This window comes from Schistocerca serialis, chromosome 8 (assembly GCF_023864345.2).
Source record: "Schistocerca serialis cubense isolate TAMUIC-IGC-003099 chromosome 8, iqSchSeri2.2, whole genome shotgun sequence".
Taxonomy (NCBI): domain Eukaryota; kingdom Metazoa; phylum Arthropoda; class Insecta; order Orthoptera; family Acrididae; genus Schistocerca; species Schistocerca serialis.
The window spans coordinates 207,537,312-207,609,400 of NC_064645.1; positions in this window are offsets into that span (position 1 = coordinate 207,537,312).

Genomic DNA, 72,089 nt, shown 5'->3' on the forward strand with positions numbered 1-72,089 from the left:
TAGAAAACAAGACGGCATAAAACTGTAAGGATCTTGTGGCAAATCTTTTGCAGTCCTACAGTAGACTGGGATTCAAAATGTCGCTGAAGTTACAAATTCTTAGATTCTCACAAGGACTTCTTTCCCGACAATTGTGTTGCTGTAACCGCCGAGCACGGAGAATGCTTCCACCAGCAAATTTTGGATATGAAAATGAGATACCAAGGAAAGTGGAGTGCATCAATGTTAGCTGATTATTGCTAGACGCTAATCAGGGAATCACCAGCAGGAAAATACATCCACGAGGCAAAGCAGTTGCGCCTTCAGTGACCTTCCTCCGAGGATAACACGAAGGTAAATACATGCATAAGCTCATACAGGAAGTAACTGAAGTTATCATAACTTCAAAACGGGATCTAATCCAAAATTTAACTAACATTTTTGTTATCAGCTCACCCGAAAATGTAAAAATTAGCTGTTTTCATGCCAGTTATAGATATAAAATAAAACTTTGTTGGCTTGTTATTGGACAGATAATAAAACGATCTGACCTCGCAGTGTTTTTGGAATCTTAATTACATAATGTTCTTAAAAGCGCTATATATATATTCACCATTCTCTCAACGTTTTCATCATTCTCGTCCATGTGACGTTCGTTTACTGCATCAACGCTTTGCCTTCTTACTTAAAAATTAAAAGAAAATCCAAATCGATACAAAGGATACAAAGGAGGTAGCACTATACAATAAAGTCACAGCAGCAAAACCCAACTGACTAACTGGTCTAGTTGTTAGCTCGTAACGCCGAGATTTAGGGTTTGATTCCCGGAGACCACATGAAATTTTTCTCTGGTGGAAGTATCTAGAAGGAGCTCCACTCAGCGTTGTGAGGCTAACTGCAAAGCTGCTTCAATATAAAAGCCTTATGTGCATATCGCAGAAGTAATTTTTTTTTGGATTAGAGAGCGACGTGCTTGATGAATAACGATTACAGATGGTATTGCGTATTTGTAACATTACGGATTATTTCTACAGAATTTAAGTCTAGGTGGTATGGCGGCAGTAGGAAGGGAACCATTTTCTTGCAAAATTTTGTCAATGAAATAGAGACGATAAAGTTGGTTTTCTACATCTGTATCTACATTCAGTCACATTTAAGTGATTGGCAGAGGGTTCATCGAACCATCTTCACAATAATTCTCTTTTATTCCAATCTCGTACAGCGCGGAATCATTACGTTGATCGTTTCTCCCTATGTAGGTCGGCGTCAGAAAAATATTTTCCCATTCGGAGGAGTAGGTTGGTGATTGTAATTTCGTGATAAGATTCCACCGCAACGAAAAATGCCTTTGTTTTAATGCAACCTAAATCTTGTATCATTTCAGTGACACTGCCTCCCCAATTTCGTGATAATACAAAACTTTCTCGATGTATTCCGTCAGTCCCATCTGGTAAGGATCCAGCACCGCGCAGCAGTATTCTAAAGGAGGACTGACAAACGTTGTGTAGGCAGTCTCTTTAGTAGATCTTCCATCATTATTTTAATAGATCTGTTACATTTTCCAAGTGTCCCACCAAAAAACGCAGTCTTTGATTAGCCTTCCCCACAACATTGTCCAAGCGTTCCTACCACTTTAAGTTGGTCGTACTTGCTATTCCTAGTTATTTAGTTGAATTTCGACCTTTAGATTTGACTGATTTATCGTGTAACCGAAGTTTAAAGGATTCCTTTTAGCGCTCATGTAGATGATCTCGAACGTTTCGTTGTTTAGGGTCAACTGCCTATTTTCGTGCCATACAGATATCTTTTCTAAATCGTTTTGCCATTTGTTTTGATCATCTGATGACATTACTAGTCGATAAACGACAGCGTCATCTGCAAACAACCTAAGACGGCTGCTCAGATTGTCTCCAAAATCGTTTATTTTATATAGATAAGGAACAGTAAAGGGCCTAACTTTGGGAACGACAGAAATCACTTGTATTTTACTTAACGACTTCCCGTCAATTGCTACGAACTGTGACCTGTCTGACAGGAAATCACGAATCGAGTCACATAACTGAGACGATATTCCTCTCAGTGTCAAAAGCCTTCTGGAAATCCAGAAATACGGAATCAATATGAAATCCCTTGTCAATAGCACTCAACACATCGTGTGAGTAAAGAGCTAGTTGTGTTTCACAAGAACGATGTTTTCTAAATCCGTATTGACTGTGTGTCAATAGACAGTTTTCTTCGAGGTAATTCATAATGTTCGAATACAATATAGAAATTCTGCTGCATATCGACGTTCATGATGTGGCTCTGTAAATTAGGGGGTTAGTCCTACTACCTTTCTTGAATATTGGTGTGACCTGTGCAGCTTCCCAGTCTTTGGGTACGGATCTTTCGTCAAGCGAACGGTTGCGTGTGATTGTTAAGTATGGAGCTATTGTATCAGCATACTCTGAAAGGAACCTAACAAGCATACAGTCTGGACCGGAAGACTTACTTTCGTTAAGTGATTTAAGTTGCTTCACTAGTCCGAGGCCAGCTGTTCTTCATTCGAATTCTGGAATATATACTTCGTCTTGTTTGGTGAAGGAATTTCGGAAGGCTGTGTTTAGTAACTCTACCTTAGCAGTACCGTCGTCGTTGGTATTTCCATTGCTATCGCGCAGAGAAGGCATTGATTATGTCTTGCCGTTAGCATACTTCACCTACGACCAGACTCTCTTTGGATTTTCTGCCAGGTTTTGGCACAAAGTTTCGTTGTGGAAACTGTTATAAGGATTTGGTATTGAAATCCGTGCTAAATTTGGAGACTCTGTAAAAGATCGCTAATCTTGGAGATCATGCGTCCGTTTAAATTTGGCATGCTTTTTTCGTTGTTTCTGCAACAGTGTTCTGACTCATTTTGTGTACCAACGAGGATCAGCTCCGTCGTTTGTTACTTTGATATAAATCTTTCAATTGATGGCGATACTATTACTTTGAATTCAAGCCACATCTGGTCTACACTTACTATCGTTAATTTGGAAGGAGCGGAGACTGTCTCTCAGAAAGGCGTCAAGTGAATTTTTATCTGCTTTTTTGTATAGGTATATATATTTTTTGGAGGAATTGGGGATTGCGTCATGTTTCTACACGAGAGTTGGAAGTTTTTCTGTTATAGTGATAGAGGAGAAGCGAACACGAAATGAAACGTTGCCTGACAGTCTTTGTAGGGAAGCAGCCTACTCATACCATATAGAATTCATATGCTTTCCATTGTGTACCAGCCTAGTCCGCTGTAACTAGCTATGACGTCTCGAATGTTGCGCAATACCTTAAAAGTAAAGTAAATAACCTGAAAAGTTAATAGCCTGTCAGGAGTGATGCTAAAATAATAATGTGTTAAGTTTCAGTTTAGTAACCTTAACAGTTTTCAAAATTTGGATGTTTTACCTAAAAATCATCGGCACGACAGGAAGGAGCTAGAAACTTCAAAATTTATATTCGGATTCCTCTTTCATTGTAACTTAATAGAAACAGCATGCTGGATCTCACAAAGTAATATTTTGGTTGAAATTCATGATTTTCTGTTTTTGTGTCCTAAGGGTATGGAAGCAAGATAGATTAAGTAAGTGATTAAATAAAGCTAGGATGTTTAGATTTAGGTGAAATGGAGATATGCTACATTAACAAAGATGTGAGAAATTTCCAAAAGGTAGCTATAAAACTATAGCTGTAGCGTCTCTCCAAAGGGCAAGTTCAGAGCTCATCTATTGCGTGCAGTGCAATTAAAATAATTCTCTCGCCAAAAGTATTTAGCTTAGCCACTTCAGAATTTTATTATAGATACTTACCTGTGCGCTGATTACACAGTTAAATTGAGAGCTTCATTGACCTTCAGCGAATGAAGCAATTAATTATTTAGTATCTTGAAGTGGTGTCTTGCTAGCTCAGCGGCTAGTCAGGAAGGCAAATGTTGTCGGCTGCGTCTTTGGCAGTCTGCACTGCGGCTATATAAATAAGAAGCTGCGAGCTAGAGTCAGGCCCCAGTTCTCTTCTTATCAGCGCGCACTCTGTGTCGGAAGCCGCGTCGCATTTGTGCGTGCAAGGAACAGCATTGGATACTGTATTACGCAACTCGGTATGCACGTAACAATGAGTTCGCATTGGGGTAAAGTGTTAATTGCGGGACGACTCCAGTTATTTATTTTCAGTTTGCGTATGTCGTATTTTCACACGTCGCCGCAGGACAGACCTATCATTACTAGCGTGGCGTTTGATGCGTAATAACATCAGATTTTGGCGAGCATTCACTTTGAACATTTACATCGATAACGATTATTGAACAGTATCGTTATGTAGGGATAACAGCACCAGCGCAATCGATTCTGAACAGGTCTGATAGTGCAATAGCGGATGGTAGAATTGATGGGGTAAACATTTGTCTGGAACTTTATGCTTTATCGTTTTCAGAATATAGTGAAAATTGTTATAGTAAACTGCATTTTCTATGAATCCCAGACATCATCCTAAATCCTCAGAGTAATGAACTTCAATGATCAAATCAAATGTGTGGGAAATCTTATGGGACTTAACTGCTAAGGTCATCAGTCCCTAAGCTTACACACTACTTGACCTAAAGTATCCTAAGGACAAACACACACGCCCATGCACGAGAGAGGACTCGAACCTCCGCCGGGTCCAGCCGCACAGTCAATAACTGCAGCGCCTAGACCGCTAGGCTAATCCCGCCCGGCGAACTTCAATGATCAATAACTTTGTTTCTCCATCAGAGTGGGCACAGTGAACTTTAATTACAGGCATCACGTTTTTGCTAACATTGTAGTTAAAAAATGGCTCTGAGCACTATGGGACTTAACTTTAAGGTCATCAGTCCCCTAGAACTTAGAACTACTTTAACCTAACTAACCTAAGGACATCACACACATCCATGCCCGAGGCAGGATTCGAACCTGCGACCGTAGCGGTCGTGCGGTTCCGGACTGTAGCGCCTAGAACTGCTCGGCCACCCGGGCCGGCAACATTGTAGTTAGAGAGCCTATGTTGAGAATGGCAAATAATTGAAATAAAATTTTCCACCCGCCGCCCCACATGTTGTTTGACAATACTCTTCGCACATGGTCAATTTACATCTTTTATTCACTGTGTAGTGGTGTATGTGGGTTCACGGTTCGTTGAAATATTGAAATACACCCTTTGCAGCTATAATTCGAACACTTTATTTTTTCCTAAAATATTTTTGCAAATACGTTATGCTGCCCACAAATAATGACTTGTTCATTCCGGCAAATTTAAATTTTTTTGTCATTCTTTGCTTACCTGGGAATCCAGCTATATGCGGAAAAAGCTATGAACTTCTTGCAAAGATAATATTAGCACGTTTCTCAATATCATCAATGCATTTTACTTATTCTGCTCTGCGACAGGTATTTCAATCGTGCCCTATTCTATACTGCTCCTCAACTTTCGTAATTTGCACACCATTGACTTACTTGATTTCCGCTAGTTAATATCTCTTTGCACCTTCCGTAGCTTTCTCTGTAGACACTATCACCACTTCTCGTTCTCGAAGTCAGTTTTATTAGTGACGTTAACAGCACGTTGTAGTGGCTTCAGCCAAAGGTATTTTCCGCTATCACTTCTCGTGACCGCTTTTCTCGCTCGCATTGCGAGATATCAAACACATTGCTTTGAATCGGAACGTGATTGTACATGATTGTCACGTGATGATTTTAGTACATGCTACGGCCGGGTAGTCAGTTTCCCTAGCGTAGTTACATGCTTGTCGTCTCATTCCTGATGTAAATTTTCATACCTGTCTTGCCTTGTGTTTTCTACTAGTTGCTACAGTGTCGACTCACATTAATATGACCATCTGTCAAAAGCCTGATAATCACCTTTTGCAGCGCAGACAGCTGCGAGTAATGCAGGGAGAGAGTCACGAGGTTCTGCAAGGTACGACCTGGGATATGGAGCCATGCTGACTTCATTGACGTGGCCAGCAGCTCTAGGTTGAGTATCCAAGGCGTAATGGCCCGAACGAGATGGCCCCACATATTCTCGAATTTGTTTAAATCCGGAGAGTTTGGTAGCTAGGGGAGTACGGTAATCTCATCCTAGTGTTCTCCGGACGGTACACGTACCCTGCAAGTTGTGTAACACGTCGCATTGTCTTGCTGGTAGATGCCATTGTGCCAGGAAAAAACAAACTCACATGGACATGATCCCCTAGTATGGCTGCATAATTGTCTTGATCCATTGTGCCTTCCAGAATGGCAAATTCATCCAGGGAGTGCCTTACGGCCTTGACCCTCCCAACTAGTGATGCAGGGCGTTTGCTTTCACACGTTTCACTCTGTACACGCCGACGAACATCTATTCGATGGAGCATAAAACGGGATTTATCTGAAAAGGCCACCTGTCACCAAGCAGTGGATGTCCATCTGCGGTGCTGGCGTGAAAATTTCAGCCTTCGTCGCCGACCGAACAGCAGTCAGCCCGGGGGCACCAACCAAGTCCTTCTGCGGTGGTCCATACGCATCAACTGAACGGTCGTTGAGGAGTCAATGTTGGTAGCCCCTTGGATTAACGTTGCCACCTGTCCGGATACATCGGGACCGTCACCGTTATGGACCGTCCGCCCCGATAGTTGAATGGTCAGCGTGGCGGACTGCCGCCCTAAGGAGCCCGTGTTCGATTCCCGGCTGCGTGAGGGACTTTCTCCGCTCAGGGACTGGGTGTTGTGTTGTCTTCATCATCATTTCATCCCTATCTGGCGCGCAGGTCACCCACTGTGGCGTCGAATGTTATAAGACCTGCACCAAGGCGGCCGGACCTGTCCCGTCATGGGCGTCCCGGCCAACGACGCCAAACGCTCGTTTCCATTACATCCCAACAAGACCCAATTTTGCTCCTATAATACTGTTAAGAGATTGACTCGAGTACTAAAGTAACACCATCTGTTAGCACAACATTTAAATGCAGCCTCATTGAGTTTTAATTATGTCAACAAGTTTTTGTTGACAAGGTGTCTCACAATTTCCCGCAGTTGAGAGAATTTTTAAGCTTTGGATTACATGAAAACAACTTTTTGACGCCGTAGAGGGGCCATCTGAAATAATTTCAAATTTTTCAGTAGTCCGATCAGTGAAATTTACTTCTTGTTTCGATAACTGAAATGAGAAAAATATTAATCGACACTCAAAGATGTCTAATAAAAGGAAGACTGGCATGCAAATCAAGATGAATCTGAACAAATTAATGAATGAAAAATTTGAGGAAGAGACAATGGCTTTCTATACCATAGCATTTGATTAATTAGAGAAATGGGCTATTTCTTTTAACAAATATCAAGTATTTGTTTGGATGACGCTATCTGAAATCCCGGATTAGCTAATGATTGAAAGTACTGTTATGCACCTGACTAAAAATGGTGTGAAGATTTCAGGCAACAATTGTTTTCAGGAATATGTGTATCTGAAGAGCTTTTAGAAAGTAAGCATGACTCTGAATACTGGAATTCTGAACACTCCATTGAAGAAAGATGGGTTTACTTTCTTAAGGAAACAGAAAATCTTGAATTCAAATGCCAACTGCTAAAATTATGTGAGTATTTGTTTTCTATTCCCGTTCACAACGCCACTGTGGAGGATATTTCAGCTGATATCGGTTCAGTGGACTGATGAAAGAAGTCGATTGCTGCCAGGGACGATGGAATCAATCTTACAGTGCCAGTTTAACTACAAGCTGACTTGCATGGAGTTTTATAAATGAGTAAAAGGGAAAAAAGACTTGCTGAAAAAGGTGAAATCTTCCGAAAAATTTGATGTACCAACTACTTCTGCCGCAACAAGTTCTATGTAACTGTGATCTAAATAAAAAGTAATCACAGTAAGTAGATCTTTTACTTCTTTTCTACACCCCCACCTCAGAGTGTCCCAATCAGTCCCTGTTAGATATGTAACCGTACCCTTGGTTTATGTGGGCGGTCAGTTGCTCAACAGTTGCAGCTCTATTCGCCCATACACATCTTTACGGCCGTCGTCCATCCCTGTCATCTATGCCCCGTTGTGCACCATAGCTGCGTCGACGTCGGCTTTGGATAGCGCCATTTTTTCCAGGTGCGTATACTTTAACCACAGGGGCACGCGAATAGTTTACAAACTTAACCGTTTCGGAAATGTTTCCACTGTTGGCCCGAAATCCAGTGACCTTGCGGTTTTCGGCGTCAGAGAAATCCCTCCGTTTCCGAATCCTGCCGCCTGCCATCTGTGAATGGTTATTGCATGCTGACGTCGAACATAGGATCGTGTAATTTCAGATTATGTTCTCTTAGCCTAGCTTCTCTTAGCCTAGCCTATCCGAATTCCTCCCTATTAGAAAAACGAATCATCGACATAAATGAGAAAACAAACTGTAAAATATGCATAATGCACATTCCAGACGGCGGATTATTTCTGAGTATAAGGACTTGAAAAACAGGTCGAGCACGAGTAATTAGAGTCGAACGTAAGAAACAATATAAATAACTCGCCCAACTAAGAGAAAATTTACAATCCCTTTCGATTACCGTATGAGCTATATCGTCTGCAACCTACGTTTTTCTTTTTTGAATGTAATTTCTTTGTGTTTTTTTTTTTTTTCATTTTCATTCAACAGTATTTTCGCAATTTAGATATTGATCTCTAGGCTACATTAACAAATTCGTTCATATCTATGTTATTCGTATCTCTTAATCTCTGCATATCTAGTACGTGTAACATCCTTAACACCGGCCGGTGTAGCCGTGCGGTTAGAGGCGCTTCAGTCTGGAACCGCGTGACCGCTACGGTCGCAGGTTCGAATCCTGCCTCGGGCGTGGATGTGTGTGACGTCCTTAGGTTAGTTAGGTTTAAGTAGTTCTAAGTTCTAGGAGACTGGTGACCACAGGTGTTAAGTCCCATAGTGCTCAGAGCCATTTGAACCAAGCCATCCTTAATAATTTATACGACATCTCTAATATTTGTTCATACTTCTACTTCTCCTTGCATTTTCAAGTGAAATATTTCTGGAATATCGTTTTTCGTGATATAGATCACTTCAGATGCGTTTTGTATCGATACATACCTCGAGACTACACGCTTAGTTTAGCGGAATGCCTGAATAAAAGCACTGTCGAAAGAAATAGAGGCAGATTTAGGTTCCTGGAAATATTCTGAAGAAGCGGCCTACGGTCTTTCTGCACAGAAATTCTGTAATAGAACTCTAGTGTAGCGGATATAAGTCACGTAGTAAATGTCTGATTAAATACCACAGAGTAAGCGAGGTTATTTTATTCGTAAAGGTCAAATAATTCGATGTGTCCGACTGGCGCTTTTTATGGACAGAAGAGGGCTCAAATACGAGTAATTACAGATCTTGTCCTCTTTGAAGTGACAGCTAATACAATCGAGTGCCGGCAATGATGTGTGTTGTTTCAATTGAAAAGTGCTAGTGTTGACACTGTATGGTAATTAACTTATTACTCCTTTTAACACCTGCAGCGGTAGTCGATGCAAACCTATCGATATAAAACAATCAAATGAAAATACGAGACATGTCACGATGAATAAAAAATTTTTAATTTCATTGCTACAAAGCACAGGCAATATAATTTCAATAGGGGCTGAGCCGCGTATTAATAGCAATCACGCATTTTTAATTATTTAAAGAAAGATATGAACCTATCAAGAAGTTAAGTCCCATAGTGCTCAGAGCCATTTTTGAACCTATCGCTTCGGGGACAATTTTTACCGAACAATAGAAAGAAAATATGGAAGACGGAACTAAGAGAAATATTCAGTTGTGTTTTCGGGACTTTTGTAAAACAACAGCAATTTACACCTGTATCTACATTACTATTTTGAAGTTCACACTTAAGTGCCCGGCGGAGGGTTCATCGAACGACTCTCATACAATTTTTCTACTGTTCCGCTCTCGAACAACGCGCGGGGAAAAGAAATGCTTGAAACTTTTCATTAGAGCTCTGATTTCGCTTGTTCTACTACGATGATCATTTATCCTATATATGCGATTGTCAACAAAATATGTTCGTATTGGGAGGGGAAGTTTGGTGATTGAACTTTCGTTGAAACATCTCACCTAAAGAATAATGCCTTTGTCTTAATGACTGCCACACCAATTGGTGTATCATATGCGTGGCACTCTCTCGGCTATTTCGCGACAGCACAAAACGAGCTGCTCCTCTTTGAACTGTTTCGATGTCCTCCGACAGTCCTATCTAGTAATACCGCACAGCAGTACTCTAGCAGAAGACGGAAAACGTAAATTAGGCAGTCTCTTTAGCGGACTTGTTGCGTCATCTTAGTGTTCTGCCAATAAAATGCATTCTTTGATATGCATTTCTCACAACATTACATATATGGTTGTTCCAATTTATGTTATTCGTAATTACAATCCCTACGTATTTAGTTGATTTGACAGCCTTAAGATATTTGTGATTAATCGTGTAAATGAAATTTAATGGATTCCTTTTAGTTACCGTTTGAATTACGTCACACTTTTTATGATAGCTAAATCATTTTGCAATTAGTTTTGATCTTCTGATGGCTTTACTAGATGGTAAATGACTGCATAATCTTCAATCAATCGTAGAGTGTTGCTCATGTTTTAACGGGATTTTGAGTCTCCTGGAGTACATAATTTCCAGGTAAGAAAAACTGCCCACGTTTCGAAAAAGAAAAGAAAAGGGATGATCGGAGGAAGACAAGAATTAAAGTTTTTTTGAGGATGTTCCACTGCCATAATGGTTTTGGGGTGTCGTATCACATATCGATACCTCCCTGCTATGGTCATAAAGTTGGCAACAATTTTCAAGTTATCATCAGACGCCGATAGCAGTGGCGCAGGTCAGGTGATTGGGTATCACTTGTGTTATACGTGTGTACGCGAGATTTCCACACTCCTAAACATCCCTAGGTCCACTGTTTCCGATGTGATAGTGAAGTGGATACGTGAAGGAACGCGCACAGGCCGACCTCGTCTGTTGACTGACAGAGACCGCCGACAGTTGAAGAGCGTCGTAAAGTGTAATAGGCAGACTTTTATCCAGATCATCACACAAGATTTCCAAACTACATCAGGATCCACTGCAAGTACTATGACAGTTAGGCGGGAGGTGAGAAAACTTAGATTTCATGGTCGAGCGGCTGCTCATTAGCCACCCATAACGCCGGTAAATGACGAACGACGCCTTGCTTGGTGTAAGAAGCAGAAACACTGGATGATTGAAGAGAGGAAAAATATTGTGTGGAGTGACGAATCACGGTACACAACGTGGCGAATGGCCGGTGAACGTCATCTGACAGCGTGAGTAGTGCCAAGAGTAATATTCGGAGGCGGTGGTGTTATGGTGTGGTCGTGTTTGTCATGGAGAGGGGCTTGCACCTCTCGTTGTTTTGCGTGGCATTATCACAGCACAGGCCTACATTGATGTTTTAAGCACCTTCTTGCTTCCCACTGCTGAAGAGCAATTCGGGGATGGCGATTACATCTTTCGACACGATCGAGCACCTGTTCATAATGCATGGCCTGTGGCGCAGTGGTTACACGACGATAGCATCCCTGTAATGGACTTGCCTGCACAGAGTCCTGACCTGAATCCTATAGAACAGCTTTGGGGTGTTTTGGAATCCGACTTCGTGCCAGGCCTCACCGACCGACATCGATACCTCTCCTCGGTACAGCACTCCGTGAAGAATGGGCTGCCATTCCCCAAGAAACCTTCCAACACCTGATCGAATGTATGCCTGCCATAGTGGAAGCTGTCAAGGCTAAGGGTGGGCCAACACCATATTGAATTCCAGCATTACCTACGGAGGGCACTACGAACTTGTAAGTCATTTTCAGCCAGGTGTCCAGGTACTTTTGATCACATAGTGTATATCCGAGTGCAATTCATATTGGCATTTGAGTTACTCATTACATCTACATATACTGATGAGCCACAACAGTACCACCAGTTGATTAATAGCGTGATTGTCTACCTTTAAAACGTAATATAGCCGAGATTTTGTGTGATATGGGTTCGACTAGCCATTTGACCTTTGTCCGGAGGCGTGTAGCAGATAGTATCAATAAAGAGGGCTTGCAATTCCCAGAGCTAGCACCTGTTAGCTTTCCATATGTGTTCCATCAGGTTCAGACCAAGCGAAAGTGGTATCCAAGAAGTTAATTTGAGTTCACTGCCATGCCCCTCAAGCGCAGTCGGTTATCCTGCTGGAAGATGCGATCACTATCGGGAAAGACAGAAAGGATGTGGGCTATACACAGTAGTTTTCTCATAGTTCACAGTTGATGCCATTGATTACCAGCGCATGTCCCATGGAAGCCCATGTGAATGTCCTCTATAGCACAATACTGCCCATACTGGTCTGTGCCCATGCAGCAATTTGCCTGGATTAAGGTATAAATGTATATGACAGAAACGTGATTCACCCCATGTCACATTTACATTCAGCCACTGCCTAATACACACACACACACACACACACACACACACACACACACACACACACACGCGCGCGCGCGCACGCACACACACACACACACACACACACACACACACACACACACACACATATATATATATATATATATATATATATATATATATAGGGTGTCCCAGCTATCTTGTCCACCCAAAATATCTCTGGAACAATAACAGCTATTGGAAAACGACTTTCACCTGTATCAATGTAGGGCTGGGCCCATGAATGTACATATTTGGAAACATTCTAAAACGAAAGCATACGTGTTTTTTCACACAAACTTATGTTTTTTTAAACTGGACTTCCTATATTTTTTCTTCAGCAATCCATAGCACGACAAAGCACATACACAATGGCGTTGATTGCATCGCAATATTCCCATTACATCCCGAGATATTAAGACGCGAAGTTGACGCTTGAAACACCCGACATGCGCTGCTAGCGCACGTCCTGAGGCTCAGGCGTGAACCCCATGCTGCCCGTAATCGCGATGTGATTGACATGCGTAATCACACTTCCATACTTATCAAGAGGTCCGAAACGAATAATGCGGTCTGCTGCCATCGTGCATTAACGCCGTACATTGCAGCAGGTATTTATCCCATAGGCTAGGGCTGATGCGGTTCTGTAACATATCTGTGTACCGCAACGTTAGTCACAAAGTTAACTTCGCTTATCGTTAATCCGTTACTAAAAAGGTAATGCCGTTCAACGTTATAACTTTACTTTACTGTAGATCTAGCGCAAGTGACAGTTAATCATTCACTCGTAATAGTAAAATTCATGTTGATGGTTTCAGTGAAACGAGCAAGTGCACTAAAAGTTTTACCGTTGTTTAGGTAAAAATGTTTTGATTTGGGAAGTTCAGGTAGGACATAGAAGATGAATGTAAACATGTTTAAACAATTAGTTTTATTATCACATAATTATCAATGTTATGTTTATCTAATGCGTTAAATGACAAATTGTTGCAAACAAATGTTTTTGACATCACTGGGTAAAATGGCCCTTTGTAGAAACTTCCACTGTGATACCAGCACTACATACTAAACATAGCGTTCACATCTCATGCTCAAAGTGATGCCCATTGGCTTGCATACATAGGGTCACTCTGCGGATGAAGGATGCCCTACTTCGTGCTACTGTTTCCTCTTTGATGGCTGTACGAGTATCAATAATGCGTTGCTTCACGTCCTCTGGTGTTGTTGGTTCATGTTGGTAAACAGCATCCTTCACTGCTCCCCAAAGAAAATAATCCAGCGGCGTAGGTCCGGAGATCGGGCAGGCCACCTAACTGGGCCACCTCGTCCAATCCACCTACCAGGATACTTACGGTTCAAAAGTCGTCGTGCTCGTAAGGCGTTATGTGCAGGGCATCCGTCATGCTTATACCACATGACCATCCTCCGGTTCAGAGGTACGGTGTCCCAGAGAACAGGAAGATTGTGTCGTATAAATCCGGAGTATTGTCTGCCATTTTGGATGCCATTAATAAAGAAAGGTCCGATAATGGTATCTCCAATAATCCCACACCAAACATTAACTTTCCACGGACGTTGATGCTCTACCTGATGGAGCCATTTTGGATTGTCTGCGGACCAATAATGCATATTCCTCATGTTGACAATTCCTTTGTTGGAATGAGAGTTGATGGCAGCAGACCGTATTATTCGTTTCGGACCTCTTGATAAGTATGGAAGTGTGATTACGCATGTCAATCACATCGCGATTACTGGCAGCATGGGATTCACGCCTGAGCCTCAGGACGTGCGCTAGCAGCGCATGTCGGGTGTTCCAAGCGTCATCTTCGCGTCTTAATATCTCGGGATGTAATGGGAATATTGCGATGCAATCAACGCCATTGTGTATGTGCTTTGTCATGCTATGGATTGCTGAAGAAAAAATATAGGAGGTCCATTTAAAAAAAACATAAGTTTGTGTTGAAAAACACATATGCTTTCGTTTTAGAATGTTTCCAAATATGTACATTCATGGGCCCCAGCCCTACATTGATACCGGTGAAAGTCGTTTTCCAATAGCTGTTATTGTTCCAGAGATATTTTGGGTGGACAAGATAGCTGGGACACCCTGTATATATATATATATATTTGAGTCGTGTTGTAGGCTAAGTGAGTTTTCGTCGTGCCTTGTTTTACAGTACTGTCAACCCTGGGTACATATCATGGTACCTTACCTTGTTCCGAAGGCTGATCTGATTCACTTTTGTGTTTACTGTTATTGCGATGTACAAATGGTGTAGTACATTCACATTTCCTCTCATCCACCATTTGTTAGCAATGGAAGTCAATTACACGACAAGTGAAATGATGGATATGATATTCTCTATGGTTTAGTGAATGGACGTAGCCTGCGAGTCCATGCCTTCTACGCTGAAAAATATCCACAGCGCAGAGTGCCCTCTGATAAGCTGTTCAACAGACTTTTCCAATGTCTGAGGAACACAGTTACCCTTGCACCTTGGAAGACTGACAGTGGAAGGCCCCATACAGTCCGCACCCCTGACCATGACATGGAGGAGCGTGTGTTATGTTCGCTGGAAGACACCTCTGGGACCAGTGTGCAACAATTAACAGCAGTGGAAGGCAAGTCTCACTCTCTTATACTAGGGGGGGGGGGGGGGAACTTCATGACCAATTGCTATACCCGTCTCATCTACAGCGCATTGAGGTCTTAAAGCCACAGGATCATCGTGGCAGATGGCAGTTCTGGCAATAGCTGTCGCAGAAGTGTGCCACAGATGCACTGTTCACATTCAAGATTTTATTTACCGATAAGACACGGTTCACAAGAGACGGTGTTGTGAATTTCCATAACTAGCGTGTATGGACAGATGTAAATACTCAAGCAATTCAAGAAAGAGGGCATCAACACCAGTTCTCAATCAGTGTATGGCCAATCATACTTGGCGACAGATTGTCAGGAGCATATGTGCTACCACAAAGGTTAACTGGGGTGCATTATTTGAACTTTCTCAGTACTGTATTGCCTACCTTGCTGGAGTCTGTGCCATTGCAGCAATGAATACAAATGTAGTTCATGCATGATGGCACAACAGCACACTTTTATCACAATCTGCGCGAACATCTAACACGCACATGGCGTGTCTGCTCGTTCCTCAGCCTCAATCCCCTACCCTTTTTTCTGTGGGGCACTTGAAGGAATTGGTCTAAGCCACACCATCCAACGATGTGTAGGCACCACAGAATCACATTGTCAGTGCGTTCGGGCAGGTACAGCAACAACTAGGTGTACTTGAAAGGATGCATCATTTCTTACGCCGGAGGGCAGAAGCGTGTATTTTCATTAATGGACGTCACGTTGAACACTTCCTGTAAATCGTGTTTATTGCTCAGGGATTGGGTGTTGTGTTGTCTTCATCATCATTTCATCCCCATCCGGCGTGCAGGATGCCAAATGTGGCTCGAATGTAATAATAAGACCTGCACCAAGGCGGCCGGACCTGCCCCGTAAGGGGCCTCCCGGCCAATGACACCAAACGCTCCTTTCCATTTCCATCGCAGAAAGTATGCATTTCCGGACCCATGTTTGTTGAACTTATCTCAGAAAGTATACATTTCCGGACCCCTTTTTCTTCTTCTGATATATATATATATATATATATATATATATATATATATATATATCCTGGGGGAGTTGCTAGTCTCCTACCAGGCGCCTCCCCAGGTGGCGGATAGGGGAATGCTCACCAGATATGGTGAGTACCGGGGAAATAAAATACCCGGGGTGGACCAAAACTAGCAAACTAGGGCACGACGGTTCCACATGTCAGTGGCGGTTTCCCGACAGCGTCTGTTCCACATGTTAGTGGCGGCTGATTTGTGTTTCAAGGCTCCACAACCTTGATCCTACCAACTGGCACATGTCAGACCAAAATACAATTACAAGGAAAATCATGGTTCGTGTATGTAATAACAAAAGTACCCCAGGTGGTGAAATCCACCCACCTAGCAGAAAGGTGGCAACCGGTCTATCGGATTCTGGGGAGACCGGACCTACACAACTTGTGAGTGGATCGGAGCACTCTGGAAAACTTCCCAAAAATGAAGATTACATTGGAACAGTAAACATACGGACACTAATACAAACCGGAAAATTATACACATTAACAGAAGAATTAAAGAAGCTGAAAATCCAAATCCTAGCAGTACAAGAGACCAGATTTCCTGATAATCAAATCACTGACTACAATGGCTTCAGAATTTTCAAAAGTGGAACGGACAGAAAAATTGGTAAAGGGGCAAACATGCTTGGTATGGCCTTTATGGCCTCAGTTAAATTTGTAAAATCTGTAAAAACTATTAGCAATAGACTAATGTTTCTTAGGTTGAAACACAAGAATAAATATTACACCCTAATTATTGTTCACGCACCCTGAAACGTTGACAATAGAAAGGACCTAGACAATGTGGATAAATTTTGGGAACGATTAGAACTTGAAATGTCAAAGATACCGAGGAATGATGTCAAAATACTTCTTGGAGATTTCAATGCACAGATTGGCAGAGAAAAGAAATACAGGAAGGCGGTTGGGCTATACCCAGCACACAAATTGACCAACAAAAATGTCATGCGACTAATCCAACTTTGTCAACAATTCAACATGAAAATCAGCTCAACGTTGTTCAATAAGAAACCAAGAAAACAGAAGACCTGGAGATCCCCTATAAGCCAATTGGCAGAATTTCAAATTGACCATGTGGCCATCTCATATAACTTCCAAAAAGAGATCAGAGATATCCAGGTTAGGAGAGGTGCAAATATTGACTCAGATCATTATCTCACAAGAGTTCGGGTCCAATTCACCCCAAGAATGAAAACACCAAGAATTCCACCAGCAATCCCAAAATTTGACCTACAAAAACTAACAGAATGAGAAACAATTAAAAAATGGGAAAATTCTCCCGCAAACAACTGGGAAACATTCAAGGAAAAAAATCACAAAAATAGCGAAGGAGCAAATACCACTGAAGAAAAAGCACAAACATCCATGGTGGAATATGGAATGCGAAAAGGCAATTCAAGTTCGTACAGAAGCCTTTGCGAAGTACAGTTCAAATAAAAATGAGAAAACTCTTCAAAACTTTTTAGAAACACGGAAACTTTCAAATAAACTTATTAGACAAGAGAAGAGAAAGTATGTAACTCAGCAACTGGAATCAATAGAAGCAGATTTTAAAAATTATAATACGCATGGATTCTACAAAACTTTTGCAAACCAAATTAAAGGGTATATCCCTCAAAATGTCTGTTTTCGGAAATCAGATGGGAATCTGGCACTAAGCGACGAAGAAAACTGTGAAGAACTAGCCAAATATTTTGAAACGCTACTAAACTGTCCAGAACCAACAGAAGCTCTTCCAATATCCAGCACTAAAGCCCCGCAACAGCAAGACTCTGTACCGCCAACTGAAGAAGAAATTATCAAACACATAAACAAACTCAAAAATAACAAAGCATCAGGAGAAGATGGAATTGTAGCCGAATTTCTCAAAAGTCTAGGGTCTAACTCAAGAAATGAGCTAGTTAAAATTATTCAAAACATATGGGTTACTGAAGAAATACCAGAAGATTGGAAATGTGCCCTAATACATCCGTTACATAAAAAAGGGGATAAATCAGATGTGAACAACTATAGAGGAATCTCCTTACTTGCCGTCACATACAAGATATTATCAGCTTGTCTTCTTGAAAGAACACAAAAACTGCTAGAACCCAAAATCTCAGATTTCCAAGCTGGTTTCAGACCAAACAGATCATGTCCAGAACAAATTTTAAACTTGAAATTGATTACAAGGATGAGACAAATGCGAAGGAAGCCTACAGTATATGTCTTTGTCGACTTTAAAAAGGCATATGATTCAATTCACAGACCCACACCATTTAAAATTCTTGAAGAACAAGGACTGGATAAGAAGACACGGAACATCATAGAGCAGACATTAACAAATACAAAATGCAAAGTGAAATTCATGGGAAAACTTTCAAAATCATTTGAGATAAAGACTGGGGTTAGACAAGGTGATGGATTATCACCTCTGTTATTTAACTTAGTTCTGGATAGAGTCATGGCAGAATGGGAAAAAGAACTCAAAAAAGAAAAGTACTGGAAACCAATATCACTGGGAACCAAAAAAGATGACCTACAAATCCCCTACTTAGCCTACGCAGACGATCTTGCAATAATGGCAGATTCTAGTGAAATGGCAGTCAAACAGATAGAAACCTTAAAACAGTGTGCAGGAAATGTTGGCCTACAAATATCTTTTGAGAAAACGGTGTTTACAACAACAAATCTAGAAATTTCTAAGTTACAAACCAAATATGGAGAAATTAAGAGGGTACCATACTTTAAATATTTAGGAGAGATAATTTCTGAAAAATACTCACAACAAGAAAGAATATTAAAAGCTCGTAGGGGTCTAGGGCTAGTCCAAAACATTTACAATAAAAAATGTCTATCTATAAATACAAAAATTAAACATTATAAGTCGGTAATTACACCAATAATGCTATATGCCAGCGAAACCTTGACACTTAAAAGGAAAACAGATATGGAAAACCTGAAGAAAGAGGAAAGGAAAATCATTAGGAAAATTCTGGGACCAAGATGGACCAAAGAGGGGTATAGATTACAGAAAAATTCTAAAATTGAAGAATATTCTAACATAGAGGTAGACATGAGGAAGAGGCGTCTAAAATTCTATGGCCACATAATGAGACTTCCCGATCACAGACTTACAAAAAAAAATAGTAAGATACGTAGCATCCCTTGTTAATGGAGGAGAATGGATCAAAAATGTAAAGAAAGATCTGGAATTAGCCAACATTACTACTGAAGACATGAACAAAAGAAACAATTTCAAACTTAAAGTTGACAAATGGGAGGTCAAACCAGAGACAAAAGCGCCGAGAACTGGAACAAAATGGAGCGAAGAAAGAAAAGCTGAATTCTCGCAAAGAATGAAGACCTGGTGGGCAAACAAGAAGAATAAGAAGCCCCAGAAGTGAACCATCTTTACTTAGCGTCTTCCATGTTGGGAGCTTTACGACTAATAATATATATATATATATATATATATATATATATATATATATACACTCCTGGAAATTGAAATAAGAACACCGTGAATTCGTTGTCCCAGGAAGGGGAAACTTTATTGACACAATCCTGGGGTCAGATACATCACATGATCACACTGACAGAACCACAGGCACATAGACACAGGCAACAGAGCATGCACAATGTTGGCACTAGTACAGTGTATATCCACCTTTCGCAGCAATGCAGGCAGCTATTCTCCCATGGAGACGATCGTAGAGATGCTGGATGTAGTCCTGTGGAACGGCTTGCCATGCCATTTCCACCTGGCGCCTCAGTTGGACCAGCGTTCGTGCTGGACGTGCAGACCGCGTGAGACGACGCTTCATCCAGTCCCAAACATGCTCAATGGGGGACAGATCCGGAGGTCTTGCTGGCCAGGGTAGTTGACTTACACCTTCTAGAGCACGTTGGGTGGCACGGGATACATGCGGACGTGCATTGTCCTGTTGGAACACCAAGTTCCCTTGTCGGTCTAGGAGTGGTAGAACGATGGGTTCGATGACGGTTTGGATGTACCGTGCACTATTCAGTGTCCCCTCGACGATCACCAGTGGTGTACGGCCAGTGTAGGAGATCGCTCCCCACACCATGATGCCAGGTGTTGGCCCTGTGTGCCTCGGTCGTATGCAGTCCTGATTGTGGCGCTCACCTGCACGGCGCCAAACACGCATACGACCATCATTGGCACCAAGGCAGAAGCGACTCTCATCGCTGAAGACGACACGTCTCCATTCGTCCCTCCATTCACGCCTGTCGCGACACCACTGGAGGCGGGCTGCACGATGTTGGGGCGTGAGCGGAAGACGGCCTAACGGTGTGCGGGACCGTAGCCCAGCTTCATGGAGACGGTTGCGAATGGTCCTCGCCTATACCCCAGGAGCAACAGTGTCCCTAATTTGCTGGGAAGTGGTGGTGCGGTCCCCTACGGCACTGCGTAGGATCCTACGGTCTTGGCGTGCATCCGTGCGTCGCTGCGGTCCGGTCCCAGGTCGACGGGCACGTGCACCTTCCGCCGACCACTGGCGACAACATCGATGTACTATGGAGACCTCACGCCCCACGTGTTGAGCAATTCGGCGGTACGTCCACCCGGCCTCCCGCATGCCCACTATACGCCCTCGCTCAAAGTCCGTCAACTGCACATACGGTTCACGTCCACGCTGTCGCGGCATGCTACCAGTGTTAAAAACTGCGATGGAGCTCCGTATGCCACGGCAAACTGGCTGACACTGACGGCGGCGGTGCAGAAATGCTGCGCAGCTAGCGCCATTCGACGGCCAACACCGCGGTTCCTGGTGTGTCCGCTGTGCCGTGCGTGTGATCATTGCTTGTACAGCCCTCTCGCAGTGTCCGGAGCAAGTATGGTGGGTCTGACACACCGATGTCAATGTGTTCTTTTTTCCATTTCCAGGAGTGTATATAGGGTGTTACAAAAAGGTACGGCCAAACTTTCAGGAAACATTCCTCCACACAAATAAAGAAAAGATTTTATGTGGACATGTGTCCGGAAACGCTTAATTTCCATGTTAGAGCTCATTTTAGTTTCGTCAGTATGTACTGTACTTCCTCGATTCACCGCCAGTTGGCCCAATTGAAGGAAGGTAACGTTGACTTCGGTGCTTGTGTTGGCATGCGACTCATTGCTCTACAGTACTAGCATCAAGCACATCAGTACGTAGCATCAACAGGTTAGTGTTCATTACGAACGTGGTTTTGCAATCAGTGCAATGTTTACAAATGCGGAGTTGGCAGATGCCCATTTGATGTATGGATTAGCACGGGGCAATAGCCGTGGCGCGGTACGTTTGTATCGAGACAGATTTCCAAAACGAAGGTGTCCCGACAGGAAGACGTTCGAAGCAATTGATCGGCGTCTTAGGGAGCACGGAACATTCCAGCCTATGACTCGCGACTGGGGAAGACCTAGAACGACGAAGACACTTGCAATGGACGAGGCAATTCTTAGTTGACGATAACCCTAATGTCAGCTTAAGAGAAGTTGCTGCTGTACAAGGTAACGTTATCCACGTGACTGTTTGCAGAGTGCTACGGGAGAACCAGTTGTTTCCGTTCCATGTACAGCGTGTGCAGGCACTATCAGCAGCTGAATGGCCTCCACGGGTACACTTCTGCGAATGGTTCATCCAACAATGTGTCAATCCTCATTTCAATGCAAATGTTCTCTTTACGGATGAGGCTTCATTCCAACGTGATCAAATTGTAAATTTTCCCAATCAACATGTGTGGGCTGACGAGAATCCGCACGCAATTGTGCAATCACGTCAACACAGATTTTCTGTGAACGTTTGGGCAGGCATTGTTGGTGATGTATTGATTGGGCCCCATGTTCTTCCACCTACTTTCAATGGAGCACGTTATCATGGTTTCATAAGGGGTACTCTACCTGTGCTGCTAGAACATGTGCCTTTATAAGTACAAAACAACATGTGGTTCATGCAAGATGGAGCTCCTGCACATGTCAGTCGAAGTGTTCGTACGCTTCTCAACAACAGATTCGGTGACCGATGGATTGGTAGAGGCGGAATATTCCATGGCCTCCACGCTCTCCTGACTTCAACCCTCTTGACTTTCGTTTATGGGGGCATTTGAAAGCTCTTGTCTACGCAACCCCGGTACCAAATGTAGAGACTCTTCGTGCTCGTATTCTGGATGGCTGTGATACAATACGCCATTCTCCAGGGCTGCATTAGCGCATCAGGGATTCCATGCGACGGAGGGTGGATGCATGTATCCTTGCTAACGGAGGACATTTTGAACGTTTCCTGTAACAAAGTGTAGTCACGCTGGTACGTTCTATTTCTGTGTGTTTCCATTCCATGATTAATGTGATCTGAAGAGAAGCAATGAAATGAGCTCTAACATGAAAAGTAAGCGTTTCCGGACACATGTCCACGTAACATATTTTCTTTCTTTCTGTGTGAGGAATGTTTCCTGAAAGTTTGGCCGTACCTTTTTGTAACACCCTATATATATATATATATATATATATATATATATATATATATATATATATATATATATATGGTGGTCCATTGATCGTGACCGAGTCAAATATCTCACGAAGTAAGCGTCAAACGAAAAAACTACAAAGAATGAAACTTGTCTAGCTTGAAGGGGGAAACCAGATGGCGCTATGGTTGGCCCGCTAGATGGCGCTGCATAGGTCAAACGGATATCAACTGCGTTTTTTTAAAAATAGGAACCCCCGTTTTTTGTTACATATTTGTGTACTACGTAAAGAAATATGAATGTTTTAGTTGGACCACTTTTTTCGCTTTGTGTACGACCCACCACCCCACTTTGTCCGTGGGTGGCGGGGACTACTTTGAAATCTGCAATGGGAACCCCCGTTTATTATTGCAGATTACAATTACAAGACAAAATTTACATACGTTTCGCCTGCAACATTTTCTTCGTTTCTCCACAGATGGTGCTGTAATCGGAGGAATAGGAATGAGTACACATTCGTAATTTACGACATGCTACTCAATGGACCTTGAATATTCAATGACACGTGGGACCCCACCACCGTGTAGCGAGAGTAGGACAGACCAGTATTTCACAACTTCTAATTGGAAACCCTATTCGCAACGTTGTATTCCTCCGATATGTCGAACATGGGACTACTCGATGCGCTACGGTGGCCGTGGCTCGAGGCTAACGCTATTCTACTTTTCCAGTTAGTGTTCAAACGTAGTACCGCTAACTTCAGTACAATTATTGGTCCGCTTTCCTAATGATCGGACATGGGACAGAAGCACATCTGCGAGAATGTCAACACAAGAGTTTCTGACGAGGTCAATCACTTATTCGCGGCCTGTTAGCACTTGCTGGTACACCTTATCCACTGAAGGAAATCCGGCAACGTCAAATCCGGCGACCTAGCGGGTTAGTTAACAGCGCCACCTCTGGCGATCCACCGATCAGTGTTAACACGATTTAATACCTCCCGTGCTTCAATTGCGTAATGCGCTGGGTATCCGTCATAATGAAAGTATCCACGTTGCCGAACGTTCGGGGCAGCATCCTGCAGTAGTACCGGTGGTTCCTGCCCCCAAAACGTACGATATTTGCGTTCAGTCAACGTGCCGTCGACAAAATACGGACAATGAATTAGTCCCCCTTGATGCCACACCATGCGTTAGCCGACCAAAGACGTTGATGGTCATCTTGCCGTAACCAGTGGGGACTGCTGCACTCCCTTAATGCATGTTAAGCTAGTTAACGCTACCATGGTTTGTGACTGTAGACTCATCGGAAAATAGTATTTCGGCAAAGAATGAGGGGGTCGTTTGCATTTGTTGACGTGCCCATTCACAAGACCCTGCCCGGTTATGGGAATCGGCGGCATGAAATCCTTGATCCAGTGACACGTGGTATAGATGATACTTGTGACGATGCAGTATTGTGGTAATTGCAGTGTGATTGCTGTGTGCTTATGCGTCGGTTGTGCTGCACTGCCGCTAGTACAGGTATTTCATTGGCTTCTCCTGTAACACATTTGCTTCGTTTGCTTTTGCCGGTCTGTACGCTGCGATCAGACATAAAGGCGTTCACAGTCTTGTAAAAGAACAAACGAGGGCGAGCTTTCTCTGGAAAACGCTCGGCTTACAAGGCAATAGCAGCCTCAACATTTCTCTTGCATTCTTCGTAAATCAGGGTCGTTTCAATTATTTCTTCTACGATTAAAACATTCATCGTCCACTTGCTCATCTGTTCTCCAAATGATAGGTAGGTGTGCAAGCAACAAACGCTGCGCAAGTGCTGCAATGTTTAGAGCCGCTATTTGTTCTGTGTATGCACAACACGTAAGCTCCAGTCGCAGTGTACAGTCTGTTAAGATGCGTCGTAGTTCGTCGCACGGCCGCAGTGGCCCTTCAGGTAGACCCCAGTTTGGTGTGTCGGAGGAATAAAAGTTGCGATTGGGGTTTGCAATTAGAAGTTTTGAAATACTGCCCTGTCCTACCCTCGTAACATGGAGGCGGGGTCCTACGTGCCACTGAATATTCAAGGACTACTGAGTAGCATGTCGTAAATTGCGATTGTGTGCCCATTTATGTTCCTCCGAGTACAGAGCCATCTGTGGCGAAACGAAGAAAATGATTCAGACTAGACGTATGTAGATTTTGCCGTAGAATCGTAATCTGCCATAATAAACAGGGGTTTCCATTGAAGATTTCAAAGTTGCCACCTCCTCCCCCCATGCAAAGAGTGGGGTGGGGGGTCGAGTGGGGTACGTTGGATGTCCCCCTCCGAGACAAATTGGAATTATAACTTTTCTTGATCCGATATCCGATGTGTAGTTTCGAGATATTTTAATGTCTTCAGGAGAAGATTGAAGATAATTGAGATTCGTTACCTGAGTAATACGATACTATATTCGTAGCCGGCAAAGAATTGATCTGTTATGTTAACTTGAGCTCTCCTACATCTAATACTTCCACCGTGTTGATAAACGTCCAGTTTTGGGTGACTTAAATTGCTGGTGTATTAGAGGTCTACATATTATTCATTCTGTGAATCGTAACGCCGATGGGTGTTGTGATATCGAGTAATTGACAGTATGTGATGTTATTCTGCGCCGTTTAATATTGTTCCTATCTCGCCATAGTCTTTCTGAATTTCACACCGTTGCCTACATTTGTTGGTCCCATGCGGCATATGCTGTCGTATTTGAGAAAAGGTATCCTGAGTCCGAAAACTTGTGCTACTTGTCTATTTGTTGGCGTAAGGACACAGAAGTCTGTAAAGGATTGCTGCTAGCACCCGAAGGGTTTCATTTAATACTGCATGTTATGTGTGTACGGGCTTACCCAAAGGTACTATTAATGTGTGAGTAATTGATCAAGGCCGGTCGGAGTGGCCGTGCGGTTCTAGGCGCTTCAGTCTGGAACCGAGCGACTGCTACGGTCGCAGGTTCGAATCCTGCCTCGGGCGTGGATGTGTGTGATGTCCTTAGGTTAGTTACGTTTAATTAGTTCTAAGTTCTAGGCGACTGATGACCTCAGAAGTTAAGTCGCAGAGTGCTCAGAGCCATTTGAACCATTTTTTAATTGATCATGGACACAGTTGTTTAATTACTATGATGAGGTTAATGAGGAAATCCTTGTTAATACTGTTATTGCAATCATTTTGTAACTTGGTACTCGCGGTGGCTATGAGTTGTAAGCCATTTGCTTTCCATGTGTTAACTACTGTTCTTTTCAGTGTCAGCCGGCAGTTGTGGCCGAGAGGTTCTTGGCGCTTCAGTCTGGAACCGCGCGCCCGCTACGGTCGCAGGTTCGAATCCTGCCTCGGGCGTGGATGTGTGTGATGTCCTTAGTTTATTTAGGTTTCAGTAGGTCTGTCCTAGGGGACGGATGACCTCAGATGTTAAGTCCTATAGTGCTCAGAGCCATTTGAACCATTTTTTTCAGTGTGTGTAAACAAATGTTTGACTTACAAAGTTTTGGATGGGCATTTGAGGTCCAGTAAATGTTTATGTTTGAAATGATCCGATGTCCGTAGGCACCGACTGTGAAGCCACGGCTGTTGGCAATACCCGACCCACAGTGGAGTGGGTCCGATAGATTGCGTTGACAGAGATTGGAGCATAGGCAAACTACCTTACTTGGATGGTATTTTATAACAGTTTAAACGACTGTCAGTGCATTTGATTGTGTCATAAGTCTTGCTCTCATGGTGCGTAAATGGTCTCTTAAAATTTGTTGTTTAATACTTACAGATTACTGATGGATTTTGTCTAAGTGATTAGCCCATGATTAAAAAAAAAAAAAAAGGAAAAAAGGGTACCTTTACCAGTGTGTCGTAAGAATTAGGAAAATTTGCAAGGGGCTATTGACGTGTAAATGTATGGTTCTTGTGAATGAATTTTAATTTTGTTTTTGAATTCGACTGATTGGAAGTAATGGTTCTGGTGATGGATTTTAATTTCATCTTTTTTTGTTAATTCGTGAAAATTTATAAAAGTGTAATTAATGTTTAGTTTTAGCATGTGTTTGAAAGTGCTAGTCCCCTTTGAATACCAGTCCTCGCTCCACTGCCGACTTGGTACACTGTTCACCACATTACGTTACATTTACACTAAGGTCAGCGGCCAGTATTATCACAAGCTCTGATTAGCTTCAAGTGTTGCTGAACATCGCAGCAGTATTATTACAAACCCGCCGCAGTGTTTGACGACACAGTGCGCCGTCTCAGAAGTGTGCAGCCGCCGAATTTGCAGTGATTCAGTACAGCTTCCAGAATTACACCACAGTTTCGTCAAAAGATGCGACCGCGACTTAACTGGTCGAGACCGAGAGGGAAAAGTAAGTACTGTAAATACTATGAAACTTTTAATCACTTCTGCTAGTGGCAAAGCTTCTGAAATGGTAAAACGGTGCGTAGAAAACTTTTACTTGCTTAATCATTAATTTGCATTCTTCCATCCAGCATCAGATTCCCATTAGGCCGACGAGAACGTTGACCGACGGCATTGCTTAGAGGCCAGTGACCGATCTCAAAATTCTGCAGTTTGCTTAATTATAATGCTCGGATACTGACAGAAAATAAATGTTGAAATAAAAGTTTGATAAAGTAAATGCCGATTGAATACTAGTAGCGTTTGGCTGTGGCCGCCAAATAATTCGTCCAAACTGTCCTTCGCTGCAACCTCAAAAAGTTATAAAATTTTAGAAAAGTTTAGATGTGGCGTTAATGGAAGAGGAAAGTACTATTCTTGATTAAACAAGGTTTTTACCATTAAATTAACGTAATTATTTAACCAAAAGTTACAGATACGAGAGCGACACTTGCATTTTATGAGACAGCAATCAAAACAAACCGGAGAGAGAGAAGTAGTGCAGCTCCTGCTTTGATACAGTCAAAACAAATTACGGCGACTGCCTTCAACTTTATAGAAGCCGGCCGCCGTGGCCGTGCTGTTCTAGGCGCTTCAGTCCGGACCCGCGCGACCGCTACGATTGCAAGTTCGAATTCTGCCTCGGGCATGGATGTGTGTGATGTCCTTAGGTTAGTTAGGTTTAAGTGGTTCTAAGTTCTAGGGGACTGATGACCTCAGATTTTAAGTCCAATAGTACTCAGAGCCATTAGAACCATATTTGCTTTACAGAGCGTCTTTTATAAAGTTTCTATATACAAACATTTCTCTGGAACATTCTTTATATGAACAGTTTAAAATAATACATTATTGTGTTAAATTATGACCTTTTCTCCTTCCTTTACCTATTTACACAAACAACTTTTATTTTTAATGTCTTTTAGAATTAATTAATTATTCGAAAAGCAACATTTCATGGCCCCTTGAACACCTGTTTCTTATTTTGTCTTAAGAAATACACACGAAGGTTCAGCTGTGATAAAAGTATACATTGTGTTACGGAGGAGTAAATAAACAACAAATGCCAATAGAATCATTATTTTACACTGTCCATTTGGCAGTTCTTTTAGAGAAAATTTTCAGCACATACACTCTACACATCACTGTCTTTGTGGACCTGTTTCTGAAAGTGTTCAAATATATTTGTCTTTGTAGAAAATGTACACAAACTTTTAGTAAATATACAGAAATGCAATATAACAGACGTAAGTTCTTTGTGAGTTTATTATTTCTTCTTTATCTTTTGTCTTTTTACTGATTTTTTTCCCATAAGAATCTAGACAGACGTGTTCGCAACTACGAATCACGCGCGGCGCATCTTATTTTCACATCACAACACTTTCCCAATGGCCGCTATCTGTTGAGAGGGAAGCGAACCCTTCGGCTTGCGGGGTGACCTCTGGTGGCGATTCCAGGAAACCCACTGCCCAGCTGGATGACCTTTGTAGATGGAAGGTGAGCAAACGGCTCTGGTGGCTGGCCATGCCCCAACTCCTGCATGCTCAATCCACGTGACAACCGGCTACGGCCTTTGATACATGAAAATGAAAGCACAGCAGTATCATCTCTATAAAACCTAGGGAAAAAATTTGACTAGCGCAACAGAGTTCACTTTCACTATTGTCTTTCATGTGTGTTGTTCTTTTGACCCAGGTCTATCTTTATGGAACTTTAGTTCGCTTCCCTCTCAACAGATAGCGGCCATTGGGAAAGTGTTGTGATGTGAAAATAAGATGCGCCGCGCGTGATTCGTAGTTGCGAACACGTCTGTCTAGATTCTTATGGGAAAAAAATCAGTAAAAAGACAAGTTTTTAGTTGGCACCACTGTCTACAGATCATGGCATATTTTCAAACTCAGTCAAGTTCCTGTCCGTTGAGTTCGTCAACAAACAACAGCCGTATATGCCTTTTAGTGTTCACAGGCATTTCAAGAACGTCTCTGCAGAGTCACTGCTTGGAGTTGTTACTTCAAAAAATTTCACTCAGTGTATAATTGCAAAGTGTGTGTGTAGCGACAATTAATCACACTTATACATGGTGTTTGTTTATTGACGAAGCGGTTTTTTACCTGTTCATTACCTCGCCAGTGCAATAATATCTCTTTCATAAGTTCACTAAGTCTCTTTTGGGTGCAGGTACATGTGTCAACGTGCGTATACAGATCGAAGACAAGTCTAGTGCACAGGACTTCTCACTGCGTTGACCGCCATGCAGTTCACAATGATGAGTTTGACATGCAAACTGTTCACTTCACGTAACACTTACTCACTTTGTACATTTTGGATTCATAACGTCACTCGCTCGAGTGTCCTATTGTGACCTTTGTCCACTAGTTCACGTCGTGATCTCCACTTACAAAAACACTAACAAATAAATCAGTCCCTTTTTCTTCCCCACACAAGTTTGTTTGTTCCCTGGATAGCATTTACTTCTTGTGCAAATTAATTAACATTATTTTTACACCTGTCTTTCTTACAAGTGGCGTTCTTTTTATGAGTAACGTGTCGCTCATGTGTTGTTGGTGTGTTAACCGTTTTGTTTCAATGCATTGCTTGGGGTCTGATGTCACAAAATCCTTTACTTTTTTATGTTCCCCAGATTAGTACTAGTACCTAGGTTATCGTCACATTACCATGTACCCACGAAATAATTCTACTCAAGGTATGGATCGGCGAAGAGCAAAACACAAACAAAATCGGAACAACAGAGATTGTGATCTCGGAATTATGCCTCTGAAATCGCATGTGGCAAAAATCTAAACTCTTGCTCCAGATAAACTCACATAACTCATCTCTCACAACATTTAACATATAATGGATCATGCTGATTAAATTGTCAGTATACATCTATTTAGCAACTCCCTACTTCAAAATTGAATTCGTAATGACTCATATGAAATAGATAAGTGAGAGATTACATATAAATATTTACATGCAGAAGAGATTACATATAAATATTTACATGCAGAAGAGATAACATATAAATATTTACATGCAGAATAAAATATCAGCCCAATAGCACCCTCTACCGGCTCCTGCTTGACTTAATCAACTACAAATGCAATCGTTCCTGCTGTTTACATATTAATATTTACTGCATGGCTTGTACGTCTTCCTTTCAATGAATGACCAGTTCAGTTAGCATCACTGTACAGGGTGGGTCACCTAACATTACCGCTGGATATATTTCGTAAACCACATCAAATACTGACGAATCGATTCCACAGTCCGAACGTGAGGAGAGGGGCTAGTGTAATTGGTTAATACAAAACATAAAAAAATGCACGGAAGTGTGTTCTTTAACACAAACCTACGTTTTTTAAAATGGAACCCCGTTAGTTTTGTTAGCTCATCTGAACATATAAACAAATACGTAATCAGTGCCGTTTGTTGCATTGTAAAATGTTAATTACACCCGGAGATATTGTAACCTAAAGTTGACGCTTGAGTACCACTCCTCCGCTGTTCGATCATGTGTATCGGAGAGCACCGAATTACGTAGGCATCCAAAGGGAACGGTGGTGGACCGTAAGTACAGAAGAGACTGGAACACCACATTACGTCCACATGCTAACACCTTTTTATTGGTCTTTTTCACTGACGCACATGTACATTATCATGAGGGGTGAGGTACACGTACATACGTGGTTTCCGTTTTCAGGCCAATAGATGTTCAATGTGGTGGCCATCATTTGCTGCACACAACTGCAAACTCTGGCGTAATGAATGTCGTACACGCCGCAGTACATCTGGTGTAATGTCGCTGCAGGCTGCCACAATACGTTGTTTCATGTCCTCTGGGGTTGTAGGCACATCACGGCGCACATTCTCCTTTAACGTACCCCACAGAAAGAAGTCCAGAGGTGTAAGATCAGGAGGGGGCTGGCCAATTTATGCGTCCTCCACGTCCTATGAAACGCCCGTCGAACATCCTGTCAAGCGTCAGCCTAGTGTTAATTGCGGAATGTGCAGGTGCACCATCATGCTGATACCATATACGTCGACGCGTTACCAGTGGGACATTTTCGAACAACGTTGGCAGATCATTCTGTAGAAACGCGATGTATGTTGCAGCTGTTTGGGCCCCTGCAATGAAGTGAGGACCAATGAGGTGGTAGCCACTGATTCCGCACCATACATTTACAGTCCACGGTCGCTGTCGCTCTACCTGTCTGAGCTAGCGAGGATTGTCCACGGACCAGTAATGCATGTTCCGTAGATTCACTGCCCCGTGGTTTGTGAAACCCGCTTCATCGGTAAACAGGTAGAACTGCAACGCATTCTCTGTTAATGCCCATTGACAGAATTGCACTCGATGATTAAAGTCATCACCATGTAATTGCTGATGTAGCGACACATGAAACGGGTGAAAGCGGTGACGATGCAGTATGCGCATGACACTACTTTGACTCAGTCCACCGGCTCTCGCAATGTCCCGTGTACTCATGTGTGGGTTCATGGCAACAGCAGCTAACACACCCGGTGTGCATACACCCAGCAGGCTTCAGCTGCATTTCGTCGACACTCGCCATAGATGAGTATCATCTCCGCCTTTTCAGAGTTCGAATACACCATGGTCACAGTTCCTACAACACTACACTATCATAGACGTCTGGTAAAACGGTGTACTACAGTTGGTCTGCGTGCGGAGACGAATGCAGAATAACAATAGCAGCAAGCGCTACATGCGGACACTGCGACAGCTAGATCAAACCACAACAGTGCACTACAGCCACACTCGTAAACACGGTCGTCATCGTAAACATGTCCCTGCAGATGCTGTTCGCCGACCGTGGTCCGTGTTTCTTACAACACGCAACTCAACGTCGGAGGTTTCAAGCGTCAACTTTAGGTTACAATATCTCCAGATGTAATTAACATTTTACAATGCAACAAACGGCACTGATTGCGTATTTGTTTATATGTTCAGATGTGCTAACAAAACTAACGTGGTTCCATTTAAAAAAACGTAGGTTTGTGTTAAAAAAAATACTTCCGTGCATTTTTGTATGGTTTGTATTAAACAATTATACTAGCCCCTCTCCTCACGTTCGGTCTATGGAATCGGTTCGTCAGTATTTGATATGGTTTACGAAATGTATCCAGCGGTAACGTTAGGTGACTCACCCTGTATATAGTTCAAGTGTGTCAAGAGAATGCACTCTCTTTACATACAGTTTATTAACATGTTTAACTCATTGTCATCTATTTCGTAGTAATTAATATATAAGCGTATGATGTATTAATGCTGATATGTGGGACTTAGGGAAAGCAGGAAAAGGTGTGAACGGGGCCTAATCAGTTATTGTTGGTTGCACAGTAAACACATACATAGTTTAAGGAAATAATTTTTTAAAAACAATCATTATTAAAAAAAATTGAGTGTAACACAAGCTGCACTGACAGCTGAAGGCCTTATTAAGAAAGAATTCAAAATTATTTGTCGACTGAAGGCCACGAGCAATACTTCAGAATAATTAGCGGCTGAAGGCCTAATTACAAGTGAGGAAGACAACTACACGTTGAAAATACAAAAATAATTTTTAAAACAATCATTTAAAAAACTGACTGTAACACAAGCTACACTGATGGCCTAAGGCCTTACTAAGACAGAATTTAAATTATTTCTCAGCTGAAGGCCATGAGCAATACTTCAGAACAATTAACAGCTGAAGACCTGAATTAAAAATGAGGAAGACAATTACACATCAAAAATACCAAAATAATCATTACAAAATAATCATTACAAAATTGACTGTAACACAAGCTACGCTGACAGCTGTAGGCCTTATTAAGAAGAATTCAAATTATTTGTTGGCTGAAGGCCACAAGCAATAGGGATAATTTAAACAAAATATTATTTTTAAACAATTGACACAATCAGACCAAATAAAGATGGGAGTCATCCACAGACAGTGCTCCAAGGATCGACCTGAGTCCCTACAGCTGCGTAAGCGGTGAGAGATGTAGCCAAGAGTTATGCTCACCTAACAGGATGGCAACTCAAACTAGGGACAGTTTAAACACCAATCAATACTCTTAGCAAATCCTCCTAATGTATGATAAGCAGTACAACAATGGAATGATTCAAGCGAGGATGAAGTGACAGACAGCACTGCATCTTCAGAATCCGGTGTTTAAAACATCGAGAGGCAGGAGGAACCACTACAACCAAGGTAGGCAACAGAAACCACAATCCACACCGCAATCAAGTAGGCTGTCGAACTACACATCATGCTGGACAGCATTGGCAAGAAGAGGAAAATTACACTGCCCCAAAAATACGCTAACCTCCAGGGCAGGTAACTGGGGCGTTAGCGGCCACTAGGCAGTAAAATACCGCTGGTTGCACTTCACCAATAATAACCACTAAATTCAAAAACTAATAACAGGCAGTAGAAGATGGCTAATACACTCCTGGAAATGGAAAAAAGAACACATTGACACCGGTGTGTCAGACCCACCATACTTGCTCCGGACACTGCGAGAGGGCTGTACAAGCAATGATCACACACACGGCACAGCGGACACACCAGGAACCGCGGTGTTGGCCGTCGAATGGCGCTAGCTACGCAGCATTTGTGCACCGCCGCTGTCAGTGTCAGCCAGTTTGCCGTGGCATACGGAGCTCCATCGCAGTCTTTAACACTGGTAGCATGCCGCGACAGCGTGGACGTGAACCGTATGTGCAGTTGACGGACTTTGAGCGAGGGCGTATAGTGGGCATGCGGGAGGCCGGGTGGACGTACCGCCGAATTGCTCAACACGTGGGGCGTGAGGTCTCCACAGTACATCGATGTTGTCGCCAGTGGTCGGCGGAAGGTGCACGTGCCCGTCGACCTGGGACCGGACCGCAGCGACGCACGGATGCACGCCAAGACCGTAGGATCCTACGCAGTGCCGTAGGGGACCGCACCGCCTCTCCCCAGCAAATTAGGGACACTGTTGCTCCTGGGGTATCGGCGAGGACCATTCGCAACCGTCTCCATGAAGCTGGGCTACGGTCCCGCACACCGTTAGGCCGTCTTCCGCTCACTCCCCAACATCGTGCAGCCCGCCTCCAGTGGTGTCGCGACAGGCGTGAATGGAGGGACGAATGGAGACGTGTCGTCTTCAGCGATGAGAGTCGCTTCTGCCTTGGTGCCAATGATGGTCGTATGCGTGTTTGGCGCCGTGCACGTGAGCGCCACAATCAGGACTGCATACGACCGAGGCACACAGGGCCAACACCCGGCATCATGGTGTGGGGAGCGATCTCCTACACTGGCCGTACACCACTGGTGATCGTCGAGAGAACACTGAATAGTGCACGGTACATCCAAACCGTCATCGAACCCATCGTTCTACCATTCCTAGACCAGCAAGGGAACTTGCTGTTCCAACAGGACAATGCACGTCCGCATGTATCCCGTGCCACCCAACGTGCTCTAGAAGGTGTAAGTCAACTACCCTGGCCAGCAAGATCTCCGGATCTGTCCCCCATTGAGCATGTTTGGGACTGGATGAAGCGTCGTCTCACGCGGTCTGCACGTCCAGCACGAACGCTGGTCCAACTGAGGCGCCAGGTGGAAATGGCATGGCAAGCCGTTCCACAGGACTACATCCAGCATCTCTACGATCGTCTCCATGGGAGAATAGCAGCCTGCATTGCTGCGAAAGGTGGATATACACTGTACTAGTGCCGACATTGTGCATGCTCTGTTGCCTGTGTCTATGTGCCTGTGGTTCTGTCAGTGTGATCATGTGATGTATCTGACCCCAGGAATGTGTCAATAAAGTTTCCCCTTCCTGGGACAATGAATTCACGGTGTTCTTATTTCAATTTCCAGGAGTGTAGATTCCACCAACTTGACACACTGCACTTGTTGCTGTCGTCTCACAGTGACCCTGCGAGCAGCAACGCACGAACAAATGGCGTGATCGCAAAGTAGTGGAGGTTTCACTGCTGGATTAATGTTCACTCAACTCAACGTCCTGAGTCCGGTGGACAACGAGGTTGTGGCCCTCGCAATTACAGCCCCTCGATCCGGCAATGCCTGCTTGCCGCCAGCAGTCCCGTCATGTCCTCGCACTGCCTGACCACTCTGCTGCTTCATCCCAACCGAACTACCGACAACCGACGACCTGGAAATCCTTCAGGTCGCTCCAAAGATAGTACCAGAGTACTCGCTATCGAGAAACGCCGCTGCTGCCACTCACGGACAGAAAAAGCGAGCAGACGTAGTGGCGCCAGTGAACACACTAAGAAAATGAGAGGTCACAATCCGAATACACGACGCCAACCTGTCAACGGCACAAACGCAAACCGGAGCATGGCTCAGAAGCCATAGAAATTAAACTTGAAAAAAAAAATGTTTTCTGGGAAATAACCATTTACACTGAATATTACTGTCTCTTGCTCCATATACTCTTATTTGCAAGTAACAGTTCATTTTTATGTTTGTACTTGGTAATAAATTATAAAAACACAACTTTAGTTCCCATTTGGCTTTTGTTCATCACTTTCCTTATCCTATACTTTAAATGATCTATACAGAAACATCCTCCAGAATAAACTTGTGAAACTTCTGGAGCTCATGTAACTACGGCGGAAAACATTCTTTTCCCTGACAAAATACTCAGTCCTTATTTTTGTATTTCACAGTTCCAGTGCTGTAGTGAAATACTTACCCATTACATAGCCACTTTTGACAATATAAACTTGCTTTCATGAAAACACATAGAAAAAACTTCCTAACTACTATTTATATTCAGAAATTAATTCAAACTAAAAAACCATTACTGCTTCTAATGTCAAACGAATGTCAGTAGTCTTTCTAGTGCTACACACACACACACACACACACACACACACACACAAAGGGAAGGATCTAAATACGCCACTGTATCATTTTTTGGAACTCCTGTTTGACAGCATCCCTTTTGGACCACTGGACAGAATACGTTGCTTGACAGTACGTTTTATGCAGTACAACTTCCATCCAGCAAAAATAATCCTTAATCTCGCTAGGCTTGACATATTTCTCCAATAATATACATAATTCCGTTTTCTGTTCGTCCAGTGAGGTTTTTGCCTCATCGGATTTGCACCGCAGGAGCGAAGAATCTATTTGGTTCTGCCCACTATTCTTTAGTTCATGTGCTAGCTTCGTGTACTGTGAATGATTTTGCATCCATAGCACTCTATTCTTAATTATTTTAACTTGTATTTCTTGGCACAGTCTGCTGTGTTTCGCTTTTGTCTTTATCAGCCTCAAAACAAACTCTTCATCTCCAAACTTTATATGGCGTTTCCCATGTGGGTGGTCGATCTTTACGTCCCTTTTGCACATGAATTCCATGCCTACGAGATAGGACACGGTTAAGTTTCTCACGACGAGAAACGTGCATTGATCCGCTCCATTCTCGAAATCTACACCTATTCGTGTCTGTAACGTAAGTGTGGCGTTCGGCGCCAGTAGCACCAGATACAGTGCCGGCTGCTGTGTAAGAGCACAAGAGCACGTGAACACCCAAACTTTCGACTCCTTGCCGATTTATTTGTTATTTTTCTTTGAATGCTGTTGAAAATGAAATGTGTGTGAATTCCTGCCGGCCTGTGGGGCCGAGCGGTTCTAGGCGCTTCAATCTGGAACCGCACGACCGCTACGGTCGCAGGTTCGAATCCTGCCTCGGGCATGGATATGTGTGATGTCCTTAGGTTAGTTAGGTTTAAGTAGTTGTAAGGTCTAGGGGACTGATGACCTCAGATGTTAAGTCCCATAGTGCTCAGAGCCATTTTTTTTTTTTTTTTGTGAGTTTCTAAGGGACCAAACTAGTGAAGTCATCGGTCCCTTGACTTACACACTACTTAAACTAACTTATGCTGAGAACAACACACACACCCATACCCGAGGGAGGATTCGAACCTCCGGCAGGAGAGGTCGCGCAATCAGTGACAATCAGTGACATGGCATAGATGTTAATGCCGAAACTCACTATTCACGCATATGCACTATCAGAAAAGCCATCCCTTGTTATATCTTTAAAAGTACGTTATAGGTAAAGCTTATTTACAAAATCATCTACATACAGGTATACGACGGGAATTCAAAAAGTAAAGGCACATTTGTGAAAAGCTGTACTTATTCTATTGATAGAAAACTGAAACATGCGTTATTTTTCTACGTAACCTCCCTGGACTTCAATGCAATTTTCCCGACGTTTTACGAGTTTTTTTTTTTTTCATCAGAAAATACGTTTTTCGGTTGCATCTGTAACCAATTTTGCACCGCAGCAATGACGTCTTCATCACTTTCAAATCTTCTTCCCTGTAGTGCTTCCGTTAATGGTCCAAACATGTGAAAATCACTTGGAGCCAGGTATGTACTGTATGGTGGATGTTCCAGCACCTCGAATCTCAACTCCTTTATTGCGTCGGCTGTCCGTTTGGCAGAATGGGAGCGAGCGTTATCTCGCTGCAGGATGACACCTCTTCACAGTTTTCCACGACGTTTGGATCTGATTGCAGGTTTTAGTTTCGTACGCAACACATCACATCCACCATACAATACAGACCTGGCTCTAAAGCCTCGTTTACGCTGGGGCGACGTCTTGCAACATTGTGGCATGCTACGGAAATGTGGCGTGCGTCGTCTTGTAGCATGCTACAACAGGTAACATCTTAAGGCGTATGTTGCATGCCGCAGGTTAATTTATACCAAAGCAACAGTGTTTGTGCCACACGTGTGTCGGTCTTGCAGTATAAAGGATGATAAAGTATCGCAGCGGCGGCCTACTTGGTACTAGCACATGCAGCTAACAACGGAAACGAAAACCAAAGGAAAAGAAAACGATGGTGGAAGAGAAGAGTATTTAAAGAAGGTCCACGAAGTAGTATCCCAGGAACTAGAAGCAGACGATGGTGCGTTATTTAGTAATGTGTGCTTTCGTCCCAGGGGAGTTAGTCCGTGCCATACCGTTGCCAAAAGGTGGCCTAACGGTAAATGTTCGCACAGGTACCGGGCAGGTCACCACCCTGTGTCAAGGCCCGGGGTGGGACTTTCAGCCCCCAGCTCAGTACGACTGCTGCGGTATGACTGCCAGATTACTTCCCTCGCAAGCTCGCGAGTAAACGGATGACGCACCTTAGACGAAAGCAACAATGACAACATGAGAATGATGATTTTGTTCTAAATGTTTTGAAATGCTTAACTACTACATAACACTTTTTCAAAATTAATAAGCAAACATATTAATAGTATGAATAGTAAGACTGTATTAAAAACTTTCAGTGTTCGGCTCCACAAATTTAAATTATATGTAAAGTTTTACTCCAGTGCTTGCGAAATAAACATCCCAGGTTGGGATGCATAAACTAAAACCAGAGGAGGGGATGGTCTGATTCAGAGGGGGGGAAATCCCCCCATCCGCCCCCCCCCCCCCCCTCCGTGCAAATCGCACACTGCTGCAGTCTGAAAGATATCGTACTTAAATCTACGGCCCCATTGCTTCTATAGGCTCCATGAAACTTTAGTTGTCCACGTTTTAAGGAGCTTTTGCGCATGCGCGACACACGTCATGTAATTGCCTAATGGGTCAAACATATACGTGTTTGATAAACAATGTGCATGGATCACCCTGTGCACATCTATCCCTTGCCGCTTAACTAGAAGTTTACATCAATTCCACCAGGTGGTAGCACTCTGCAGCTGATTTTTATCCACGTTCGCTCGGCATAAATCCAGCTAGATGATAGCATACTCCTCAAATATGCTAGTTCACTCATTACATAACAACATTAGATCGGACGCCAGTATATATTAATGTTGTACTGGCAATAAACCTATTTTTTGGTTTGCTGAATGTGTTACAGTATATTAAGTTATAAATTTTGTCATACAGTAATCCATTTGAGGCGCTGAGGATCGTAAGAACCTAAAGCATATATTGTGAGATTGCAGCATCTATTCATGCTTCTGAAATCTGTTGTTCTTATGGTGAGACCGGTTTATCTGTGCTGTAGGCCCACATTGTGTATATGAAAATTCACGAAAAGTAGTATCACTTGTTTCTTTGATGTTCACTTAAACGTGTGGTCGAAAACGGTGTGCTTTTGGTCCTTATGTATCTCAGCTCCTCTTTTGCATTCTAGTCAAGTGACCATGTTGGTAGACATTACTACTTCAGTTAGTCATTTCCACTAACGGTAGTTTGTGTTCGGAATTTGTTGTTTATTGTGCGGGAATCGGCTTTCGTGTGCAGTGTAAACATGAACTTTGGTGAATCTGTTTTAAATTCTAACAGAAAAGTAAAGCTGTGAGAACGGGTCATGAGTGGTGCTTGGATAGCTCGGTCAGTTGACCAATTGCCCGCGAAAGGGAAAGGTCCCGTGTTCGAGTCTCGTTCTGCCACTCAGCATTAATCTCCCAAGAAGTTTCATATCACCGCACACTCTGCTGCAGAGTGAAAATCTCATTCTGGAAACAGAAAAGTAGACCACCAGGAAAAGTTAGCTGCAAAAGGAACTAGGGCCTCCGAGGACAGATCCTTTGATCTAGCACAAGTTGTATGTGTGCAGCGCAAGAACATCTGATTTTCAGCCTGGAAGTAAATTCGTGAACTAATAAATCTGTTACAGATTAAATGGAAAAATACGAAAGTTGTCATTTATACAAAAATGCGAAACAGAGAGATGTGAAATCTTACACATTATTTTGTTATCGTCCTAAACTACTTAATTGTGAACAAAACAACAAAAATCAACAAGAACAATTCTTTGTCAGATAAGCTATTCATCTTATTGTTATTATTATTACTGTTGTTATTATTATTGGCTGTGCCTGTAGTTGTATGAACTTGTTCATAAGCTTAACTGTTATACAGCAGATACTACTAATCTCACGTTCTGAAATTTATCTGAATTAAAAAATTTGTGAATACCCAGAATGTATACTCACGAGCCGCCACTGACCAGATACCACTCAGTTTTGAACTGGCTAAGTCGGATTCTTTACTGACTGCGCTATCTTCTTAAAGAAATTAGCTTCTATCACATTTACACTTACACCGGTATCTAAAATAAATGTCGTGGGACTACCTCCCACAACTGCTTGAGTGGCAGCTTGTACATACTCCGAGAGACCCTCAATATTACTTTCTACCTCGTTAAATAACACTTGACGGATGTCAGTCTCATCGTTATACCAAAGCATGTTTGTGGTGTCACCGCCAGACACCACACTTGCTAGGTGGTAGCCTTTAAATCGGACGCGGTCTGGTAGTATATGTCGGACCCGCGTGTCGCCACTATCAGTGATTGCAGACCGAGCGCCGCCACACGGCAGGTCTAGAGAGACTTCTTAGCACTCGCCCCCAGTTGTACAGCCGACTTTGCTAGCGATGGTTCACTGCCTACTTACGTTCTCATTTGCCGAGACGATAGTTTAGCATAGCCTTCAGCTACGTCATTTGCTACGACCTAGCAAGGCGCCATTATCAGTTACTATTGATATTGTGAATCATGTACCGTCAAGAGCGACGTTCATCATTAATGGATTAAAGTTAAGTATTCGACCAGCTACGTCCGTTTTTCTAAATTCTAATTTCCTTGTCCTGTTCCAGACCTCACGCCAGCCTGCATGAGCTAAAACGCATGCATTTCGGCCTTCTCTAGTAACACGGTGTTGGCTCTCTTGCCAACCACAACATTGGCGACGAGGCAAAACCGTGTTCTTCTCTAATCTGCCCTGATTTACTTGTGTAATGGCTTCGCCACAATCTCCAGATGTACTGTGCGAATTTTATCGCTTACAGAATCAGCAGACGCAGGCATTACTGGGTGCCCTTGGACAGCTCATCCAGGGTCAACGTTCAATGCAAAACGATGCGGCAGCCGCCGCTCCACCACTAACACAGCCACAACACGCTGTTTCACCAACTTTTCGACCTTTTGATGCTGCACTGGAAAGCTGGACGGAGTGGTCACGCCAATTTGGATTCCATCTCGCCACCTACAGAATTGAAGGTAACGAGCGACAGCCTTTTTTGTTATCATCAGTCGGGGTGAACACATACCGTGTGATAGTCAAATTATTTCCCCAACGCGACGTAGCAACTCTGTCCTACGAAGAAATTTTGTCTGCATTAGATGCATATTTCAAAGAATCAGTCAATGTAGTTGCGAAACGGTATACCTTCTTTCGTACAAAACGTACGGCACGTCAAACTAATCGGGAGTGGGTTGCAACCTTGCAAGGCATTATTAGGGATTGTGCTCTTGAGTGTCAGTGTGGACTCCCTTATTCAGATACTATGGTACGTGATGCAATTGCACAGAACGTTTCTGATGTTTGTATAAGGGAACAGATATTGAAACTAGTCAATCCCTCCCTTCAACAAGTGATGGACATATTGGATCGGCAGGACACACTGGACTTTGCTCAGGAATCATTTGAAACTTCACCAGCCGTGTGTCAGGTTAACCGACCAGCCGGGCGAGCTGCACGGAGCAGTAAACAGCCCTCGTGCCCGGCCGCGCCGCTGCCGCCAGGCTCTCAGCCACGTGTGCCGCGCCAGCAAGCAAATACAGTGCTCAAATCCTGCCCACGGTGCGCTACTAGACATTCATGTGAGAATTGCCCGTCACGCCAAGCTGTTTGCTTTTTCTGTAATAAAAAAGGACATGTTCAGAGTGTTTGCCAGAAAAAACTTACATCGGAAATTGACAACCATTCCAGGCCCTTTGCTTCACGCCGGATTCGAACCAAGGATACTCAGGCTCGTGAAACTTCGCTGATGGAAATTCATGCAGTTCATTCCACTCCGCTCAGTGCCACTCTCTCTAACAGTGACTGTGTTCATCCCACAAACAGTGTGTGTCGACATCGCCGGAAATCCCATCAAGTCGCAAGTGATTATGTACCAGTGTCAGTTCACGTTGCATGAGACAGTCGCTCTTGTCGTCAGCTGGACAATAAACTTTTTGTAGACTTGGACATTAACAGCAAAGTGATACCATTCCAGCTCGATACCAGAGCTACAGTTTCACTGATCAATCAAGACACGTACAAACAGCTGGGCACACCTCCATTGCGTGCCGCAAATGTTAAGTTAACTAGTTATCCAGGTCAAGCAATCCCTGTGTTAGGACGGTGCAGCCTTCTTGCAACATACAAAGGACAAACAAAACTTATGTCAATTTATGTCCTTCGTTCTTCTTCTGCAGTGAACTTGTTTGGTTTCGATTTATTTCAGTTGTTTAACTTATCTATAGTAAATCAGATCCTATCAGTGAACTAGGCTGTGCCTTCAGACAGTGTTTCTCGTCCATGTGAAGAATTTGCAGACATTTTTGCACCGGGCCTCGGTTGCACTAAGAACTGTAAAGCACATTTGGAACTGGAAGTAAACACACAACTGAAATTTTTCAGATCGCGCAATGTACCCCATGCATTGCGTGATGAGGTCACAAAAACATTACACGATTTGGAATCACAAGGTGTAATTGATCGTGTGCAGGCTTCTCTCTGGGCATCACCCTTAGTAATTTTGCCAAAACCTTCCGGAAAACTGAGACTTTGTGTGGACTTCAAGGCAACAGTGAATCCACAACTAGTGATTGCAACTTTTCTTTACCCCACTCGGAAGATATTTTTGACAAACTGTGCCCGGGTAAATATTTTTCGAAGTTGGACCTCGCAGATGCGTACTTGCAAATACCGGTGGACGAAGAATCCCAGCGCGTTTTAGTGGTTAACAGGCATCCTGGGTTGTATCAATTCAAACGACTGCCATTCGGGTGTGCATCTGCCCCTGCATTGTTTCAGCAATATCTACAAACTGTTTGTGCGTCGGTCCCTACTGCAGCAAACTATCTGGACGATATTGTGATCTCCGGAAAGACGGAAGAAGAACATTTAGCCAATCTCAGAACATTATTTCAGGTTTTGCGACAAAATGGTCTTCGCTTGCGGAAGGACAAATGTGTGTTGTTTGCTCGTGATTTGCCATACCTGGGACATGTACTCAATGCCCAAGGCATACATCCCAATCCCACGCCGGCCGAAGTGGCCGCGCGGTTCTGGCGCTGCAGTCTGGAACCGCGAGACCGCTACGGTCGAAGGTTCGAATCCTGCCTCGGGCATGGATGTGTGTGATGTCCTTAGGTTGGTTAGGTTTAACTAGTTCTAAGTTCTAGGGGACTAATGACCTCAGCAGTTGAGTCCCATAGTGCTCAGAGCCATTTGAACCATTTGAACCCAGTCCCACGCACCTTCGTGTCATACAAGACTTGCCTTCGCCGCAGAATTTGAAGCAGCTACACAGTGTGCTGGGAAAAATAAATTACTATAACAGATATGTGCCACATGCCTCTTCCATTTCAGCTCCGCTTCATCACTTACGCCGTAAAGGTGTTCCGTTCGTCTGGACGACGGAATGCGAACGCGCCTTTCGCCAGTTCAAATCGGCGTTGCTTTCCAATACTTGCCTTACGCCATTCGATCCCCAGAAGCCCTTTTGTTGCCGACCAGAGTGGCCGAGCGGTTCTAGGCGCTACAGTCTGGAACCGCGCAACCGCTACGGTCGCAGGTTCGAATCCTGCCTCGGGCATGGATGTGTGTGATGTCCTTAGGTTAGTTAGGTTTAAGTAGTTCTAAGTTCTAGGGGACTGATGACCTTAGAAGTTAAGTCCCATAGTGCTCAGAGACATTTGTGAACCCCTTTTGTTGATGGTGGATCCATCGGATTTCGGGATCGGTGCTGTGCTTGCGCACAAAGATGGATCGCACGATCGCCTTTTGCCTTTGCGTCCAAATTGCTCTCGTCTGCGCAAAGAAATTATTCACAGATCGAGAAAGAAGCATTGGCTCTTGTATTTGGTGTTACAAAGTTTCATGATTTCTTGTATGGTCGTCACTTTACCATAATCACAGACCACAAACCTTTGACATCGCTTTTTCATCCGACCAAGCCTGTACCTCCACGTACAGCGCAGAAATTCATTCGCTGGTCTATTTTCCTCTCGCAGTACCGCAACCATATGTTGTATCGGTCCACTGCTAAGCACGGAAACGCCGATGCGTTGTCCCGCTTGCCTGTTGCTGAGGATAGGGCATTCGATTCCTCCGAACTTGCTTGCATGTTAATTGATGCGGAAACCGATGACGTGGTCGAATCGTTTCCGATTGATTTTCGTCGTGTAGCTACAGCCACAGCTGCCGACCCTGTCCTTGCTACCGTTCTGCGTTTTGTTGCTACGCAATGGCCATTGTCAAAATCACGGATCGGGGACCCGTTGGTTCGCCGATTTTTTGCTCACAAGGAGAGACTTTTTGTTCGACGTGGTGTTTTGCTGTTGCGTTCTGATAATGATCAGTCCAGGGTCGTGGTCCCACGTTCGTTACAGTCCTCTGTCTTACAGCTTCTCCACCAAGGACATTGGGGTATAGTGAGAACGAAACAACTTGCTCGTCAGCACTGCACTTGGTTCGGAATCGATGCCGCGATTACGAATATGTGCTCTTCTTGCATGGTGTGTGCCGAACAACAATCAGCACCACCGCGGATATTCTTTGCATGGCCAAAAGCCACTTCTCCTTGGCAACGCTTACACATGGATTTTGCTGTTCCATTCTGGAATGTCGATGGTTGGTTGTGGTAGATTCATTCAGTAATTTTCCTTTTGTTGTCCGGATGTCTTCCACGACGTCATCTGCCACCATCCTAGCGTTATCTGCTATCTTTTGCATTGAAGGTCTTCCACAGACTATTGTTTCCGACAATGGCCCACAATTCATATCCGCAGAATTTCAGTCATTCTGCAAGGCCAGTGGTATTCAACATCTGACGTCCGCGCCGTTTTCGCCACAGTCAAACGGTGCCGCTGAACGTTTGGTCAGGACTTTCAAGTCACGGATGTTGAACTTGAAAGAGTCGCATTCTCGGGAGGACGCGTTATTGCTCTTTTTGTCCTCGTATCGCTCTCAGCCCTGAGATGGTCGCTCGCCGGCTGAGTTGCTCCACGGTCGTCATCATCGAAACTTGATGACTACATCTACATCTACATGACTACTCTGCAATTCACATTTAAGTGCTTGGCAGAGGGTTCATCAAACCACAATCATACTATCTCTCTACCATTCCACTCCCGAACAGCGCGCGGGAAAAACGAACACCTAAACCTTTCTGTTCGAGATCTGATTTCTCTTATTTTATTTTGATGATCATTCCTACCTATGCAGGTTGGGCTCAACAAAATATTTTCGCATTCGGTAGAGAAAGTTGGTGACTGAAATTTCGTAAATAGATCTCGCCGCGACGAAAAACATCTTTGCTTTAATGACTTCCATCCCAATTCGCGTATCATATCTGCCACACTCTCTCCCCTATGGCGTGATAATACAAAACGAGCTGCCCTTTTTTGCACTCTTTCGATGTCCTCCGCCAATACCACCCGGTAAGGATCCCATACCGCGCAGCAATATTCTAACAGTGGACGAACGAGTGTAGTGTAAGCTATCTCTTTAGTGGATTGTTGCATCTTCTAAGTGTCCCGCCAATGAAACGCAACCTTTGGCTCGCCTTCGCCACAATATTATCTAGGTGGTCTTTCCAACTGAATTTGTTGTAATTTTTACACCCAGGTACTTAGTTGAATTGACAGCCTTGAGAATTGTACTATTTATCGAGTAATCGATTTCTAACGGATTTCTTTTGGAACTCGTGTGGATCACCTCACACTTTTAGTTATTTAGCGTCAACTGCCACCTGCCACACCATACAGCAGTCTTTTCTAAATCGCTTTGCAACTGATACTGGTCTTCAGATGACCTTACTAGACGGTAAATTACAGCATCATCTGCGAAGAACCTAAGAGAACTGCTCACATTGTCACCCAGCTCATTTATATAGATCAGGAACAGAAGAGGTCCCAGGACGCTTCCCTGGGGAACACCTGATATCACTTCAGTTTTACTCGATGATTTGCCGTCTATTACTACGAACTGCGACCTTCCTGACAGGAAATCACGAATCCAGTCGCACAACTGAGACGATACCCCATAGGCCCGCAGCTTGATTAGAAGTCGCTTGTGAGGAACGGTGTCAAAAGCTTTCTGGAAATCTAGAAATACGGAATCAACGTGAGATCCCCTGTCGATAGCGGTCATTACTTCGTGGGAATAAAGAGCTAGCTGCGTTGCACAAGAACGGTGTTTTCTGAAACCATGCTGATTACGTATCAATAGATCGTTCCCTTCGAGGTGATTGATAATGTTTGAATACAGTATATGTTCCAAAACCCTACTGCAAACCGACGTCAATGATATAGGTCTGTAGTTCGATGGATTACTCCTACTACCCTTCTTAAACACTGGTGCGACCTGCGCAATTTTCCAATCTGTAGGTACAGATCTATCGGTGAGTGAGCGGTTTATATGATTGCTAAGTAGGGAGCTATTGTATCAGCGTAATCTGAAAGGAACCTAATCGGTATACAATCTGGACCTGAAGACTTGCCCGTATCAAGCGATTTGAGTCGTTTCGAAACCCCTAAGGTATCTACTTCTAAGAAACTCATGCTAGCAGCTGTTCGTGTTTCAAATTCTGGAATATTCCATTCGTCTTCCCTGGTGAAGGAATTTCGGAAAACTGCGTTCAATAACTCCGCTTTAGCGGCACAGTCGTCGGTAACAGTACCATCGGCATTGTGCAGCGAAGGTATTGACCGCGTCTTGCCGCTTGTGTACTTTACATACGACCAGAATTTCTTCGGATTGTCTACCAAATTTCGAGACAATGTTTCGTTGTGGAACCTATTAAAGGCATCTCGCATTGAAGTCCGTGCCAAATTTCGTGCGTCTGTAAATTTTAGCCAATCTTCGGGATTTCGCGTTCTTCTGAACTTCGCTTGATTTTTCCGTTGCCTCTGCAACAGCGCTCGGACCTGTTTTGTGTACCACGGGGGATCAGTTCCATCTCATACCAATTTATGAGATATTAATTTCTCAATTGCTGTTGCTACTATATCTTTGAATTTGAGCCACATCTCGTCTATATTTGCATAGTCAGTTCGGAAGGAATGGAGATTGTCTCTTAGGAAGGCTTCTAGTGACACTTTATCCGCTTTTTTAAATAAAATTATTTTGTGTTTGTTTCTGGTGGATTTGGAAGAAAGGGTATTGAGCCTAGCTACAACGACCTTGTGATCACTAATCCCTGTATCAGTCATGATGCTCTCTATCAGCTCTGGATTGTTTGTGGCTAAGAGGTCAAGTGTGTTTTCACAACCATTTACAATTCGCGTGGGTTCGTGGACTACCTGCTCGAAATAATTTTCGGAGAAAGTATTTAGGACAACCTCGGAAGATATTTTCTGCCTACCACCGGTTTTGAACAAGTATTTTTGCCAACATATCGAGGGAAGGTTGAAGTCCCCACCAACTATAACCGTATGAGTGGGGTATTTATTTGTTACGAGACTCAAATTTTCTCTGAACTGTTCAGCAGCCATATCATCGGAGTCTGGGGGTCGGTAGAAGGAGCCAATTATTAACTTAGTTCGGCTGTTAAGTATAACCTCCACCGATACCAATTCGCACGGAGTATCTACTTCGACTTCACTACTAGATAAACCACTACTGACAGACACAAACACTCCACCACCAATTCTGCCTAATCTATCTTTCCTGAACACCGTCTGAGTCTTCGTAAAAATTTCCGCAGAACTTATTTCAGGCTTTAGCCAGCTTTCTGTACCTATAACAATTTCAGCTTCTGTGCTTTCTATTAGCGCTTGAAGCTCAGGGACTTTCCCAGCACAACTACAACAATTTACAACTACAATTCCGACTGTTCCTTGATCCAAGCTCGTTCTGTATTTGCCATGCACCCTTTGAGATTTCAGCCCACCCCGTACTTTCCCGAGGCCTTCTAACCTAAAAAACCTCCCAGTCCACGCCACACAGCCTCCGCTACCCGTGTAGCCGCCAGCTGAGTGTAGTGAACTCCTGACCTGTTCAGCGGAACCCGAAACCCCACCACCCTTTGCGCAAGTCAAGGAATCTGCAGCCAACACGGTTGCAAAACCGTCTGAGCCTCTGATTCAGACCCTCCACCCAGCTCTGCACCAAAGGTCCGCAGTCGGTTCTGTCAACGATGCTGCAGATGGTGAGCTCTGCCTTCATCTCGTAGGCAAGACCGGCAGCCTTCACCAAATCAGATAGCCGCTGGAATCCAGAGAGAATTTCCTCAGATCCAAAGCGACACACGTCATTAGTGCCGACATGTGCCACCACCTGCAGCTGGCTGCACCCTGTGCTCTTCATGGCATCCGGAAGGAGCCTTTCCACATCAGGAATGACTCCACTCGGAATGCACACGGAGTGCACACTGGATTTCTTCCCCTCCTTAGTCGCCATATCCCTAAGGGGCCCCATTACGCGCCTAACATTGGAGCTCCCAACTACCAATAAGCCCACCCTCTGTGATTGCCCGGACCTTGAAGGCTGAGAATCATCCTCAGAAACAGGGCAGGCAGCTGCATCTGGCTCAGCCAGAGACAGTGCCTGAAACCTGTTTGTCAGACGCCCCAGGGAGGCTTTCTGATCAGCCTCCGGGGACGTCTTTCGCTGCCTGCCACGCCTTGGAACGACCTCCCAATCAACCACAGGCGAGGGCTCAGCCCCACTGCGGGCAGCAACCGGGGCAACCACAGCGGCAGACCGATCTGGAGACAGGCGGGACGAGGTTGACATCCCCGTGATACCCAAGTCTGGCTCCCCACAGTGGTGTCCACTGGCAACAGCCTCAAGCTGCGCAACCGAAGTCAGCGCCACTTGCAGCTGTGAGCGAAGGGATGCCAACTCAGCCCTCATCCGAACACAGCAATCACAGTCCCTGTCCATTGTAATCGATGTTGAACAACAGTTACTGAAACACGAGTCCGTGCCTAGATAAGCAGCAAAGAATGTATTAACTAACCTGTACAAATGTCTAACGACTGCGCTACAATCTGCCTGAATTTACGATTACAGTAACTAAAACTCGAAATTACACCTCCTATACGAAACTCACCCTCAATTTAAGTAAGAATCTACGAAATGAATACTAAAGCGCGATGCCACAACTCTCAAATACTATAATACGCCGTCTTTGCTACATCCGCCGCATCAGGTTCCTGTGCAGCCGCAGACACCTGCGTTTGCTCCAGGCGACGTTGTCTACTATCGCCACTATCGAGGTTCACGGCGTTGGCTCGAAGGGCGCATTCTTCGCTGCCTCGGACGCGCTATGTATCTGGTTTTGGGGGCCTCTGGTGAGGTGCGCCGGCATCTCAACCAGCTGCGCCTCTGACATCGCAAGGGATCTGCCGCTCGCCGTCTGTTTTCAGCGACGGTGCCGTCCGGTCAGCGCCCTGGGGACCCATCTACTGGCTCGCCTCAGCCCCAGGTGTTACCGACGCTGCCTTCCGTTTTGCCCCATGGCGACGCGCCGCCGCCACCGCCGCCGCCGCCTGTTCTCCCGCCCGCGACGCCCGCAGTGGACGCGTCGCTGCAACCGCCGGGCGCCTCCCTGGGTCACGCGTCGCCGATCGCTTCCCGTGACCAGTTGTCCTCCGACATGGAACTCTTGCCCGCTCCGGACCATGTGTCGTCTTCGCCCGTCGGGTGCCCCGGCCCGATGGAGGTCGACCCTTCGGCCCCTCCTGTTTCTCTGCGGGCGCATACACCGCATGTTGGCGTGCACCCTGGAGCAGGTTTTAAGGCGTTTCCTAGCTCCCCGCGGTCCGAATGGCAGGGTGCGGGTGGCACAGCCTCGCCTGTTGTTAGGCTCCCCATCTCGTCGCATACGTCAACATGGGGTCCTCCCCAAGGCGGGCGGAAGCCTTATACCACAACCGTACGCCGATTTGCGGGGAAGGAATGTGATGTCACCGCCAGACACCATACTTGCTAGGTGGTAGCCTTTATATCGGACGCGGTCCGGTAGTATACGTCGGACCCGCGTGTCGCCACTATCAGTGATTGCAGACCGAGCGCCGCCAAACGGCACGACTAAAGAGACTTCCTAGCACTCGCCCCCAGTTGTACAGCCGACTTTGCTAGCGATGGTTCACTGCCTACTTACGTTCTCATTTGCCGAGACGATAGTTTAGCATAGCCTTCAGCTACGTCATTTGCTACGACCTAGCGAGACGCCATTATCAGTTACTATTGATATTGTGAATCATGTACCGTCAAGAGCGACGTTCATCATTAATGGATTAAAGTTAAGTATTCGACCAGCTACGTCCGTTTTTCTAAATTCTAATTTCCTTGTCTTGTTCCAGACCTCACGCCAGCCTGCGTGAGCTAAAACGCGTGCATTTCGGCCTCCTATAGTAACACGGTGTTGGCTCTCTTGCCAACCACAACAATGTTTACCTGCTCATTCAAACTACTGCCCCCACTCCGTCCCGCGACTGCTACACTATGTGAACAAAAGTATCCGGACACCTCCAAAAACATACGTTTTTCATATTAGGTGCTGCTACTCCATATCAGCGACCTCAGTAGTCATTAGACATCGTGAGAGAGCAGAAAGGGGAGCTCCGTGGAACTCACGCACTCAGGTGACTGGGCGTCACTTGTGTTATGCGTCTGTACGCGAGATTTCCACATTCATAAACATCCCTAAATCCACTGTTTCCGATGTGATAGTGAAGTGGATACGTGATGTTAACTGAGAGACTGCCGACAGCTGAAGAGGGTCGTAATTTGTAATAGACAGACATCTATGCAGACCATCACACAGGAATTTCAAACTGCATCAGGATCCTGCAAGTACTATGACATTTAGGCGGAAGTTGAGAAAACTTGGATTTCATGGTCAAGCGACTGCTCATAAGCCACACATCACGCCGGTAAATGCCAAACGACGCCTCGCTTGGTGTAAGGAGCGTTAACATTGGACGACTGAACAGTGGGAAAACGGGTGGAATGACGAATCACGGTACACAATGTGGCGAGCCGATGGCGGGATGTGGGTACGGCGAATGCCCGGTGAACGTCTTCTGCCAGCGTGTCTAGTGATAAGAGTAAAATTCGGAGGCTGCGGTGTTATGGTGTGGTCTTGTATTTCATGGAGGGGGCTTGCACCACTTGTATTGCGTGGCACTATCACAGCACAGGCCTCCATTGATTGTTTTAAGCACTTTGTTGCTTCCACTGCTGAAGAGCAATTCGCGGATGGCGATTGCATCTTTCAACACGATTGAGCACCTGTTCATAATGCACGGCCTGTGGCGGAGTAGTTACACGACAATAACATCCCTGTAATGGACTGGCCTGCGCAGAGGCCTGACCTGAATCTTATAGAATGCCTCTGGGGTGTTTTTGAACGCCGACTTCGTGCCAGGCCTCACCGACCGACATCGATACCTCACTTCAGCTCAGCACTCCGTGAAGAATGGGCTCTCATTTTGCAAGAAACCTTCCGGTACGTGATTGAACGTACGCCTGCGGGAGTGGAAGCTGTCGTCAAGGCTAAGGGTTGACCAACACAATATTGAGTACCAGCGTTACGGATGGAGGGCGCAACGAACTTGTAAGTCATTTTCACGCGGGTGTCCTGATACTTTTGATCACATAGTGTATCAGGGAGCCCAATACAGCTGTGTTTAGTTTGACGCCCCGGACATTGTCGTCGGTGTGCGATTCAATCATCTCCACTATTCGGACGACATGATTGTAGGTATTCCTGCTTTGGTTTACAGGTGTACCTTGCCCCTGGTTATTTTGCGACCACTGATTGTGGACTTGATTCCTGTTGTTGTTGTGTTGGTTCTTGTGTCGATAATTTTTATAACTGGAATGGTACCGATTATTACGAGGGCCGTTCAGAAAGTAACATCCGGTTGAATTAAAAAAATACACCAAGTTAAATAAAAATATTTTAATATATACATCTTACAACTACATCTTTGCACTATTTTTCTACATAGTCTCCATAGCGATTGAGGCACTTATCGTATCTCTTCACAAGCTTTGAAATTCCTTCTGCATAAAAATCACCCGCTTGTGCCTGGAGCCAGCCTGTGACCGCATCTTTGAGCTCTTCGTCATCATCAAACCGCTGTGACCCGAGCCATTTCTTCAAATGCATGAAGAGGTGATAATCACTTGGCGCCAGGTCTGGGCTGTAAGGTGGATGGTTGATAACGTCCCACTTGAAGTACTCAAGAAAGGCCGTTGTTCTGCGAGCAGAGTGAGGACGGGCGTTATCGTGCAAAAAAACGATACCGGAAGTCAGCATACTACGGCGTTTGTTCTGTATAGCCCGTCGTAACTTTTTTATTGTTTCACAGTACACGTCTTGATTAATGGTCGTACCACGTTCCATGAATTCAACCAACAACACCCCTTTGGCATCCCAAAACACCGTTGCCATCAGTTTTCTGGCAGAAAAATCTTGCGAGGCTTTTCTTGGTTTGGTAGGCGAATTTGAATGTGCCCACATCTTTGATTGTTCTTTTGTCTCAGGGTTCACGTACTTAATCCAGGTTTCGTCACCGGTCACGATTCTGCTTAACATTGGTTCTCCTTCGTCCTCATAACGTGACAGAAAGTCTAATGCAGAGGCCATTCTTTGAGTTTTGTGGTGGTCGGTAAGAATTTTGGGCACCCATCGTGCACAGAACTTACGGTAACCCAATCTTGCTGTCACTATCTCGTACAAGAGAGTCTTAGAAATCTGTGGAAAACCAGTAGACAACTCCGACATTGAGAAACGTCGATTTTCACGAACTTTTGCATCAACTGTCTGAACGAGTTCGTCAGTCACCAATGATGGTCTACCACTCCTCTCTTCATCATGAACGTTTTCTCGTCCACTTTTAAATAAACGTACCCATTCACGGACAACTCCTTCACTCATAACTCTTGGTCCGTACACGGCACAAAGCTCACGATGAATAGCTGCTGCAGAATATCCTTTGGCTGTAAAAAACCTTATGACAGCACGCACTTCACATTTGGCGGGGTTTTCTATTGCAGCACACATTTCAAACTGCCACAAAAACTAAACTAGCGCAGGTACGACGTTCACTAGACCACGGCTTGATGCCGACTGACCTGTTGAGTGCGTGAACGCACAGATGACGTCGTTACTCCCCCCCACAACCCGCACTGTGACCAATCGGAGGTTACTTTCTGAACCGCCCTCGTATTTCGTCTCTGCCTTTGAAAGAATGTCTGTCCCCGTGGACCATCACTGTTAACGTTATGATTTGCGTGTCCGGTTTGCGACGCGCTGCCGTTAGTGGCCGTATCCGTTCCTATTCACAGACTGCCAGCTACTGTTGTCAGTGCTGCTTTTAGCATCTTCTCGTATTACGTCTATGGTACCGACCACTGACAAAATCAGGGACTGTTATTAACTTTTCTCTTACGTGCGCAGGTAACTTTGCCTTCAAGATGGGTAATACATCTTCGTGCGCGACCTGCTTGTCCCAGTATCTCGTGAAATTAACGTATTTTTTGAAATACTTCCTCAGCCAACCATGCTTCGGATTGTTAATATCTGGGCTGAAGATCTATTTGTAAGGCGTTCTTGCATGCTCACTGACCAGTACTTAGCAAGAAAAGCCTTTATGAATTGTTCATAATGTATACAGATCTTTGTGGCTTCGGTAACCCATAAAGCACCATCTCCTTGGATATGTGAGGCAACGAGTTGTATTCTCTGCCTCTTATTGCATGAACTGGTCAATACCTTGCGGAATGAACGTACTGTATAAAAACTGCGGCATGGACTTGTCTCTTGTCTGGTATAAAGACCCGAAATCGTCAGTGCTTTAAAAGGCTTTCTTCCTGGAAGAGCACTGTTAAGGTTTCACTTGGCCCATGTCATCACGCCGTTGTACTGCGCGGTTTGCAAAGCTGATACGCTCCAAAATATGGCCCTGGCCTCTGTGTTCCTGCATTGTATGCATCCTGCATTTGCGTATCGATAGTCGGTGCTTCCCGTGGCGGCTGTGGTATTGTTTCCATCGCACGGCACACTTCTTTCACCTGTGACGAAACTTCGTCTCGCCACTGTGGAAGGTCGTTATGTATCATGTGCTTTATGTGGTCTATTTTACAGCGGAGCGTTTGTTTTGCCATGCCATCGCTTCCCCTCCCAGCGCGTTGTAGTGCGCTTTTCCACTCTGTCTTTAGTTTGCCGGCGAGCATTTTGTCTTTCAGCCACTTGGTGAGTTCAGTATTTAATTTTTCATCTTGCTCATCTAACCGGGTTTTCAACATTTATTCTGGTTCTACAGATAGGCTGTGGACACGTTGCCTTAATTCGCGCATCGTTCCTTCCACCGCCTTCTGTGCTGATTGTATTGTTTTCACATCTTTTGATTGTTTGGAAACGCTTTCTGCTAAATCCTTGTATGCTTCTTTTAGACTGTTAATTTCTGATGCTATTGTTCCTAAGCCAGTGTTTAATTTTTTTCTTAGTTCCTCATTTACCTGAGTGGAAATCTGTTTGTCACGTTCAGTCAAGGTATTATTTGTTTGAGATGTCAGTGCCACATCTCTCTCAACAAGAGTAATATTTAACTGCATATAGACTTGTAAAGCCAGTTGTTTGCCCCTTTCTGAAAGTGTATACTTCATCGCGTTCATTAATTCTCTTTACATATTCTTAATCGCGAGCATTAATCATCTCAGCAATTTTATTGACTAGTACAGAAATGGGATCTACGACGGGAGGAGATATTTGTCGACACTTTCAATTGTTTGTGCCTGCATATTAGCTTCTGCCTCCATATTTTGAGCATCGGATTCTGCCACCGCTGGATCGGTACTGTTGTTACCGCCATCAAATGGCTCTGAGCACTATGGGACTCAACTGCTGTGGTCATAAGTCCCCTAGAACTTAGAACTACTTAAACCTAACTAACCTAAGGACAGCACACAACACCCAGCCATCACGAGGCAGATAAAATCCCTGACCCTGCCGGGAATCGAACCCGGGAACCCGGGCGTGGGAAGCGAGAACGCTACCGCACGACCACGAGATGCGGGCGTGTTACCGCCATCGGCGTTATTTTCAGAAACGCTGTCGTTTGCAGAATCAGTTTTCAAATTTACCTATCTTTGTCATAACACAAATTGAAAATATACTGCAAAATAATATCTCTTGACAACACACTGAATAATTAACGTAAATTGACAAGAAACTAACGCTTCGAACTAAAACAATCAACTGTTACTCGTTTTCATCTTGCTTGCGCACAGCGCAAAAGTAGCCATCTTAATGTAGCTCTTAGCAACAGTGCCTACTGCAATTACTAAGTCACAAACTACGCAAGAAAATCCGAAACTGACCATGAGTTAAATGAGCTACGCGTTGCAGACTACAAAAGCAGAGGCAGCTGGTAACATTTTGATGACCATACGTTTTTCTCCGAGTTGATGTTTGGAGTCCGTTTTTAATTCCCGTTACATCAGTTAATTTTATTTAGGTTTCTTGTAGGCGTCATAAGTTTTTTCCTGACTCCAACAATACAGGTGGTTCATAAAAATAAAGCAAACAAGCATCAATTAACATCATACAATTTTTTGTTCGCGCCCCACGTTGGTTCAAAATGGCTCTAAGCACTATGGGACTCAACATCTGAGGTCATCAGTACCCTAGACTTAATACTACTTAAACCTAACTGACCTAAGAATATCACACAAATCCATGCCCGAGGCAGGATTCGAACCTGCGACCGTAGCAGCAGCGCCGTTTCGGACTGAAGCGCCTAGAACCGCTCGGCCACGGCGGTCAACCCCCCACGTTGGGCGCCAATATAATACTACCGATATTATAAATATTATAAAACTTTCAATCGCTTCCGCTGGTCACAAAGTTTCTGAAATAGTAAAACGGCTCGTATAAAATTTTTACCTACTTAATAATTAATTTTCATTCTGCCATCCGGAATCGGATTCCCATCGGACAGACGAGAACGTTGACCGACGGCATTGTTTAGGGGCCAGTGACCGATCCCAAAATCACGCAGTTTGCATAATTATATTGCTCGGATGTGAAAGAAAAGATAGGCAAAAGTGATCTCAGGGACGCTGAAATAAAAGTTTGATAAAGTAAATGCCGATTTAGTAGCGTGCGGCTGTGGCCACCAGACAATTCGTCGGCAACTCTCCTTCGCTGCAGCCTGAAAAAGTTCTAAAATGCAACGTAATAAATTGAGATGCGGCATTAATGGAAGAGAAAGTATGTTTCTTGATTCAAAAACTGCCCTTACCGTTAAATTAACGTAATTATTAACCAAAAGTTACAGATACGACAGCGACACTTGACATTTTATGGGACAGTAATCAAAAACAAACGAGAGAGAGAGAGAGAGAGAGAGAGAGAGAGAGAGAGAGAGAGAAAGGCAGGAGCGTAGCTTTTATACAGCCAAAACAAATTACGTCGACTACCTTCAATTTACTTTACAGAGCGTCTTTTACAAAGCTTCTCGACATTTCTGTGGACCAATCATTATGTGAACAGTATAAAAATACATTTTTTATATTAAATTATGACCTTTTCTCCTTACTTTACAGATTTATTTACACAGAGGAAATTTATTCTTAATATCTCTTAGCATTTCAAGATTTTAAACATGGCTGCAACAGCAACTGTTGAATTTCTTCACGATAAAGGATGACAGCCAAAAACAGTTGCAGGATAAAAATTTATTAAAATTTCTTGACCATGGTTTCGGTACATATAAATATACCTTCATCAGAAGTAAAAAATCTGAAATTACATCATGTAATGGAGATTAATAAAACAATTATGCCAAAGGCGTCGTCAATAATTGAGACATCTTCTCCATTTGTACAACATGACTATGGACACAGGATCAAAGCGAACAGTTTAGCACCATTACTTCGCCTATGAACTCCCTGTGCCCATAGTCATGTTGTACAAATGGAGAAGATGTCTCAATTATTGACGACGCCTTTGGCATAATTGTTTTATTAATCTCCATTACATGATGTAATTTCAGATTTTTTTCTTCTGATGAAGGTATATTGATATGTACCGAAACCAAGGTCAAGAAATTTTAATAAATTTTTATCCTGCAACTGTTTTTGGCTGTCATCCTTTATCTTTTAGCATTAATTAAATGTTTGGTGCTTATTTTATTAATTATTCAAAAAGCAACATTTCACTGCCTTACGATGGCTCAATTTCCGAGAAAATCATACGGATGTAAGGGATACAAATCGTTGCTGCCCTATCAACAAAGATACAAAGCCTGCTATATGATGTTTAAAAAGGTCTCGGTCTCTGAGAGCAAGGAGTATAGAGTATTCTGTGCCAGTGTGGCATGTCGTATTGGAGTATCAAAAAATTCTCTACACTGACGCTCACTCTACTACCACTCCTACAGGTAAAGTTGATTTTTTTTTTAAGTTTTGTATTTTAATACGTAATGAATTCAAGGTATTTCACCTGAGAGACTAGAGGGATTTTTGAGAATAGGAATGTTTATTCCATTGATAGAGAAGTGAAACATCCATTATTTTTCTACACAACCGCCCTTCAGTTCAACGCACTTTATCTAGCTTTTCACAAGTCTTCTGATTCCGCCGGAAAAAGGTTTTTGGTTGCACCTGTAACCAGTTTTGTGCCACATCAATGACTTCTGCAGATCTTCTTTCCCTGGGAGCCTCCCCACATGGTCCAAACATGCGGAAATTGCTTGGCGCCGGTCTGGACTGCGTGGCGGATGTTCCAGCAATTCGAATCCCAACTCGTTTATTGTTTCGGCCGTCCGGTTGGCACAATGTGGCCGAGCGTTATCTTGCTGCAGCATGACACCATTTCGTTATTTGCCGCGACGTCTGGACCTGATTGCACGTTTCAGTTTTGTTCGAAAACCACCGCAATAGTTTTCACTGCTCACAGTTTCACGTCTTGGGTGAAATGAACAGCTACCACACCTTCTATGTTGCAGAATTGTGTGAGCTTAATCTTAACAGCTTACGGTTGACGTTTAAATTTCTTAACTTCTGGTGGATGTTTGCAAACAAGGCTCGTAGCCTTGCTTTCCAGTTCGTCTACAGTAACGATTTGCTGTGAAAACCCATCTCCGTCGCGTAGATAACGGGCCAAATGTTCACAAGAGGTGTCCGTCCTTTGCGTCTTATGCTGCACTGACATTTCTTTCGGTACCCAACTTGCACACTTTCCAAAAATTTAACCTGTCGTGTAAGATGGAATACATTGAACCAAAACTGATATGTAAAGTATTGGTGATTCAGTCCACTGTGATTCATCTGTTTTCCATCACCATACCCTGAACGACTTCCAAATCGTCCTCAATTATTGACGTCGATGGCCTGACCAATCTTTCTCTGTCCCATAAAGAAGTTCTTCCCTTTTTGAAACACTCTCTCCATTCGTAGATCTTGCTTGACGATGAACAGCTGTCACCATACTACGAAAAATAATTTCCGCACGTTTAACACCTTACGCAAACAAAAAGCGAATCACTGCCCTCATTTTCTCCTGGGTGGAGATCGTCAATGGAGTTGACATGTTTCATGGTATACTACAATACAACGAATAACGCAGGAATAAGAGTTACACGTTGTGTAGAATACTTTAGCACTGAATACTAGCAGCGTTATCAAGTCCTTCCGCGAGAAATTGCAAAAGTCCCTTTACTTTTTGACTTCTCCTCGTACATATCCATATGAGTTTCTTCCGAATTCTTTTTTTGGTGTGAGACGAGCAATAACAGAATTTACTACTGGTTTCAGCCAGGTTTCTGTACCTAGTTACATGTGCGCATTGTTACCATTTATGGGCGAGATTAGTTTTACGACCTTTTCTTAAAAGTCCTGCAGTTGTAATACTATTTTAAGATTGTGCCGTGGCAAATGCTGCTCTCGTTATTTAATGGAGATAGTTTTCTTCCCTGCCTGAAATCATAGCGTGTCTTATAGAACGCGTGGAGGGAATTCTACATCCAAAAAAACCACATGTCCACGCCACACGTGCTCTGCTATTCAAATTGCCCCTTCCTGTGAATGGTGTGCATGTGGCCTATCATAGGGGGTGGTAACAATTCTCCACCGTATAGCGAAGGTCAAGAAATCGACATCCAAAAGGTCACAGAATCGTCTGAGCCTCTGGTTTAAACATTCCTCTCGGCTTCAAACCAGCAGACCGCGCTCGGTTCTGAGAATGATGCTGCAAAATTTTCTACTTTCATCGCGCGATCGCGGCAATCTGTCTTCACCGAATGCAGGTGGGAGGCTTCATTCGTACAAGCATGGGGCACGATTTGCAGCGGAGTGCATATAGAGCGCTTAGTCGTTGCCAGCAGAGCCTCCCCCACATCTCGGACGTGATCCCAGGCAAGCATACATAGGGGACACTGGCCTTTCCCGACCTGTCCGCTATTTCTTTAAGGGCCTCCATCACCCGCCTAACACTGGCGCTCTCCATGAAAAGCACTCCCACCCTCTGCAATAAGACAGGCCTCAGTGCCAACAGGCGAAGCGTCCCGAGCTGTCTGAGATGCACTTTCAGTAGTGGGCAATACCTCAGACTTGTTTTTTAAGGCGTATGGGAACGGCAGTGTAGCCAGTATTCACTTTCGTTTTCCGCGCAGAGTTTTGCGGCCCTGCCACCGTTCGCCATTCACAGTCAGGTAAGCGTTCGCTGGTCGGGACGTGCGAATCCAAAGGCACTGCGACGTCAAAAACTCCAGGCGACGCTATAGACACCAGAGGCGCCTATGTCACCGCAGCACACGGCAGCAGAATGGAGCCTGTTGAATGTGGCCAACATCTATCTGTTCGTACAGTGGTCAATTCTGCTACGTTCGTACAGAAGTTACGGTTAATATCAGTCTTTAATCAGTTTTCGTCTAGACTACAAATAATGTAACACTAACACAAGAAGTTACTGGGTGCAATCAAAGTTCGGTTGCTACGCTACTTCTGTTCTTTTTTTACTACACTCCAAAGTCAGCTCACATAATGCAAATGCACTAAAAGTTACACAAAAACTTGGAATAAGTGTGTATACACTAGTCAGCGCATTAAAATACGCAGATACAATTCATTTCCCCACAGAAGCATGTGAGACACAAACAAAAGTAAATCCTGCATGTAAAACGGAACTGCCACTGCTGCTGCTGCTGGTTTGAACGCTCGTCCGGCTGCAGGCAACCCTAAGACAAAGCCACACGATCAGATGAAATTAACACAGAGGACAGAGAACTGCTGCTGAAACTCAGTTTATTGAAAATAGGGAACAGGCGAAGTAATATCGTTTTATAATGAAAGAATTATCAAAACAAAAAAAAGAAAAACATCGCCCGCACAGTCCTTGAAGGGCCAACGTTACCGACCGGCCACCGCGTCATCCTCTGCCCTTAGGTGTCACCGGATGCGGATATGGAGGGGCATGTGGTCAGCACACCGCTCTCCCGACCGTTATCATTTTTCGTGACCGGTGTCGCTACTTCTCAATCAAGTAGCTCCTCAACTGGCTTCAGAAGGGCTTTATGCATCCCAAGCAGCAGACCTGGACGGTGACCCATCCAAGTGCTAGCCAAGCCTGGCAGCTCTTAACTTCGGTGATCTGACGGGAATTAGTCTTACTACTGCCGTACGGCCGTTGGCTAAAGGGCTATAAACCATTTCCAAAAAACTACTGTAGAATAAGTCTTTTTAATAACTGTTACAACCTATATTCTGGAATTATTAAAACATAGCCCATTCACTACTCTTACAAATTCAGATTGGGCTTAGGAAGGGAAAAAGATGAAGATTATAGCTAACGTCCCATTGACAGCACAGTCATTAGAGACAGATAAGAAGCTTGGACAGGAGACGGATGGAGGATGGCTGTTCAAGGGAACCAAATGGGTAGTCACTTTTAAGCTGTTTAGGGAAATCACCGAAAACCTTAACCTGGATGGCTGGACGGGATTCCAACAATCATCCTCTTGAATGCGAGTCCAGTGTGTTAACCACCGCTCCCCCTCGCTCGGTGTGTTTAAGAAGGGAAGATCTTGAGCGACAGTATTACTGTGATAAGACGTCATAGAGAAAAAGACCTAGTTAGGAAACATGTTGGTTTTATAGGCTATGAGAAACATTTAGATCAGGTCAACAGGTATATTTTGCAGAGTAGTTTCGAAAGACTAGTGTGCCCCAGGCGCTTAATACAAGTTATTAAACAGCTATATCAACTACCAAGAACCGTACTGAACATGGCACAGAAGGCTACAACTTTTAACAATAGACAGCAGTGTAAAGCAACCGTGTAGCTTATTGCCTAGAATTTTTAATTCTGTATGAATGAATGCGCATTTTGCTCCGATATTTGAATAAAGTAGCAAAAATGGGTAAGAAATCAACTTGTCAAATGAATTTAATTTATTTCTCGTTGAGCAATGGAGGAACGGTCCTTGTTGATGATGGCGCGCGTTTTTCCTACAGCATCTCATATGCATATAAAAAGGATGCAACAATTTCAGAAGAAAATTTGCTCCTGAAGTATTTACGACTTACGAGGCGTAGTAATTTAACACCACTTTCACTTTCGTCAGGCCTGTATCTGACAGAAGAGAGAGCAGCAGACTCACAGTTCAGAGACAATGGACAGATCATACGTAATTTGTGAATGCTCCAAATGCTTGCAGTTACAGTTAAATGACCTAAAAAAATCTCAGGGACGCACTTTGTTTATAGCAGAACGAAATCAGTGGCTGGACGCGAACTGCATTCGGCACACAGCGTCTCTTTACCATGATCTGCTGAGCTCGTTGTTCCAGCTAGTTTATCTGAAACAAAGATTACAAAAACCATAATTCATGTACAACTTAATAATTGATCGGAGAATAATAGGAATATAATGTGTTTTTAACATATTTCGTAATAAATCAAATCTATATCTACTACAGAGACATATACACAAAATACGTTTTCTCAATTCGATGGAGACAAGAACAGTGGGAAAAATTTAGTTTATTGATAGAAGATTTTTTTTTCTTATTTAAGCATATAAAGATGCAATTCCTCAGAATCGTTTCAGCCACAGTGTGGTTTCTGTGATATCGTTTATCTGAATTTACAATTCATACACTTTTTATTACAATTTTCATAGATAACTTGAAAGAGACGACGCGCGGGATTAGCCGAGCGGTCAAAGGCGCTGCAGTCATGGACTGTGTGGCTGGTCCTGGCGGAGGTTCGAGTCCTCCCTCGGCATGGGGTGTGTTTGTCCTTAGGATAATTTAGGTTAAGTAGTGCGTAAGCTTAGGGACTGATGACCTTAGCAGTTAAGTTCCATAAGGTTTCACACACATTTTAACATTTTTGAACGAAAATGTTTTTTTGAAAGAGATGAAATTTTGGAACTAATGAGTCAACGATGATAAAACTTCTTGTGTAATTAAGCTATGTTTAGTCCCGCTCCGGCAGACACATTTAATCTGCCAGGAAATTTCAAATCAGATGAGTGTGCGCTGATTTGACATTTCCTAGCAAATATAAACTGTGTGAAAATTAATTAATGGATGACACTTTAGACAATGGAAAATCGAGGTCGAACGAGGCATTAAAAGAGCGCAGGGACGATCTGCAAAGGGCAATACATTTCCTATGCCGAATAATCAAACATTACAATTTAATACACTACTGGCCATTAAAATTGCTACACCAAGAAGAAATGCAGATGATAAATGGGTATTCATTGGACAAATATATTATACTACAACTGACATGTGATTACATTTTCCCGCAATTTGGGTGCATAGATCCTGAGAAATCAGTACCCAGAACAACCACCTCTGGCCGTAATAAAGGCCTTGATAGGCCTGGGCATTGAGTCAAACAGAGCTTCTTAGATGGCGTGTGCAGGTACAGCTTCCCATGCAACTTCAACACCATATCACAGATCATCAAGAGTAGTGACTGGCGTATTGTGACGAGCCAGTTGCTCGGCCACCATTGAGCAGACGTTTTCAGTTGGTGAGAGATCTGGAGAAAGTGCTGGCCAGGGCAGCAGTCGAACATTTTCTGCATCCAGAAAGACCCGTACAGGACCTGCAACATGCGGTAGTGCGTTATCCTGCTGAAATGTAGGGTTTCGCAGGGATCGAATGAAGGGTAGAGCCACGGGTTTTAACACATCTGAAATATAACGTCCACTGTTCAAAGTGCCGTCAATGCGAACAAGAGGTGACCGAGACGTGTAACCAATGGCACCCCATACCATCACGCCGGGTGATACGCCAGTATGGCGATGACGAATACACGCTTCCAATGTGCGTTCACCACGATGTCGCCAAACACGGATGCGACCATCATGATGCTGTAAACAGAGCCTGGATTCATCCGAAACAATGACGTTTAGCCATTCGTGCACCCAGGTTCTTTGTTGAGTACACCATCGCAAGCGCTCCTGTCTGTGATGCAGCGTCAAGGGTAACCGCAGCCATGGCCTTCGAGCTGATAGTCCATGCTGCTGCAAACGTCGTCGAACTGTTCGTGGAGATGGTTGTTGTCTTGCAAACGTCCCCATCTGTTGACTCAGGCATCGAGACGTGGCTGCACGATCCGTTACAGCCATGCGGATAAGACGCCTGTCATCTCGACTGCTAGTGATACGAGGCCGTTGGGATCCAGCGCGGCGTTACGTATTACCCTCCTGAAGCCACCTATTCCACATTCTGCTAACAGCCATTGGATCTCGACCAAAGCGAGCAGGAATGTCGCGATACGATAAACCGCAATTGCGATAGGCTACAATCCGACCTTTATCAAAGTCGGGAACGTGATGGTCCGCATTTCTCCTCCTTACACGAGGCATCACAACAACGTTTCACCAGGCAACGCCGGTCAACTGCTGTTTGTGTATGAGAAATCGGTTGGAAACTTTCCTCATGTCAGTACGTTGTAGGTGATGCCATCGGCGCCAACCTTGTGCAAATACTCTGATAAGCTAATCATTTGCATATCACAGCATCTTCTTCCTGTCGGATAAATTTCGCGTCTGTAGCACTTCATCTTCGTGGCGTAGCAATTTTAATGGCCAGTAGTGTATTTCTCGCAGAAAGTCTAAGATTGTAGCTTTTAAAGGAGAAAATTATGTACTTTCAAAACTAGTGCTAAATGGCCATGTGTTACAAATTTCTCAATGCAGCTTCTTAGGTTGCGACGTAATCTACCAGTTTGAAAAGGACGAAGAATAGCCGCCAGAGGATGTGTGGTACAATATACGTAGAACACTTGGCAAAAATAAATTTTGTAAAGTGTAGCTATGCCTATTTTGGCAAAGGGCTCAGTTCCTAGACTATACGAAAGGAAGTCTCAAAGGGTATTTAGTCTCTGAAATGACATTTATGAGACTCACAAAATGGTGAAGTCCTACGGAACAGTAAACCGCTGATTCTTTAGAGAATCGAATTCCCATGTATGAAACTGCTTCAGACGTCTGATAACTTTACAAACGAGTTGATATATTAAATACTTGACTTTAAACATGTAGCAGAGAAAAAGTTGTGGAAACATTTGAAATTATGCTTAAGTGTCTTGGAAGTCGCTAAGTGCTCTCATTATGCAAACACTTGATATATGGAGTCTCGGTAATTCGCACTCCATTTGAAGCAAAACCAAGTTTTTTAGGGGTCTCAGTGTTTGCGACATGATATCTCCTAAACAATGTGTCGTTCAATGATATAATTTTGCAAGCACATTCAGTGATATATCTGGATACGGTCTGCATAATGTGTTGCGAGTAGAGCTTGTAGTAAACAAGTGATAAATCTGACTGCATGAACAGCGAAAATGTAATAAGCAATACACATTTTCTCTTTTCATCATTTTGCAAGGAGTGAGAGCGAGAAGTTTGGTAAATGGTTCAAATGGCTCTGAGCACTATGGGACAGCTGTCATCAGTCCCCTAGAACTTAGAACCACTTAAACCTAACTAACCTAAGGACATCACAAACATCCATGCCCGAGGCAGGATTCGAACATGCGACCGTAGCGGCCGCGCGGTTCCAGACTGAAACGCCTAGATCCGCTTGGCCACACCGGCCGGCGTTTGGAAAATATCTTAAATAATTTGTAAGTCTTCAAGTGCTCTCATTCTCAAATACTGGATGAATGTAGTACAGGTATTTATGCGCCGTCAGTTACGTTGCATTAAGGCATTCACAAAGTTTCTAAATGTAGTAGTTAACTTGTGGTGGTAAACTTTTAACGTAAGAGTATACCTCTTAATGAGTGATTGAAGACAGCGTTTTAAATTTTTAAATTCGATAAATAACTAGACGAAATATTGAAAAGCAATTTTTTGTTGCCCCTAGACGCCATTAGATAGGCAGCTTGCAACTGTAACTCGGTTCTGGTTCAAAATGGCTCTGAGCACTATGCGACTTAACTTCTGAGGTTAGAACTAATTAAACCTAACTAACCTAAGGACATCACACACACCCATGCCCGAGGCAGGATTCGAACCTGCGACCGTAGCGGTCGCTTGGTTTCAGACTGTAGCGCCTAGAACCGCACGACCACTCCGGCCGGCACTTGGTTCAGGGTAGTGGTTTAGTAATATAGAAGGTGTCCCAGAAATGTTGCGAAGAACGTCGAGGGGTTGTAGAGGGTACCTTGAAGCACAAATGGAGGATAGGAACTGTGGTGTCACCGCCAGACACCACACTTGCTCGGTGGTAGCTTAAATCGGCCGCGGTCCATTTAGTACATGTCGGACCCGCGTGTCGCCACTGTGTGATCGCAGACCGAGCGCCACCACAAGGCAGGTCTCGAGATACGGACTAGCTCTCGCCCAGTTGTACGACGACTTTGCTAGCGACTACACTTACGAAGCCTTTCTCTCATTTGCCGAGAGACAGATAGAATAGCCTTCAGCTAAGTCCATGGCTACGACCTAGCAAGGCGCCATTAGCCTTGCATAGTTTGATAGCTATCGTCTGAAATATCTCATCAAGAATGCTGTATTCACATCAAAGAATCAAAGATAAGTATTCGAGGAGCTGCATACTTTTCTTATGAGAATTCACTACTTATCCTGTTCCAGAATTCACGCCCGTCTGCGTTAGATAGCGTGCATTTCGGCCTCCTCTATCTACAAGGTGTTGGCACATTTGCCAACGCATCAGGAACTCTTGTCTGGAAACGTAATCCAAAGAAGCTACAGAGCACCGACGTTGTAGGCGCCTTCGCCTAACAGTAGGCCACTCCTTTGGCAACGAATATGACTTTCTATGTTAACAGACTGTCGGCGAAATGTCTCGCAATGTTGTTTCTTATTCAGTGATGGCGACTGACGTCAGTGGAGAAGATGGAGCTAGCTCCTGCGTAGACAGGACTTGCGTGTTATGAATGCAACGCTCTGTTGCCTTGGTGCATGATGGGTTCGGACATGAGTTTCTATCTATAGCTTATTTTTCTGCCGTGTACCGAAAAGCAAGGGCTAGTAGGAATCCTTGGGTAACGGAAGATATATTGAATTTAAAAGATGAAAGGAGATAATATACAAATGCAGTAAATGAAGCAGGCAAAAAGGAATACAAATGAGATCGACAGGAAGTGCAAAATGGCTAAGCAGGGATGGCTAGAGGACAAATGTATGGATGTAGAGGCGCATATCACTAGGGGTAAGATAGATACTGCCTACAGGAGAATTAAAGAGACCTATAGAGAAAGGAGAACCATTTTTATGAATATCAAGAGCACAGATGGAAACCCAGTTCTGAGCAAAGAAGGGAAAGCAGAAAGGTGGAAGGAGTATATAGGGGGTCTATACAAGGGCGATGTATTTCAGGACAATATTACGGAAATGGAAGAGGATGTGGATGTGGATGAAGATGAACTGGGAGATATGATACTGCGCGAAGAGTTTGACAGAACAGTGAAAGACCTAAGTCGAAACAACGTCCCGGGAGTAGACAACATTCCATTAGAACTACTGACAGCCTTAGCAGAGCCAGTCCTGACAAAACTTTACCATATGGTGAGCAAGATGTATGAGACGGGCGAAATACCCTCAGACTTCAAGAAGAATATAATAATTCCAATCCCAAAGAAAGCAGGTGTCTGCAGGTGTGAAAATTACCGAACTATCAGTTTAATAAGCCACAGCTGGAAAATACTAACGCGAATTCTTTACAGACGAATGGAAAAACATGTAAAAGCCGACCTCGGGGAAGATCAGTTTGGTTCCCGTAGAAATGTTGGAACACGTGAGGCAATACTGACCCTATGACTTATCTTAGAAGAAACGTTTCTAACGTTTGTAGACTTAGAGAAAGCTTTTGACAATGTTGACTGGAATACTCTCTTTCAAATTCTGAAGGTGGCAGGGGTAAAATACAGGGAGCGAAAGGCTATTTATAATTTGTACAGAAACCAGATGGCAGTTATAAGAGTCGAGGGGGCATGAAGAGGAAGCAGTGGTTGGGAAGGGAGTGAGACAGGGTTGTAGCCTATCCCCGATGTTATTCAATCCGTATATTGAGCACGCAGTAAAGGAAACAAAAGAAAAATTTGGAGTAAGAATTAAAATCCATGGAGACGAAATAAAAACTTTGAGGTTTGCCGATGACATTGTGTATCTGCGAATGGCAAGTAAAGCGTTTCTGAGGAAGATAAATTTGTTAACATCAAGTATAGATTTACGTGTCAGGAAGTCTTTCTTCAAAGTATTCGTACGGAGTGTAGCCATGTATGGAAGTGAAACATGGGGGATAAATAGTTTAGACAAGAAGAGAATAGAAGCTTTCGAGATATGGGGCTACAGAAGAATGCTTAAGATTAGATTTGTAGATCACATAAATAATGAGGAGGTATTGAATAGAACTGGGGAGAAGAGAATTTTGTGGCACAGTTTCATTAGAAGAGGGGATCGGTTGGTGGGACATGTTCTTAGGCATCAAGGGATCACCAATTTACTACTTGAGGGCAGCGTGGAGGGTAAAAATCGCAGAGGGAGAACAAGAGATGATTACACTAAGCAGATTCAGAAGGATGTAGGTTGCATTAGGTACTGAGAGATGAAGAAGCTTACACAGGATAGAGAAGCATGGAGAGCTGCATCAAACCAGTCTCGGAACTGAAAGCCACAACAACAACAACAAAAACCGAAAAGCACTGGGGATTTTAGATAGTTCCACGAGAAAAATAAACCGATGGAGACCTGTTGCCAAAACCGTCACCCACTGGGGCAACAGTGCTTTGCAATCACAGGAGCCGAGTCGTTTTTACGCTCTAGCCAGTTCCATCTTCTCCACTGCTGATCGTGGGAATCAGTCGCGATCACGCGATCACGGAATAACAACCATCACCGAGAGACCTTCCGCCTACTGTCCGCCAGCGTACTTAGTCACTTTTGCTGTCGAAGGGGTGGTCTAGTGACAGACACCGGCGCCTATATCACTACGCTCTGTGGCGTCGTTGGATGGCGTTACCGGGCACTGGTTCCTGTCCTTGGTTTGTGTCTCAAGACGCCCTCTACAACCCATCGAAGTCTGTCGTAAAATTACTGGGACACACTGTACACAAGAAAAGAAACGAACTCAGAGCTAGACTGTGAATTTCTTGTTTTAACGAACTATAAAATCGAAGGGAGTAAAATAGTTGAAACCTGTCGTCAGGATGATAGAGAAGGAATAACAAAACAAGTAGTTCACTACAAACCAAAGCGAAAATAAGAGCCAGGAAAGTCATGGGAGAAATGGCTAGTCTGAGATCGCAACAATAAAGGCGTCTACTTTTTGAAGTGAGGGAGAAGAATAAGAATAAGAATAAGAATACGACAACAGAAACAAAAACTACTGTCTCGCCATTAGGAGAAAATGCGCAACAAATGTCTACCCTAGTCCACCAGATGTAAGCAAACACATAAGACGTACAGCTCATGTGTTTACCTCTGCTATTGTAGGTCTTTAGTCTATGCTCTGCTATTGTTACGATCAAACAAATTGTTGTGATGCTACTCAGACATAATATTGTCGGGAACGTAGATATGGTCTTCGCTCACGTAGAAACTACCAAGAAGCTGTTACAATGGCAGTGCGGTTGTTTGATGTCAGGTATCCTGATTGTGCCAAGGTCTCACGGGTTTTGCAAGTATTATTTAAAAAAAAAAATCAAGAAACGTGACGTGTGAAGAACAAAATGCGCCACGAGAAAAACAGCAACCAATGAAACGAATGCAACTAACATGTTATCAGCCGTAACATGCTACTCACATGTCGCTACTGGGCAACTTGAATGTGCAGTTGGGATCAACCAAATGAGATTATGTGAGTCTATAATTAAACACATTTTCACAATTTCACCTTTAAGAGTTTTCGTTCCGTCAACAGCTTCAGGTCAATGATGTTCAAAGTTGGTAACAGCTCTCCGAATGGTGTCTGCAAAAACTGCGAAGTTATATGGCGTTTCTGTGCAACATTTTGTTTCCATATAAAACATTGTTTACAAAGCACGGGTAATAAGTATCGCAATATGGGTACTGAAAACCAGCGGTAGCTCTGAGAAGTGGCTTAACAGTGGCATTGTTCTGTCAATGTATGGTGTGTGGTTTTTCAAGAACCACATAACTAACCTAAGGACATCACACACATCCATGCCCGAGGCAGGATTCGAACCTGCGACCGTAGCGGTCCCACGGTTCCAGACTGTAGCGCCTAGAACCTCTCGGCCACTCCGGCCGGCACCTAAAAAGCCTTCAACTACTTTGTACTTTAACCTGTGAGTTCACAAGAGCCTACGACTCCTTTCTTTAATGACCTGAAGGTTTACCCCTTTATATATAATCTGTCCCATACATCAATAAACGCAATGTGACCAACAACTGTTAAGACAAAACTGAAACTACACTGGTGTGCAAACACGGTCGAAAGTAACTTTTGCGTGAAGTGCCGCTACCAAATAACATACCTCGATGAAACTTGAACCATATATAGAACGAACTACTCCTGTGTAGTATAAAAGGTAACAAAGATATATGCAATCAGACGAACAGAAATGACATTTTTATTCAAAGACATGTATTTCACTGAAGTGACCGCGACTCACTGATTTCATTCCGATTAATTCTCTTCATTTTTCTCCAGTGAATTTAATCCAGTCGACATAACACAATCGAAAGATCGGCTGGAAGCAAGGAAACATGACGGAAATGGTGTTACATTTGGACGTAGTTACCATTCCTTTAATGAAATCCATGTCCTCAAACAATGGAACGATGAACAGTCAGAATGTAAGTTTAGTTACGTAAATTTTTATATTAAAATAAGCACAGAAAAACTAAATAACTGGATGCTGTTTCTTCATTTGTTACAATCCCTCGCTGTCTGATTGCGATCACGGCAGCGAGTGCAGTGGATGGAGAACGTGAAGAAGAGTACAAAATCATCCGTCGACATATTGGGCAAAAAACTGAGTCGTCAACACGGTTGTTACCCTACTTTATCCTTTTGCGTCAGGAAAATTTCTTTTTAAGTTTTTCAGTCCAGTATCGGGTCACGTCCAGTTTTTCTGTCTTGCAAGCCATAAATCGTCAACGGTCAATCTTGTGGGACAATTTTGTTTTGATGGCACTGCACCCGCTCTGATACCATTCAGTGTTCTTCAAATAATCCAGCTTGATGTGTTGCCACTGGGAATTTCTTGTGAGCCTTCGTGGGCTCTTTGAGCTCTGTACTAAAGTATTTATTGTGGGATTTATGTCTGCCAGATACGTGTGAAGCACCATAGAAAGTCTATTTAAATTTTCCTATATGCTCATGTGGAATTCTTCAGGATTCAGGATCTGAGAATCTGACCGTTTTATATAGTTCCGAAGGTGGTGTCGGTTACATGCATCCTCTTGTCAGCCTACAGGTGTCATTTAGGCTTGTACTGACTTTTTTGGCATTTGGAGATCTGGACCAAAAGCATATGCCGTCATAGAAAAGCAAAGTGACTGAGGAGTTGTTCTTAATACAGTTGGTCTGACTCCCCATTTAATATTCGCTGGTCTCCTGGCGACAACATTTTGACGTGTCGTCTGGCAATGATATTTGTATGTCGGCGATCTGTCCGTATGCCTGTGTGTTCCAGGTTGGTCTTCGAACCAATTTCAACCAAATTTGGTACAAATAAGCCTTACTGTCACACAACAAAGGCTGCTGAGATAAAAACCAGGTACCCATCATAGTTCAGAAGATTTGACGACATAAACAGTGATGCATGAAAAACTGCTGCACCAGGCATGAGGTTTAAGTTTATTACTTCTGCATTACTAACTCTATTCGCAATGATTTCCGCAGACAGTATACACATATGCCGCTAAAGGCACCTACAAAATAATATCCTGGTACCGTACACAGCTCAGGAGATATGACGTCATAAACACTGAGATGCGTGATGAAGTACCGAATATTGCCCATGACATTTAAATTTATTACTTCTTTGCTACTAACTCTATTCGCGACACGTTTCGTAGACAGTATCCGCATATGTCGCTGAATCTACTTAAGGAACTACATCGTTGCGTTACACGTAGATAAGGAGATACGAAGTCATAAACACTGAGATGGATGAAAAAAGTGCCGCACCATGCATGAAATTTTAACACATTTATTATTTACTACTAAGACATTCTCGCAGTCGAGGCAGCTTAAAGAAATTCCTATCACCTGGCAGCGCTTTTGTCATCGTTCAACTGCGAAGTGCAAACGGCTGTAGGCGAAAACAATAGCCGTTTGTAGAAGTATGAAGAGGCGCTACCATAGAGACATTTACGAAATCGCATTGTAGCTTCTGGATATGTAACCAAAAATATTGTTTATAATCAAGTTGTGAGTTAAATAAACATTACGGAGAATTTATATTTTGCATACTATGTTTCTTAATTTGGATACAGTACTTATACATTTGCGCAATATGCATACTTCTTCGTACTACTGTTTTATAATTTCAAATGTGTTTTCACGAATACATGGAAATGAAATTTCCTCGATATTCCTCTACAAACACAATTATTTTTTGTTTTA